This window comes from Pseudophryne corroboree, unplaced genomic scaffold, assembly GCF_028390025.1.
Source record: "Pseudophryne corroboree isolate aPseCor3 unplaced genomic scaffold, aPseCor3.hap2 scaffold_596, whole genome shotgun sequence".
NCBI classification, from domain to species: domain Eukaryota; kingdom Metazoa; phylum Chordata; class Amphibia; order Anura; family Myobatrachidae; genus Pseudophryne; species Pseudophryne corroboree.
This window is the reverse complement of record NW_026970194.1, coordinates 63,567-132,869: the sequence shown is the minus strand read 5'-3', so window position 1 is coordinate 132,869 and position 69,303 is coordinate 63,567. Positions and strand designations below refer to the sequence as shown.

Here is a 69,303-nt window from a genome sequence, read left to right as displayed (position 1 = left end):
GAGTTAGATTTGATTAAGTGATTTTATAAAAAAAACAGCTAGGAAGCACAATTTAGCAGTGGGTTGCAGAGAAAAAGAAAAATGCTGGCAGAAAAATCCAATTGAGTGATTAAACAGCTCTTCATTTTCTGGGTTTATTTTTATGATAACAAATTTGTTCTCTGAAAAGTGTCCACAAAGCCAAGTATCTGATTAACATCTTTGTAGGGATGTTTTTTCACCTATTACTAAATTAAACTTGCTTCATTGGAAAGGCAGCAAGATGCATCCTCATTTCAATATCTACGGAAATAATACAGGTTGACACCAGGAAACATTAACGCCACTGCATCTTTGCTGTTTTCTCATGTGGAAGTCTGTTTAATGTGAAAACAAGGTGATATCTAATTAGCATACAGGTAAGGAATTAAGAAAATCTTTATTTAAGGGTGAAGATGTTTCTCACAAAATCGTTGCCCCAATGCATCATTGAAATTCAAGCTGGAAAGATGATTTTAATATATCACTTGTACATTTTGTATTGCTCTTCTGGTGACAATGTAGTTTGTTTTTGTCAATTACCATTTTAATAATCGGGTAAAGAAAATTAATTGGATTTTTGAAAGAAAACAATACTGTCAATATACTATTAAAACAAAATAAAATGGTAAAAGTTATTGTACTTTAAGTAAAAATAAAAGAGCAAAAATATCAATCCCAGTTTTGGATTAATTTAATTAACAAAAAAAAATGCATATAGCAGAGGATAGTTTCAATCTGCCTACCTCTGGGTTATGGACCCAGCATGCTTCCATTACAGTACTCTGCTGCACATGTAAGTGCAAGAGATCCTGAAGCACTCACTCATCATGGGAAAGTACCAATGTGTTTCTTCATTGGTTGATGGAAGAAACATCTTACAAAAACTCTCCACATTATTGACTTTTTAAAATGTTTCTAGGAATCGTTCTAGATGAATGCTTATTAGCCTTTGTCAGTATGTACTTTTGCAAAGTGTCGCTGTGGCGCAATCAGTTAGTGTGTAAGGCTATTAACCAAAAGGTTGGTGGTTCAATCCCACCCAGGGACTTAATTGACCTTGTTATCAGATTTTGGTGATCTTTAAGTAGACAAGTCAAAATTTCAAACCCCCTGTTATGGTGTAGGGTACCTGGCCTTCTCTGATGTAATCAGAGTTAGATTTGATTCAGTGATTTTATAAAAACAGCTAGGAAGCACAATTTAGCAGTGGGTTGCAGAGAAAAAGAAATATGCTGGCAGAAAAATCCAATTGAGTGATTAAACAGCTCTTCATTTTCTGGCTTTATTTTTATGCTAACTAATTTGTTCTCTGAAAAGTGTCCACAAAGCCAAGTATCTGATTAACATATTTGTAGGGATGGTTTTTCACCTATTACTAAATTAAACTTGCTTCATTGGAAAGGCAGCAAGATGCATCCTCATTTCAATATCTACTGAAATAATACAGGTTGACACCAGGAAACATTAACGCCACTGCATCCTTGCTGCTTTCTCATGTGGAAGTCTGTTTAATGTGAAAACAAGGTGATATCTAATTAGCACACAGGTAAGGAATTAAGAAAATCTTTATTTAAGGGTGAAGATGTTTCTCACAAAATCGTTGCCCCAATGCATCATTGAAATTCAAGCTGGAAAGATGATTTTAATATATCACTTGTACATTTTGTATTGCTCTTCTGGTGACAATGTAGTTTGTTTTTGTCAATTACCATTTTAATAATAGGGTAAAGAAAATTAAGTGGATTTTTGAAAGAAAACAATACTGTCAATATACTATTAAAACAAATTAAAATGGTAAAAGTTATTGTACTTTAAGTAAAAATAAAAGCTAAAATATCAATCCCAGTTTTGGATTACTTTAATGAACAAAAAAAAAATGCATATAGCAAAGGATAGTTTCAATCTGCCTACCTCTGGGTTATGGGCCCAGCATGCTTCCATTGCAGTACTCTGCTGCACATGTAAGTGCAAGAGATCCTGAAGCACTCACTCATCATGCGAAAGTACCAATGTGTTTCTTCATTGGTTGCTGGAAGAAACATCTTACAAAAACTCTCCAGATTATTGACTTTTTAAAGTTTTTCTAGGAAACGTTCTAGATGAATGCTTATTAGTCTTTGTCAGTATGGACTTTTTGCAAAGTGTCTCTGTGGCGCAATCGGTTAGTGTGTTCAGCTATTAGTCAAAAGGTTGGTGGTTCAATCCCACCCAGGGACGTAATTGACCTTGTGATCAGATTTTGGTGATATTTAAGTAGACAAGTCAAAATTGCAAACCCCTTCTTATGGTGTAGGGTACCTGGCCTTCTCTGATGTAATCAGAGTTAGATTTGATTAAGTGATTTTATAAAAAATCAGCTAGGAAGCACAATTTAGCAGTGGGTTGCAGAGAAAAAGAAAAATGCTGGCAGAAAAATCCAATTGAGTGATTAAACAGCTCTTCATTTTCTGGCTTTATTTTTATGATAACAAATTTGTTCTCTGAAAAGTGTCCACAAAGCCAAGTATCTGATTAACATCTTTGTAGGGATGGTTTTTCACCTATTACTAAATTAAACTTGCTTCATTGGAAAGGCAGCAAGATGCATCCTCATTTCAATATCTATGGAAATAATACAGGTTGACACCAGGAAACATTAACGCCACTGCATCTTTGCTGTTTTCTCATGTGGAAGTCTGTTTAATGTGAAAACAAGGTGATATCTAATTAGCACACAGGTAAGGAATTAAGAAAATCTTTATTTAAGGGTGAAGATGTTTCTCACAAAATCGTTGCCCCAATGCATCATTGAAATTCAAGCTGGAAAGATGATTTTAATATATCACTTGTACATTTTGTATTGCTCTTCTGGTGACAATGTAGTTTGTTTTTGTCAATTACCATTTTAATAATCGGGTAAAGAAAATTAATTGGATTTTTGAAAGAAAACAATACTGTCAATATACTATTAAAACAAATTAAAATGGTAAAAGTTATTGTACTTTAAGTAAAAATAAAAGAGCAAAAATATCAATCCCAGTTTTGGATTACTTTAATTAACAAAAAAAATGCATATAGCAGAGGATAGTTTCAATCTGCCTACCTCTGGGTTATGGACCCAGCATGCTTCCATTACAGTACTCTGCTGCACATGTAAGTGCAAGAGATCCTGAAGCACTCACTCATCATGGGAAAGTACCAATGTGTTTCTTCATTGGTTGATGGAAGAAACATCTTACAAAAACTCTCCACATTATTGACTTTTTAAAATGTTTCTAGGAATCGTTCTAGATGAATGCTTATTAGCCTTTGTCAGTATATAGTTTTGCAAAGTGTCGCTGTGGCGCAATCAGTTAGTGTGTAAGGCTATTAACCAAAAGGTTGGTGGTTCAATCCCACCCAGGGACTTAATTGACCTTGTTATCAGATTTTGGTGATCTTTAAGTAGACAAGTCAAAATTTCAAACCCCCTGTTATGGTGTAGGGTACCTGGCCTTCTCTGATGTAATCAGAGTTAGATTTGATTCAGTGATTTTATAAAAACAGCTAGGAAGCACAATTTAGCAGTGGGTTGCAGAGAAAAAGAAATATGCTGGCAGAAAAATCCAATTGAGTGATTAAACAGCTCTTCATTTTCTGGCTTTATTTTTATGCTAACTAATTTGTTCTCTGAAAAGTGTCCACAAAGCCAAGTATCTGATTAACATATTTGTAGGGATGGTTTTTCACCTATTACTAAATTAAACTTGCTTCATTGGAAAGGCAGCAAGATGCATCCTCATTTCAATATCTACTGAAATAATACAGGTTGACACCAGGAAACATTAACGCCACTGCATCCTTGCTGCTTTCTCATGTGGAAGTCTGTTTAATGTGAAAACAAGGTGATATCTAATTAGCACACAGGTAAGGAATTAAGAAAATCTTTATTTAAGGGTGAAGATGTTTCTCACAAAATCGTTGCCCCAATGCATCATTGAAATTCAAGCTGGAAAGATGATTTTAATATATCACTTGTACATTTTGTATTGCTCTTCTGGTGACAATGTAGTTTGTTTTTGTCAATTACCATTTTAATAATAGGGTAAAGAAAATTAAGTGGATTTTTGAAAGAAAACAATACTGTCAATATACTATTAAAACAAATTAAAATGGTAAAAGTTATTGTACTTTAAGTAAAAATAAAAGCTAAAATATCAATCCCAGTTTTGGATTACTTTAATGAACAAAAAAAAATGCATATAGCAAAGGATAGTTTCAATCTGCCTACCTCTGGGTTATGGGCCCAGCATGCTTCCAGTGCAGTACTCTGCTGCACATGTAAGTGCAAGAGATCCTGAAGCACTCACTCATCATGCGAAAGTACCAATGTGTTTCTTCATTGGTTGCTGGAAGAAACATCTTACAAACACTCTCCAGATTATTGACTTTTTAAAGTTTTTCTAGGAAACGTTCTAGATGAATGCTTATTAGTCTTTGTCAGTATGTACTTTTTGCAAAGTGTCTCTGTGGCGCAATCGGTTAGTGTGTTCAGCTATTAATCAAAAGGTTGGTGGTTCAATCCCACCCAGGGACGTAATTGACCTTGTGATCAGATTTTGGTGATATTTAAGTAGACAAGTCAAAATTGCAAACCCCCTCTTATGGTGTAGGGTACCTGGCCTTCTCTGATGTAATCAGAGTTAGATTTGATTCAGTGATTTTATAAAAACAGCTAGGAAGCACAATTTAGCAGTGGGTTGCAGAGAAAAAGAAATATGCTGGCAGAAAAATCCAATTGAGTGATTAAACAGCTCTTCATTTTCTGGCTTTATTTTTATGCTAACTAATTTGTTCTCTGAAAAGTGTCCACAAAGCCAAGTATCTGATTAACATATTTGTAGTGATGGTTTTTCACCTATTACTAAATTAAACTTGCTTCATTGGAAAGGCAGCAAGATGCATCCTCATTTCAATATCTACTGAAATAATACAGGTTGACACCAGGAAACATTAACGCCACTGCATCCTTGCTGCTTTCTCATGTGGAAGTCTGTTTAATGTGAAAACAAGGTGATATCTAATTAGCACACAGGTAAGGAATTAAGAAAATCTTTATTTAAGGGTGAAGATGTTTCTCACAAAATCGTTGCCCCAATGCATCATTGAAATTCAAGCTGGAAAGATGATTTTAATATATCACTTGTACATTTTGTATTGCTCTTCTGGTGACAATGTAGTTTGTTTTTGTCAATTACCATTTTAATAATCGGGTAAAGAAAATTAATTGGATTTTTGAAAGAAAACAATACTGTCAATATACTATAAAAAAAAATTAAAATGGTAAAAGTTATTGTACTTTAAGTAAAAATAAAAGCTAAAATATCAATCCCAGTTTTGGATTACTTTAATGAACAAAAAAAAATGCATATAGCAAAGGATAGTTTCAATCTGCCTACCTCTGGGTTATGGGCCCAGCATGCTTCCAGTGCAGTACTCTGCTGCACATGTAAGTGCAAGAGATCCTGAAGCACTCACTCATCATGCGAAAGTACCAATGTGTTTCTTCATTGGTTGCTGGAAGAAACATCTTACAAAAACTCTCCAGATTATTGACTTTTTAAAGTTTTTCTAGGAAACGTTCTAGATGAATGCTTATTAGTCTTTGTCAGTATGTACTTTTTGCAAAGTGTCTCTGTGGCGCAATCGGTTAGTGTGTTCAGCTATTAATCAAAAGGTTGGTGGTTCAATCCCACCCAGGGACGTAATTGACCTTGTGATCAGATTTTGGTGATATTTAAGTAGACAAGTCAAAATTTCGAAAACCCCTGTTATGGTGTAGGGTACCTGGCCTTCTCTGATGTAATCAGAGTTAGATTTGATTCAGTGATTTTATAAAAACAGCTAGGAAGCACAATTTAGCAGTGGGTTGCAGAGAAAAAGAAATATGCTGGCAAAAAAATCCAATTGACTGATTAAACAGCTCTTCATTTTCTGGCTTTATTTTTATGCTAACAAATTTGTTCTCTGAAAAGTGTCCACAAAGCCAAGTATCTGATTAACATCTTTGTAGGGATGGTTTTTCACCTATTACTAAATTAAACTTGCTTCATTGGAAAGGCAGCAAGATGCATCCTCATTTCAATATCTACTGAAATAATACAGGTTGACACCAGGAAACATTAACGCCACTGCATCCTTGCTGCTTTCTCATGTGGAAGTCTGTTTAATGTGAAAACAAGGTGATATCTAATTAGCACACAGGTAAGGAATTAAGAAAATCTTTATTTAAGGGTGAAGATGTTTCTCACAAAATCGTTGCCCCAATGCATCATTGAAATTCAAGCTGGAAAGATGATTTTAATATATCACTTGTACATTTTGTATTGCTCTTCTGGTGACAATGTAGTTTGCTTTTGTCAATTACCATTTTAATAATCGGGTAAAGAAAATTAATTGGATTTTTGAAAGAAAACAATACTGTCAATATACTATTAAAACAAATTAAAATGGTAAAAGTTATTGTACTTTAAGTAAAAATAAAAGAGCAAAAATATCAATCCCAGTTTTGGATTACTTTAATTAACAAAAAAAAAATGCATATAGCAGAGGATAGTTTCAATCTGCCTACCTCTGGGTTATGGACCCAGCATGCTTCCATTACAGTACTCTGCTGCACATGTAAGTGCAAGAGATCCTGAAGCACTCACTCATCATGGGAAAGTACCAATGTGTTTCTTCATTGGTTGCTGGAAGAAACATCTTACAAAAACTCTCCAGATTATTGACTTTTTAAAGTTTTTCTAGGAAACGTTCTAGATGAATGCTTATTAGTCTTTGTCAGTATGGACTTTTTGCAAAGTGTCTCTGTGGCGCAATCGGTTAGTGTGTTCAGCTATTAGTCAACAGGTTGGTGGTTCAATCCCACCCAGGGACGTAATTGACCTTGTGATCAGATTTTGGTGATATTTAAGTAGACAAGTCAAAATTGCAAACCCCCTCTTATGGTGTAGGGTACCTGGCCTTCTCTGATGTAATCAGAGTTAGATTTGATTAAGTGATTTTATAAAAAATCAGCTAGGAAGCACAATTTAGCAGTGGGTTGCAGAGAAAAAGAAAAATGCTGGCAGAAAAATCCAATTGAGTGATTAAACAGCTCTTCATTTTCTGGCTTTATTTTTATGATAACAAATTTGTTCTCTGAAAAGTGTCCACAAAGCCAAGTATCTGATTAACATCTTTGTAGGGATGGTTTTTCACCTATTACTAAATTAAACTTGCTTCATTGGAAAGGCAGCAAGATGCATCCTCATTTCAATATCTACGGAAATAATACAGGTTGACACCAGGAAACATTAACGCCACTGCATCTTTGCTGTTTTCTCATGTGGAAGTCTGTTTAATGTGAAAACAAGGTGATATCTAATTAGCACACAGGTAAGGAATTAAGAAAATCTTTATTTAAGGGTGAAGATGTTTCTCACAAAATCGTTGCCCCAATGCATCATTGAAATTCAAGCTGGAAAGATGATTTTAATATATCACTTGTACATTTTGTATTGCTCTTCTGGTGACAATGTAGTTTGTTTTTGTCAATTACCATTTTAATAATCGGGTAAAGAAAATTAATTGGATTTTTGAAAGAAAACAATACTGTCAATATACTATTAAAACAAATTAAAATGGTAAAAGTTATTGTACTTTAAGTAAAAATAAAAGAGCAAAAATATCAATCCCAGTTTTGGATTACTTTAATTAACAAAAAAAATGCATATAGCAAAGGATAGTTTCAATCTGCCTACCTCTGGGTTATGGGCCCAGCATGCTTCCAGTGCAGTACTCTGCTGCACATGTAAGTGCAAGAGATCCTGAAGCACTCACTCATCATGCGAAAGTACCAATGTGTTTCTTCATTGGTTGCTGGAAGAAACATCTTACAAAAACTCTCCAGATTATTGACTTTTTAAAGTTTTTCTAGGAAACGTTCTAGATGAATGCTTATTAGTCTTTGTCAGTATGGACTTTTTGCAAAGTGTCTCTGTGGCGCAATCGGTTAGTGTGTTCAGCTATTAATCAAAAGGTTGGTGGTTCAATCCCACCCAGGGACGTAATTGACCTTGTGATCAGATTTTGGTGATATTTAAGTAGACAAGTCAAAATTTCGAAAACCCCTGTTATGGTGTAGGGTACCTGGCCTTCTCTGATGTAATCAGAGTTAGATTTGATTCAGTGATTTTATAAAAACAGCTAGGAAGCACAATTTAGCAGTGGGTTGCAGAGAAAAAGAAATATGCTGGCAAAAAAATCCAATTGACTGATTAAACAGCTCTTCATTTTCTGGCTTTATTTTTATGCTAACAAATTTGTTCTCTGAAAAGTGTCCACAAAGCCAAGTATCTGATTAACATCTTTGTAGGGATGGTTTTTCACCTATTACTAAATTAAACTTGCTTCATTGGAAAGGCAGCAAGATGCATCCTCATTTCAATATCTACTGAAATAATACAGGTTGACACCAGGAAACATTAACGCCACTGCATCCTTGCTGCTTTCTCATGTGGAAGTCTGTTTAATGTGAAAACAAGGTGATATCTAATTAGCACACAGGTAAGGAATTAAGAAAATCTTTATTTAAGGGTGAAGATGTTTCTCACAAAATCGTTGCCCCAATGCATCATTGAAATTCAAGCTGGAAAGATGATTTTAATATATCACTTGTACATTTTGTATTGCTCTTCTGGTGACAATGTAGTTTGTTTTTGTCAATTACCATTTTAATACTCGGGTAAAGAAAATTAATTGGATTTTTGAAAGAAAACAATACTGTCAATATACTATTAAAACAAATTAAAATGGTAAAAGTTATTGTACTTTAAGTAAAAATAAAAGCTAAAATATCAATCCCAGTTTTGGATTACTTTAATGAACAAAAAAAAAAATGCATATAGCAAAGGATAGTTTCAATCTGCCTACCTCTGGGTTATGGGCCCAGCATGCTTCCAGTGCAGTACTCTGCTGCACATGTAAGTGCAAGAGATCCTGAAGCACTCACTCATCATGCGAAAGTACCAATGTGTTTCTTCATTGGTTGCTGGAAGAAACATCTTACAAAAACTCTCCAGATTATTGACTTTTTAAAGTTTTTCTAGGAAACGTTCTAGATGAATGCTTATTAGTCTTTGTCAGTATGTACTTTTTGCAAAGTGTCTCTGTGGCGCAATCGGTTAGTGTGTTCAGCTATTAATCAAAAGGTTGGTGGTTCAATCCCACCCAGGGACGTAATTGACCTTGTGATCAGATTTTGGTGATATTTAAGTAGACAAGTCAAAATTTCGAAAACCCCTGTTATGGTGTAGGGTACCTGGCCTTCTCTGATGTAATCAGAGTTAGATTTGATTCAGTGATTTTATAAAAACAGCTAGGAAGCACAATTTAGCAGTGGGTTGCAGAGAAAAAGAAATATGCTGGCAGAAAAATCCAATTGAGTGATTAAACAGCTCTTCATTTTCTGGCTTTATTTTTATGCTAACAAATTTGTTCTCTGAAAAGTGTCCACAAAGCCAAGTATCTGATTAACATCTTTGTAGGGATGGTTTTTCACCTATTACTAAATTATACTTGCTTCATTGGAAAGGCAGCAAGATGCATCCTCATTTCAATATCTACTGAAATAATACAGGTTGACACCAGGAAACATTAACGCCACTGCATCCTTGCTGCTTTCTCATGTGGAAGTCTGTTTAATGTGAAAACAAGGTGATATCTAATTAGCACACAGGTAAGGAATTAAGAAAATCTTTATTTAAGGGTGAAGATGTTTCTCACAAAATCGTTGCCCCAATGCATCATTGAAATTCAAGCTGGAAAGATGATTTTAATATATCACTTGTACATTTTGTATTGCTCTTCTGGTGACAATGTAGTTTGCTTTTGTCAATTACCATTTTAATAATCGGGTAAAGAAAATTAATTGGATTTTTGAAAGAAAACAATACTGTCAATATACTATTAAAACAAATTAAAATGGTAAAAGTTATTGTACTTTAAGTAAAAATAAAAGAGCAAAAATATCAATCCCAGTTTTGGATTACTTTAATTAACAAAAAAAAAATGCATATAGCAGAGGATAGTTTCAATCTGCCTACCTCTGGGTTATGGACCCAGCATGCTTCCATTACAGTACTCTGCTGCACATGTAAGTGCAAGAGATCCTGAAGCACTCACTCATCATGGGAAAGTACCAATGTGTTTCTTCATTGGTTGATGGAAGAAACATCATACAAAAACTCTCCACATTATTGACTTTTTAAAATGTTTCTAGGAATCGTTCTAGATGAATGCTTATTAGCCTTTGTCAGTATGTACTTTTGCAAAGTGTCGCGGTGGCGCAATCAGTTAGTGTGTAAGGCTATTAACCAAAAGGTTGGTGGTTCAATCCCACCCAGGGACTTAATTGACCTTGTTATCAGATTTTGGTGATCTTTAAGTAGACAAGTCAAAATTTCAAACCCCCTGTTATGGTGTAGGGTACCTGGCCTTCTCTGATGTAATCAGAGTTAGATTTGATTCAGTGATTTTATAAAAACAGCTAGGAAGCACAATTTAGCAGTGGGTTGCAGAGAAAAAGAAAAATGCTGGCAGAAAAATCCAATTGAGTGATTAAACAGCTCTTCATTTTCTGGCTTTATTTTTATGCTAACTAATTTGTTCTCTGAAAAGTGTCCACAAAGCCAAGTATCTGATTAACATATTTGTAGGGATGGTTTTTCACCTATTACTAAATTAAACTTGCTTCATTGGAAAGGCAGCAAGATGCATCCTCATTTCAATATCTACTGAAATAATACAGGTTGACACCAGGAAACATTAACGCCACTGCATCCTTGCTGCTTTCTCATGTGGAAGTCTGTTTAATGTGAAAACAAGGTGATATCTAATTAGCACACAGGTAAGGAATTAAGAAAATCTTTATTTAAGGGTGAAGATGTTTCTCACAAAATCGTTGCCCCAATGCATCATTGAAATTCAAGCTGGAAAGATGATTTTAATATATCACTTGTACATTTTGTATTGCTCTTCTGGTGACAATGTAGTTTGTTTTTGTCAATTACCATTTTAATAATAGGGTAAAGAAAATTAAGTGGATTTTTGAAAGAAAACAATACTGTCAATATACTATTAAAACAAATTAAAATGGTAAAAGTTATTGTACTTTAAGTAAAAATAAAAGCTAAAATATCAATCCCAGTTTTGGATTACTTTAATGAACAAAAAAAAATGCATATAGCAAAGGATAGTTTCAATCTGCCTACCTCTGGGTTATGGACCCAGCATGCTTCCATTGCAGTACTCTGCTGCACATGTAAGTGCAAGAGATCCTGAAGCACTCACTCATCATGCGAAAGTACCAATGTGTTTCTTCATTGGTTGCTGGAAGAAACATCTTACAAACACTCTCCAGATTATTGACTTTTTAAAGTTTTTCTAGGAAACGTTCTAGATGAATGCTTATTAGTCTTTGTCAGTATATACTTTTTGCAAAGTGTCTCTGTGGCGCAATCGGTTAGTGTGTTCAGCTATTAATCAAAAGGTTGGTGGTTCAATCCCACCCAGGGACGTAATTGACCTTGTGATCAGATTTTGGTGATATTTAAGTAGACAAGTCAAAATTGCAAACCCCCTCTTATGGTGTAGGGTACCTGGCCTTCTCTGATGTAATCAGAGTTAGATTTGATTCAGTGATTTTATAAAAACAGCTAGGAAGCACAATTTAGCAGTGGGTTGCAGAGAAAAAGAAATATGCTGGCAGAAAAATCCAATTGAATGATTAAACAGCTCTTCATTTTCTGGCTTTATTTTTATGCTAACTAATTTGTTCTCTGAAAAGTGTCCACAAAGCCAAGTATCTGATTAACATATTTGTAGTGATGGTTTTTCACCTATTACTAAATTAAACTTGCTTCATTGGAAAGGCAGCAAGATGCATCCTCATTTCAATATCTACTGAAATAATACAGGTTGACACCAGGAAACATTAACGCCACTGCATCCTTGCTGCTTTCTCATGTGGAAGTCTGTTTAATGTGAAAACAAGGTGATATCTAATTAGCACACAGGTAAGGAATTAAGAAAATCTTTATTTAAGGGTGAAGATGTTTCTCACAAAATCGTTGCCCCAATGCATCATTGAAATTCAAGCTGGAAAGATGATTTTAATATATCACTTGTACATTTTGTATTGCTCTTCTGGTGACAATGTAGTTTGTTTTTGTCAATTACCATTTTAATAATCGGGTAAAGAAAATTAATTGGATTTTTGAAAGAAAACAATACTGTCAATATACTATTAGAACAAATTAAAATGGTAAAAGTTATTGTACTTTAAGTAAAAATAAAAGAGCAAAAATATCAATCCCAGTTTTGGATTACTTTAATTAACAAAAAAAAAATGCATATAGCAGAGGATAGTTTCAATCTGCCTACCTCTGGGTTATGGACCCAGCATGCTTCCATTACAGTACTCTGCTGCACATGTAAGTGCAAGAGATCCTGAAGCACTCACTCATCATGGGAAAGTACCAATGTGTTTCTTCATTGGTTGATGGAAGAAACATCATACAAAAACTCTCCACATTATTGACTTTTTAAAATGTTTCTAGGAATCGTTCTAGATGAATGCTTATTAGCCTTTGTCAGTATGTACTTTTGCAAAGTGTCGCGGTGGCGCAATCAGTTAGTGTGTAAGGCTATTAACCAAAAGGTTGGTGGTTCAATCCCACCCAGGGACTTAATTGACCTTGTTATCAGATTTTGGTGATCTTTAAGTAGACAAGTCAAAATTTCAAACCCCCTGTTATGGTGTAGGGTACCTGGCCTTCTCTGATGTAATCAGAGTTAGATTTGATTCAGTGATTTTATAAAAACAGCTAGGAAGCACAATTTAGCAGTGGGTTGCAGAGAAAAAGAAAAATGCTGGCAGAAAAATCCAATTGAGTGATTAAACAGCTCTTCATTTTCTGGCTTTATTTTTATGCTAACTAATTTGTTCTCTGAAAAGTGTCCACAAAGCCAAGTATCTGATTAACATATTTGTAGGGATGGTTTTTCACCTATTACTAAATTAAACTTGCTTCATTGGAAAGGCAGCAAGATGCATCCTCATTTCAATATCTACTGAAATAATACAGGTTGACACCAGGAAACATTAACGCCACTGCATCCTTGCTGCTTTCTCATGTGGAAGTCTGTTTAATGTGAAAACAAGGTGATATCTAATTAGCACACAGGTAAGGAATTAAGAAAATCTTTATTTAAGGGTGAAGATGTTTCTCACAAAATCGTTGCCCCAATGCATCATTGAAATTCAAGCTGGAAAGATGATTTTAATATATCACTTGTACATTTTGTATTGCTCTTCTGGTGACAATGTAGTTTGTTTTTGTCAATTACCATTTTAATAATAGGGTAAAGAAAATTAAGTGGATTTTTGAAAGAAAACAATACTGTCAATATACTATTAAAACAAATTAAAATGGTAAAAGTTATTGTACTTTAAGTAAAAATAAAAGCTAAAATATCAATCCCAGTTTTGGATTACTTTAATGAACAAAAAAAATGCATATAGCAAAGGATAGTTTCAATCTGCCTACCTCTGGGTTATGGACCCAGCATGCTTCCATTGCAGTACTCTGCTGCACATGTAAGTGCAAGAGATCCTGAAGCACTCACTCATCATGCGAAAGTACCAATGTGTTTCTTCATTGGTTGCTGGAAGAAACATCTTACAAACACTCTCCAGATTATTGACTTTTTAAAGTTTTTCTAGGAAACGTTCTAGATGAATGCTTATTAGTCTTTGTCAGTATATACTTTTTGCAAAGTGTCTCTGTGGCGCAATCGGTTAGTGTGTTCAGCTATTAATCAAAAGGTTGGTGGTTCAATCCCACCCAGGGACGTAATTGACCTTGTGATCAGATTTTGGTGATATTTAAGTAGACAAGTCAAAATTGCAAACCCCCTCTTATGGTGTAGGGTACCTGGCCTTCTCTGATGTAATCAGAGTTAGATTTGATTCAGTGATTTTATAAAAACAGCTAGGAAGCACAATTTAGCAGTGGGTTGCAGAGAAAAAGAAATATGCTGGCAGAAAAATCCAATTGAATGATTAAACAGCTCTTCATTTTCTGGCTTTATTTTTATGCTAACTAATTTGTTCTCTGAAAAGTGTCCACAAAGCCAAGTATCTGATTAACATATTTGTAGTGATGGTTTTTCACCTATTACTAAATTAAACTTGCTTCATTGGAAAGGCAGCAAGATGCATCCTCATTTCAATATCTACTGAAATAATACAGGTTGACACCAGGAAACATTAACGCCACTGCATCCTTGCTGCTTTCTCATGTGGAAGTCTGTTTAATGTGAAAACAAGGTGATATCTAATTAGCACACAGGTAAGGAATTAAGAAAATCTTTATTTAAGGGTGAAGATGTTTCTCACAAAATCGTTGCCCCAATGCATCATTGAAATTCAAGCTGGAAAGATGATTTTAATATATCACTTGTACATTTTGTATTGCTCTTCTGGTGACAATGTAGTTTGTTTTTGTCAATTACCATTTTAATAATCGGGTAAAGAAAATTAATTGGATTTTTGAAAGAAAACAATACTGTCAATATACTATTAGAAAAAATTAAAATGGTAAAAGTTATTGTACTTTAAGTAAAAATAAAAGCTAAAATATCAATCCCAGTTTTGGATTACTTTAATGAACAAAAAAAAATGCATATAGCAAAGGATAGTTTCAATCTGCCTACCTCTGGGTTATGGGCCCAGCATGCTTCCAGTGCAGTACTCTGCTGCACATGTAAGTGCAAGAGATCCTGAAGCACTCACTCATCATGCGAAAGTACCAATGTGTTTCTTCATTGGTTGCTGGAAGAAACATCTTACAAAAACTCTCCAGATTATTGACTTTTTAAAGTTTTTCTAGGAAACGTTCTAGATGAATGCTTATTAGTCTTTGTCAGTATGTACTTTTTGCAAAGTGTCTCTGTGGCGCAATCGGTTAGTGTGTTCAGCTATTAATCAAAAGGTTGGTGGTTCAATCCCACCCAGGGACGTAATTGACCTTGTGATCAGATTTTGGTGATATTTAAGTAGACAAGTCAAAATTTCGAAAACCCCTGTTATGGTGTAGGGTACCTGGCCTTCTCTGATGTAATCAGAGTTAGATTTGATTCAGTGATTTTATAAAAACAGCTAGGAAGCACAATTTAGCAGTGGGTTGCAGAGAAAAAGAAATATGCTGGCAAAAAAATCCAATTGACTGATTAAACAGCTCTTCATTTTCTGGCTTTATTTTTATGCTAACAAATTTGTTCTCTGAAAAGTGTCCACAAAGCCAAGTATCTGATTAACATCTTTGTAGGGATGGTTTTTCACCTATTACTAAATTAAACTTGCTTCATTGGAAAGGCAGCAAGATGCATCCTCATTTCAATATCTACTGAAATAATACAGGTTGACACCAGGAAACATTAACGCCACTGCATCCTTGCTGCTTTCTCATGTGGAAGTCTGTTTAATGTGAAAACAAGGTGATATCTAATTAGCACACAGGTAAGGAATTAAGAAAATCTTTATTTAAGGGTGAAGATGTTTCTCACAAAATCGTTGCCCCAATGCATCATTGAAATTCAAGCTGGAAAGATGATTTTAATATATCACTTGTACATTTTGTATTGCTCTTCTGGTGACAATGTAGTTTGCTTTTGTCAATTACCATTTTAATAATAGGGTAAAGAAAATTAATTGGATTTTTGAAAGAAAACAATACTGTCAATATACTATTAAAACAAATTAAAATGGTAAAAGTTATTGTACTTTAAGTAAAAATAAAAGAGCAAAAATATCAATCCCAGTTTTGGATTACTTTAATTAACAAAAAAAAAATGCATATAGCAGAGGATAGTTTCAATCTGCCTACCTCTGGGTTATGGACCCAGCATGCTTCCATTACAGTACTCTGCTGCACATGTAAGTGCAAGAGATCCTGAAGCACTCACTCATCATGGGAAAGTACCAATGTGTTTCTTCATTGGTTGCTGGAAGAAACATCTTACAAAAACTCTCCAGATTATTGACTTTTTAAAGTTTTTCTAGGAAACGTTCTAGATGAATGCTTATTAGTCTTTGTCAGTATGGACTTTTTGCAAAGTGTCTCTGTGGCGCAATCGGTTAGTGTGTTCAGCTATTAGTCAAAAGGTTGGTGGTTCAATCCCACCCAGGGACGTAATTGACCTTGTGATCAGATTTTGGTGATATTTAAGTAGACAAGTCAAAATTGCAAACCCCCTCTTATGGTGTAGGGTACCTGGCCTTCTCTGATGTAATCAGAGTTAGATTTGATTAAGTGATTTTATAAAAAATCAGCTAGGAAGCACAATTTAGCAGTGGGTTGCAGAGAAAAAGAAAAATGCTGGCAGAAAAATCCAATTGAGTGATTAAACAGCTCTTCATTTTCTGGCTTTATTTTTATGATAACAAATTTGTTCTCTGAAAAGTGTCCACAAAGCCAAGTATCTGATTAACATCTTTGTAGGGATGGTTTTTCACCTATTACTAAATTAAACTTGCTTCATTGGAAAGGCAGCAAGATGCATCCTCATTTCAATATCTACGGAAATAATACAGGTTGACACCAGGAAACATTAACGCCACTGCATCTTTGCTGTTTTCTCATGTGGAAGTCTGTTTAATGTGAAAACAAGGTGATATCTAATTAGCACACAGGTAAGGAATTAAGAAAATCTTTATTTAAGGGTGAAGATGTTTCTCACAAAATCGTTGCCCCAATGCATCATTGAAATTCAAGCTGGAAAGATGATTTTAATATATCACTTGTACATTTTGTATTGCTCTTCTGGTGACAATGTAGTTTGTTTTTGTCAATTACCATTTTAATAATCGGGTAAAGAAAATTAATTGGATTTTTGAAAGAAAACAATACTGTCAATATACTATTAAAACAAATTAAAATGGTAAAAGTTATTGTACTTTAAGTAAAAATAAAAGAGCAAAAATATCAATCCCAGTTTTGGATTACTTTAATTAACAAAAAAAATGCATATAGCAGAGGATAGTTTCAATCTGCCTACCTCTGGGTTATGGACCCAGCATGCTTCCATTACAGTACTCTGCTGCACATGTAAGTGCAAGAGATCCTGAAGCACTCACTCATCATGGGAAAGTACCAATGTGTTTCTTCATTGGTTGATGGAAGAAACATCTTACAAAAACTCTCCACATTATTGACTTTTTAAAATGTTTCTAGGAATCGTTCTAGATGAATGCTTATTAGCCTTTGTCAGTATACAGTTTTGCAAAGTGTCGCTGTGGCGCAATCAGTTAGTGTGTAAGGCTATTAACCAAAAGGTTGGTGGTTCAATCCCACCCAGGGACTTAATTGACCTTGTTATCAGATTTTGGTGATCTTTAAGTAGACAAGTCAAAATTTCAAACCCCCTGTTATGGTGTAGGGTACCTGGCCTTCTCTGATGTAATCAGAGTTAGATTTGATTCAGTGATTTTATAAAAACAGCTAGGAAGCACAATTTAGCAGTGGGTTGCAGAGAAAAAGAAATATGCTGGCAGAAAAATCCAATTGAGTGATTAAACAGCTCTTCATTTTCTGGCTTTATTTTTATGCTAACTAATTTGTTCTCTGAAAAGTGTCCACAAAGCCAAGTATCTGATTAACATATTTGTAGTGATGGTTTTTCACCTATTACTAAATTAAACTTGCTTCATTGGAAAGGCAGCAAGATGCATCCTCATTTCAATATCTACTGAAATAATACAGGTTGACACCAGGAAACATTAACGCCACTGCATCCTTGCTGCTTTCTCATGTGGAAGTCTGTTTAATGTGAAAACAAGGTGATATCTAATTAGCACACAGGTAAGGAATTAAGAAAATCTTTATTTAAGGGTGAAGATGTTTCTCACAAAATCGTTGCCCCAATGCATCATTGAAATTCAAGCTGGAAAGATGATTTTAATATATCACTTGTACATTTTGTATTGCTCTTCTGGTGACAATGTAGTTTGTTTTTGTCAATTACCATTTTAATAATCGGGTAAAGAAAATTAATTGGATTTTTGAAAGAAAACAATACTGTCAATATACTATTAAAACAAATTAAAATGGTAAAAGTTATTGTACTTTAAGTAAAAATAAAAGCTAAAATATCAATCCCAGTTTTGGATTACTTTAATGAACAAAAAAAAAATGCATATAGCAAAGGATATTTTTAATCTGCCTACCTCTGGGTTATGGGCCCAGCATGCTTCCAGTGCAGTACTCTGCTGCACATGTAAGTGCAAGAGATCCTGAAGCACTCACTCATCATGCGAAAGTACCAATGTGTTTCTTCATTGGTTGCTGGAAGAAACATCTTACAAAAACTCTCCAGATTATTGACTTTTTAAAGTTTTTCTAGGAAACGTTCTAGATGAATGCTTATTAGTCTTTGTCAGTATGTACTTTTTGCAAAGTGTCTCTGTGGCGCAATCGGTTAGTGTGTTCAGCTATTAATCAAAAGGTTGGTGGTTCAATCCCACCCAGGGACGTAATTGACCTTGTGATCAGATTTTGGTGATATTTAAGTAGACAAGTCAAAATTTCGAAAACCCCTGTTATGGTGTAGGGTACCTGGCCTTCTCTGATGTAATCAGAGTTAGATTTGATTCAGTGATTTTATAAAAACAGCTAGGAAGCACAATTTAGCAGTGGGTTGCAGAGAAAAAGAAATATGCTGGCAAAAAAATCCAATTGACTGATTAAACAGCTCTTCATTTTCTGGCTTTATTTTTATGCTAACAAATTTGTTCTCTGAAAAGTGTCCACAAAGCCAAGTATCTGATTAACATCTTTGTAGGGATGGTTTTTCACCTATTACTAAATTAAACTTGCTTCATTGGAAAGGCAGCAAGATGCATCCTCATTTCAATATCTACTGAAATAATACAGGTTGACACCAGGAAACATTAACGCCACTGCATCCTTGCTGCTTTCTCATGTGGAAGTCTGTTTAATGTGAAAACAAGGTGATATCTAATTAGCACACAGGTAAGGAATTAAGAAAATCTTTATTTAAGGGTGAAGATGTTTCTCACAAAATCGTTGCCCCAATGCATCATTGAAATTCAAGCTGGAAAGATGATTTTAATATATCACTTGTACATTTTGTATTGCTCTTCTGGTGACAATGTAGTTTGCTTTTGTCAATTACCATTTTAATAATCGGGTAAAGAAAATTAATTGGATTTTTGAAAGAAAACAATACTGTCAATATACTATTAAAACAAATTAAAATGGTAAAAGTTATTGTACTTTAAGTAAAAATAAAAGAGCAAAAATATCAATCCCAGTTTTGGATTACTTTAATTAACAAAAAAAAATGCATATAGCAGAGGATAGTTTCAATCTGCCTACCTCTGGGTTATGGACCCAGCATGCTTCCATTACAGTACTCTGCTGCACATGTAAGTGCAAGAGATCCTGAAGCACTCACTCATCATGGGAAAGTACCAATGTGTTTCTTCATTGGTTGATGGAAGAAACATCATACAAAAACTCTCCACATTATTGACTTTTTAAAATGTTTCTAGGAATCGTTCTAGATGAATGCTTATTAGCCTTTGTCAGTATGTACTTTTGCAAAGTGTCGCGGTGGCGCAATCAGTTAGTGTGTAAGGCTATTAACCAAAAGGTTGGTGGTTCAATCCCACCCAGGGACTTAATTGACCTTGTTATCAGATTTTGGTGATCTTTAAGTAGACAAGTCAAAATTTCAAACCCCCTGTTATGGTGTAGGGTACCTGGCCTTCTCTGATGTAATCAGAGTTAGATTTGATTCAGTGATTTTATAAAAACAGCTAGGAAGCACAATTTAGCAGTGGGTTGCAGAGAAAAAGAAAAATGCTGGCAGAAAAATCCAATTGAGTGATTAAACAGCTCTTCATTTTCTGGCTTTATTTTTATGCTAACTAATTTGTTCTCTGAAAAGTGTCCACAAAGCCAAGTATCTGATTAACATATTTGTAGGGATGGTTTTTCACCTATTACTAAATTAAACTTGCTTCATTGGAAAGGCAGCAAGATGCATCCTCATTTCAATATCTACTGAAATAATACAGGTTGACACCAGGAAACATTAACGCCACTGCATCCTTGCTGCTTTCTCATGTGGAAGTCTGTTTAATGTGAAAACAAGGTGATATCTAATTAGCACACAGGTAAGGAATTAAGAAAATCTTTATTTAAGGGTGAAGATGTTTCTCACAAAATCGTTGCCCCAATGCATCATTGAAATTCAAGCTGGAAAGATGATTTTAATATATCACTTGTACATTTTGTATTGCTCTTCTGGTGACAATGTAGTTTGTTTTTGTCAATTACCATTTTAATAATCGGGTAAAGAAAATTAATTGGATTTTTGAAAGAAAACAATACTGTCAATATACTATTAAAAAAAATTAAAATGGTAAAAGTTATTGTACTTTAAGTAAAAATAAAAGCTAAAATATCAATCCCAGTTTTGGATTACTTTAATGAACAAAAAAAAAAATGCATATAGCAAAGGATAGTTTCAATCTGCCTACCTCTGGGTTATGGGCCCAGCATGCTTCCAGTGCAGTACTCTGCTGCACATGTAAGTGCAAGAGATCCTGAAGCACTCACTCATCATGCGAAAGTACCAATGTGTTTCTTCATTGGTTGATGGAAGAAACATCTTACAAAAACTCTCCAGATTATTGACTTTTTAAAGTTTTTCTAGGAAACGTTCTAGATGAATGCTTATTAGTCTTTGTCAGTATGTACTTTTTGCAAAGTGTCTCTGTGGCGCAATCGGTTAGTGTGTTCAGCTATTAATCAAAAGGTTGGTGGTTCAATCCCACCCAGGGATGTAATTGACCTTGTGATCAGATTTTGGTGATATTTAAGTAGACAAGTCAAAATTTCGAAAACCCCTGTTATGGTGTAGGGTACCTGGCCTTCTCTGATGTAATCAGAGTTAGATTTGATTCAGTGATTTTATAAAAACAGCTAGGAAGCACAATTTAGCAGTGGGTTGCAGAGAAAAAGAAATATGCTGGCAAAAAAATCCAATTGACTGATTAAACAGCTCTTCATTTTCTGGCTTTATTTTTATGCTAACAAATTTGTTCTCTGAAAAGTGTCCACAAAGCCAAGTATCTGATTAACATCTTTGTAGGGATGGTTTTTCACCTATTACTAAATTAAACTTGCTTCATTGGAAAGGCAGCAAGATGCATCCTCATTTCAATATCTACTGAAATAATACAGGTTGACACCAGGAAACATTAACGCCACTGCATCCTTGCTGCTTTCTCATGTGGAAGTCTGTTTAATGTGAAAACAAGGTGATATCTAATTAGCACACAGGTAAGGAATTAAGAAAATCTTTATTTAAGGGTGAAGATGTTTCTCACAAAATCGTTGCCCCAATGCATCATTGAAATTCAAGCTGGAAAGATGATTTTAATATATCACTTGTACATTTTGTATTGCTCTTCTGGTGACAATGTAGTTTGCTTTTGTCAATTACCATTTTAATAATCGGGTAAAGAAAATTAATTGGATTTTTGAAAGAAAACAATACTGTCAATATACTATTAAAACAAATTAAAATGGTAAAAGTTATTGTACTTTAAGTAAAAATAAAAGAGCAAAAATATCAATCCCAGTTTTGGATTACTTTAATTAACAAAAAAAAAATGCATATAGCAGAGGATAGTTTCAATCTGCCTACCTCTGGGTTATGGACCCAGCATGCTTCCATTACAGTACTCTGCTGCACATGTAAGTGCAAGAGATCCTGAAGCACTCACTTATCATGGGAAAGTACCAATGTGTTTCTTCATTGGTTGATGGAAGAAACATCATACAAAAACTCTCCACATTATTGACTTTTTAAAATGTTTCTAGGAATCGTTCTAGATGAATGCTTATTAGCCTTTGTCAGTATGTACTTTTGCAAAGTGTCGCGGTGGCGCAATCAGTTAGTGTGTAAGGCTATTAACCAAAAGGTTGGTGGTTCAATCCCACCCAGGGACTTAATTGACCTTGTTATCAGATTTTGGTGATCTTTAAGTAGACAAGTCAAAATTTCGAAAACCCCTGTTATGGTGTAGGGTACCTGGCCTTCTCTGATGTAATCAGAGTTAGATTTGATTCAGTGATTTTATAAAAACAGCTAGGAAGCACAATTTAGCAGTGGGTTGCAGAGAAAAAGAAATATGCTGGCAAAAAAATCCAATTGACTGATTAAACAGCTCTTCATTTTCTGGCTTTATTTTTATGCTAACAAATTTGTTCTCTGAAAAGTGTCCACAAAGCCAAGTATCTGATTAACATCTTTGTAGGGATGGTTTTTCACCTATTACTAAATTAAACTTGCTTCATTGGAAAGGCAGCAAGATGCATCCTCATTTCAATATCTACTGAAATAATACAGGTTGACACCAGGAAACATTAACGCCACTGCATCCTTGCTGCTTTCTCATGTGGAAGTCTGTTTAATGTGAAAACAAGGTGATATCTAATTAGCACACAGGTAAGGAATTAAGAAAATCTTTATTTAAGGGTGAAGATGTTTCTCACAAAATCGTTGCCCCAATGCATCATTGAAATTCAAGCTGGAAAGATGATTTTAATATATCACTTGTACATTTTGTATTGCTCTTCTGGTGACAATGTAGTTTGCTTTTGTCAATTACCATTTTAATAATCGGGTAAAGAAAATTAATTGGATTTTTGAAAGAAAACAATACTGTCAATATACTATTAAAACAAATTAAAATGGTAAAAGTTATTGTACTTTAAGTAAAAATAAAAGAGCAAAAATATCAATCCCAGTTTTGGATTACTTTAATTAACAAAAAAAAAATGCATATAGCAGAGGATAGTTTCAATCTGCCTACCTCTGGGTTATGGACCCAGCATGCTTCCATTACAGTACTCTGCTGCACATGTAAGTGCAAGAGATCCTGAAGCACTCACTCATCATGGGAAAGTACCAATGTGTTTCTTCATTGGTTGATGGAAGAAACATCATACAAAAACTCTCCACATTATTGACTTTTTAAAATGTTTCTAGGAATCGTTCTAGATGAATGCTTATTAGCCTTTGTCAGTATGTACTTTTGCAAAGTGTCGCGGTGGTGCAATCAGTTAGTGTGTAAGGCTATTAACCAAAAGGTTGGTGGTTCAATCCCACCCAGGGACTTAATTGACCTTGTTATCAGATTTTGGTGATCTTTAAGTAGACAAGTCAAAATTTCAAACCCCCTGTTATGGTGTAGGGTACCTGGCCTTCTCTGATGTAATCAGAGTTAGATTTGATTCAGTGATTTTATAAAAACAGCTAGGAAGCACAATTTAGCAGTGGGTTGCAGAGAAAAAGAAAAATGCTGGCAGAAAAATCCAATTGAGTGATTAAACAGCTCTTCATTTTCTGGCTTTATTTTTATGCTAACTAATTTGTTCTCTGAAAAGTGTCCACAAAGCCAAGTATCTGATTAACATATTTGTAGGGATGGTTTTTCACCTATTACTAAATTAAACTTGCTTCATTGGAAAGGCAGCAAGATGCATCCTCATTTCAATATCTACTGAAATAATACAGGTTGACACCAGGAAACATTAACGCCACTGCATCCTTGCTGCTTTCTCATGTGGAAGTCTGTTTAATGTGAAAACAAGGTGATATCTAATTAGCACACATGTAAGGAATTAAGAAAATCTTTATTTAAGGGTGAAGATGTTTCTCACAAAATCGTTGCCCCAATGCATCATTGAAATTCAAGCTGGAAAGATGATTTTAATATATCACTTGTACATTTTGTATTGCCCTTCTGGTGACAATGTAGTTTGTTTTTGTCAATTACCATTTTAATAATAGGGTAAAGAAAATTAAGTGGATTTTTGAAAGAAAACAATACTGTCAATATACTATTAAAACAAATTAAAATGGTAAAAGTTATTGTACTTTAAGTAAAAATAAAAGCTAAAATATCAATCCCAGTTTTGGATTACTTTAATGAACAACAAAAAAATGCATATAGCAAAGGATAGTTTCAATCTGCCTACCTCTGGGTTATGGACCCAGCATGCTTCCATTGCAGTACTCTGCTGCACATGTAAGTGCAAGAGATCCTGAAGCACTCACTCATCATGCGAAAGTACCAATGTGTTTCTTCATTGGTTGCTGGAAGAAACATCTTACAAACACTCTCCAGATTATTGACTTTTTAAAGTTTTTCTAGGAAACGTTCTAGATGAATGCTTATTAGTCTTTGTCAGTATATACTTTTTGCAAAGTGTCTCTGTGGCGCAATCGGTTAGTGTGTTCAGCTATTAATCAAAAGGTTGGTGGTTCAATCCCACCCAGGGACGTAATTGACCTTGTGATCAGATTTTGGTGATATTTAAGTAGACAAGTCAAAATTGCAAACCCCCTCTTATGGTGTAGGGTACCTGGCCTTCTCTGATGTAATCAGAGTTAGATTTGATTCAGTGATTTTATAAAAAAACAGCTAGGAAGCACAATTTAGCAGTGGGTTGCAGAGAAAAAGAAAAATGCTGGCAGAAAAATCCAATTGAGTGATTAAACAGCTCTTCATTTTCTGGCTTTATTTTTATGCTAACTAATTTGTTCTCTGAAAAGTGTCCACAAAGCCAAGTATCTGATTAACATCTTTGTAGGGATGGTTTTTCACCTATTACTAAATTAAACTTGCTTCATTGGAAAGGCAGCAAGATGCATCCTCATTTCAATGTCTACGGAAATAATACAGGTTGACACCAGGAAACATTAACGCCACTGCATCTTTGCTGTTTTCTCATGTGGAAGTCTGTTTAATGTGAAAACAAGGTGATATCTAATTAGCACACAGGTAAGGAATTAAGAAAATCTTTATTTAAGGGTGAAGATGTTTCTCACAAAATCGTTGCGCCAATGCATCATTGAAATTCAAGCTGGAAAGATGATTTTAATATATCACTAGTACATTTTGTATTGCTCTTCTGGTGACAATGTAGTTTGTTTTTGTCAATTACCATTTTAATAATCGGGTAAAGAAAATTAAGTGGATTTTTGAAAGAAAACAATACTGTCAATTATAAGGGCACGGTCGTGCCCTTATATTAAGGCTGAATCGAACAAACGGAATTCTCCCATAGGGAACTTCTGAGATGGGGGCATGGTGTTTGAGGGGCTACACCTCAAAACTGATAGGACGTACTGAGCTGAAATTTGGCATGGACGCGTAGAATCGTCACCCGCTGCTGCAGGCCAAATTTCAGGGCAAAATAATAAAAAATGAGGAATTGGGAGTAAGCTAAAGTTCCAACTGTCAGTTTTTTTCTGCCACTCCCTCTGTGGCTTTTTGACAACGTTTTCCTATAGAGTGAATGAAGATTTTTTTGGGAAGGCATAACTCAGGATAGAGGACGAATTAAGACTTGGGGTTTGTTTTACTAGATAGAGTATGCCCCAGTGTAGTGCCTTTTGGGGTTGTGGTTTTTCAGAAAGTTATAGGGTTTTTTTAATTAAGAGAAATATGCCCCATTATAGAGATAGGGCATTTCAATTTGTTGCGCCTGCGCAGTGACCGCCAGCAGGGGGTGTACAGAGAGTAGCTCTGGCAGTTGGGCACGAGGAGACAGAGCGGGAAGGAGTCACGTGGAGCTGCAGGAGGACAGCCAGCGGTTCCCGGCGTGTGAGTTCATTGAGGTCCATGAAGCGGGAGGAGATCGCCGGAGCTGCGTAGCACTGGGTGAGTTCTGTCAGGCAGCCCACCGCTGTGTACCCAGCTTCCACTTCTCCCCCGCGTGTCCGGCCACCCTCCCTTCCCGCCCGCCCGGCCACCCTCCCCTCCCGCCCGCCCGCCCGCCCGCTCGCCCGCCCGCTTGCCCGCTGTGTGCCCGGCCGCCCGCCGGACCTTCCCTGGTGGCTGCCTGCGTCTCCTCCCCGCGTCTGTGGTGCGGCTGGCAGTAGGAGGCGTCTCGGGCAGCTGTGTCCGGCCACTCCTCCCTCCTCCTCCTCCCGCTGTGTCCGGCCCTCCCTACCTGCAGTATGCGGTATTTATCAAGGTCTCTATGGTCACCAGTCACCCCCCCTTCCCCCTCTCGCCCTCCCTGCTGTGTGTCCGTCTCCCCCCCCCCCTGCTGTGTGTCCGTCGCCCCCCCCCTTGCCCTCCCTGCTGTGTGTCCCCCCCCTCCTCCCTGCAGTGTGTTCCCCCCGTGCCCTCCCTGCTGTGTGTCCGGCCACCCTCCCCTCCTCCCGCTGTGTCCGGCCACCCCCCCCTCCCGCTGTGTCCGGCCACCCCCCCCCCCTCTCGCTGTGTCCGTCCACCACCCCCCCCCTCCCGCTGTGTCCGGCCACCCCCCCCTCCCGCTGTGACCGGCCACCCCCCCCCCACTCCCGCTGTGTCTGGCCACCCCCCCCCTCCCGCTGTGTCCGGCCACCCTCCCCTCCTCCCGCTGTGTCCGGCCACCCTCCCCTCCTCCCGCTGTGTCCGGCCACCCCCCCCCTCCCGCTGTGTCCGGCCACCCCCCCTCCCGCTGTGTCCGTCCACCCCCCCCCCTCCCGCTGTGTCCGGCCACCCTCCCCCTCCCGCTGTGTCCGGCCACCCCCCCCCTCCTCCCGCTGTGTCCGGCCACCCCCCCTCCTCCCGCTGTGTCAGGCCACCCCCCCTCCTCCCGCTGTGTCTGTCCACCCCCCCTCCTCCTCTCTGCTGTGTGTCCGTTCTCCCCCCGCCCTCCCTGCTGTGTGTCCGTCCCCCCCCGCCCTCCCTGCAGCGCCTGACACACGCACACGCAGCGCCTGACACACACGCACACACGCAGCACCTGACACACACACACACAGACGCAGCACCTGACACTCACACGGACCTGACACACACGCACACACTCACACGCAGCGCCTGACACACACAGACACGCAGCGCCTGACACACACAGACACGCAGCGCCTGACACACACACACTCACGCACCTGACACACACACTCACGCACCTGACACACACACACACACTCACGCACCTGACACACACACACTCACGCACCTGACACACGCACACTCATGCACCTGACACACGCACACGGCACGCAGCACCTGACACACACACACAGCACCTGACACACACACACGCAGCACCTGACACACAGACATGCAGCGCCTGACACACACACACAGACACGCAGCACCTGACACACACACGCAGACACGCAGCACCTGACACACACACACACGCAGCACCTGACACACACACGCAGACATGCAGCACCTGACACACACACGCAGACACGCAGCACCTGACACACACACGCAGACACGCAGCACCTGACACAGACACGCAGCACCTGACACACACACACATACGCAGCACCTGACACACACACACACACAGCACCTGACACACACACACGCAGCACCTGACACAGACATGCAGCGCCTGACACACACACGCAGACATGCAGCACCTGACACACACATGCAGCACCTGACAGACACACACACACACACACACACATGCAGCACCTGACACACCCACACACACAGACATGCAGCACCTGACACACCCACACACACACGCAGCACCTGACACACATACATACATGTGGCATTTAACGCACACACGCACAGCACCTGACACACAATCATATACACTCAGAGCACCTAACACACACATACACTCGCAGCACCTCACACACACTCGTATACACACGCAGCACCTGCCACTCACACATATATACACATGTAGCACCTGCCACTCCCACATACATGAACAGCACCTAACACACACATATATACATGCAGCACCTGACACACACATACACGTGCAGCACCTGACAGTCACACACATACAGATGCGACACAAACACATACACGCTCAACACCTGACACCCACGTGGCAGCTGACGCATACAAATGCAGCACCTGAGATACACACATATACACGTGCAGCACCTGAGACACACACATACACGTACAGCACCTGACACACACACACATGTATGTACACGCGCGGCTCCAGGCACACACATACGTACGTACACACGCGGAATTTAACACACACACACACATACACGTGCGGCACCTGACACACATGTACGAACACGCGTGGCTCCTGACACACACACACGCGTGGCTCCTGACACACACACACACACACATGTACGAACACGCGCGGCTCCTGACACACACACGTATATACGTATACGCACGGCACCTGACACCTACACGTATGTACGTATACGCACGGCTCCTGACACCCACACGCATGTACACGCGCGGCTCCTGGCACACACACACACACACACGTACGTACACGCGCGGCACCTGACACACGCCTGTACGTACACACATGCACAGCACCTGACATACACACATGTAGGTACGCGCCACCTGACACACACACACACACACACACACACGTACACGTACGACACTTGACACACACGTACGTACACGCACGGCACTGACACGTATGTACGCGCACGGCACCTGACACTCACGTACATACTAGTGATGAGTGGGCTCGGTTCGTCGGAATCCGAACCCCCCGAACTTCACCCATTTTACACGGGTCCGAGGCAGGTTCGAACCTTCCCGCCTTGCTCGGCTAGCCTGAGCGCGCACGAATGTCATCATCCCGCTGTCGGATTCTCGCGAGATTCGGATGTCTGCATTCGTGGAAAGGGATCCCATGTGTAAACATGGGACCCCTTTCAGTCCGTCTGGTCCGGGTGTTCGGTTTGTTGTTTTGCCAAGTACGTGGATTTAATCTGGAACCTGGATCAGGTGAGTATAATTATCTTTTATTTTCAGGTACCCGTGGATTCTACTTGGAGAAGAGGACCGACTGCTTCATGTCAACATAGGTAAGTATGTGTGTGTCGGCAGGTGGGAAATAAAGTTATACTTTCACGGTGTCTGTGTCCTGTTTTTATTTGGGTATTTTTTCCCCAGTAGAACTACAGGTACCAGCGGGCCCGTTTTTCTCCTGCATGCTGGTACTTGTGGTTCTCCAAGTACCAGCTTGCGGGGGAGGCTTGCTGGGACTTGTAGTACTACTAGAAAAAACAATATTCTTTAAATTTTCTCAAGGCTATCAGCCTCCCATCCGCAGCCCTTGGATGGGGGGGACAGCCTCGGGCTTCACCCCTGGCCCTTAGGTGGCTGGGGGGGGGACCCCTTGATTGAAGGGGTCCCCACTCCCCCAGGGTACCCCGGCCAGGGGTGACTAGTTGGATATTTAATGCCACGGCCGCAGGGCACTGTATAAAAGTGACCCCCGGCTGTGGCATTATCTGTCCAGCTAGTGGAGCCCGATGCTGGTGTAAAAAATACGGGGGACCCCTACTCTTTTTGTCCCCCGTATTTTTTGCACCAGCACCAGGCGCAGAGCCCGGTGCTGGTTTTAAAAATACGGGGGATCCCCTGTCCGTTTTTCCCCCGGATTTTTAGAACCAGGACCGGCTCGAAGAGCCCGAGGCTGGTTATGCTTTGGAGGGGGGACCCACGCAATTTTTTTTTCGGGTTTTTCACATTCCATTTAAAAAATAAATAATATTTTAAAAAATATATAAATAATACTTGTGCCTCCAAAAAAGACAAACCAAGTACCTAATCCCTTCTAATATAAATAGATATGCTATTACCAAAAAAAAAACTGCAAAAAAAAAAACATGTTTTTAAATTTTTTTTATTAGATTCCGCCAGCAAAGTGTGGCGGATTGAAAATGATGAATTTACTGTTTAAAAGCACTGTTGTCGAATTTACAAACTTCAATTGAATATACTTTTGTCGAATTGCCGCATTTGTACCATTGCAGAAAAGTCGAATTTGTCAAATGTCGAATTTTAAAGTCGAATTTTGAAAGCCTGTAAGAATAGGCTCCGTCCCCTTCTACCCCTGTACCTTGCTCTCTCCTGTCTGTGCTCTCTCCCGTCTGTAGGACTAGGCCCCGCCCCCTTCTTACCCTCCTGTGACTGCTCTCTCCTGACAAGTGGACCAGGCCTGCCCCCTACACGCTGCTGGTGTCTTCATTGTTACTTGGTCTGGAGCTCCGTTGGGGAGAGAACTCACGTGAGCTCATTAAGAATGAGGAACTGGGATGTTTTAATTTTATTGTGAGTAGTGTAGTGTGGTGATGCAGTATGTTGTATGGGGGGTATAGTGTAATTATGAAGTGCAGCATATGGGAGGGCTGTAGCATAGTGATGTAGTGTGGCATATGGGGGGTGGTAGCGCATAGGCGTGCGTACAGGGGGTGCCTGGTGCGCACAGGCACTCCCTAATGTCCAGCACCGCTGCACGCCACGCTTGCTGTAGCACAGTGATCGCTGACTGTGTGATCGGTGGAGCCTAGCCTGCAGCTCATTTCCGTACCTCCCACCACCGCTGCACCCGACCCCCCCTCTGCCTGCTGCTAATACTATGCTGAGTGCATTCGTCGGCGGCCTCACTGGGGGGACTGGCGTCACCTTGCAATGTGACGTGGTGATGTCCGCCCATGCTCTCCTCCCGCCCACCTGTGCTTTCCTCCTGCTGCGGTCTCTCAGTCCTAGTGTGCCGCGGCCGCCACACCACTGGCAGTGTTCCTCTAGGAGGGACTGGGAGCTGCTGGCAGACACATTCTGCTGAGACTTACTTGTCAGTGCGGGTTCCGGACGGCAGGCGGCGGGTGGGAGGGCAGACGGGGAGCAGGTGTCACAAGGAGTGTGTGGGTAACTAATTCACAATACTTCCGCTCAACGTGGCACTGCTGGTCCTTCATCTCCCATGTCTCTTCACCAGGTGGCGGGCGGCCCGGAAATTAAGTGATGTGTTGTGCAGCAGTCAGTGTGAAGTGACTGTGAGTAACACTGGTGGTGCTGATGATGCTGCTGCAGAATCTGGAAGCAATTAATTCATAAATATAATGTACTCTATCAGTGTTTCTCTGACGTCCTAGTGGATGCTGGGAACTCCGTAAGGACCATGGGGATTAGCGGCTCCGCAGGATACTGGGCACAAAAGTAAAGCTTTAGGACTACCTGGTGTGCACTGGCTCCTCCCCCTATGACAATCCTCCAAGCCTCAGTTAGATTTTTGTGCCCGGCCGAGAAGGGTGCACACTAGGGGCTCTCCTGAGCTTCTTAGTGAAAGTTTAGTTTTAGGTTTTTTATTTTCAGTGAGACCTGCTGGCAACAGGCTCACTGCATCGAGGGACTAAGGGGAGAAGAAGCGAACTCACCTGCGTGCAGAGTGGATTGGGCTTCTTAGGCTACTGGACACCATTAGCTCCAGAGGGACCGAACACAGGCCCAGCCTCGGAGCTCGGTCCCAGAGCCGCGCCGCCGGCCCCCTTACAGAGCCAGAAGCAAGAAGAGGTCCGGAAAATCGGCGGCAGAAGACATCCTGTCTTCACCAAGGTAGCGCACAGCACTGCAGCTGTGCGCCATTGCTCCTCAGCACACTTCACACTTCGGTCACTGAGGGTGCAGGGCGCTAGGGGGGGGCACCCTGAGCAGCAATAGAAACACCTTGGCTGGCGAAAATACATCACATATAGCCCCCAGGGCTATATGGATGAATTTTAACCCCTGGCAGATTCCACAGAAAAACGGGAGAAAAGGCCGCCGAGAAGGGGGCGGAGCCTATCTCCTCAGCACACTGGCGCCATTTTCTCTCACAGCTCCGTTGGAGGGAAACTTCCTGGCTCTCCCCTGCAGTTACTACACTACAGAAAGGGGTTAAAAAAGAGAGGGGGGCACTAATTAGGCGTAGTATAACAATACAGCAGCTATAAGGGGAAAAACACTTATATAAGGTTATCCCTGTATATATATATATATATATAGCGCTCTGGTGTGTGCTGGCATACTCTCCCTCTGTCTCCCCATAGGGCTAGTGGGGTCCTGTCCTCTATCAGAGCATTCCCTGTGTGTGTGTGTGTGTGTGTCGGTACGATTGTGTCGACATGTATGAGGAGGAAAATGGTGTGGAGGCGGAGCAATTGCCTGTAATGGAGTTGTCACCCCCTAGGGAGTCGACACCTGAGTGGCTGAGCTTATGGAAGGAATTACGTGACAGTGTCAGCTCTTTACAAAAGATTGATGACATGAGACAGCCGGCTACTCAGCCTGTGCCTGTCCAGGTGTCTCAAAAGCCATCAGGGGCTCTAAAACGCCCGTTACCGCAGATGGCAGATACAGACGCCGACACGGATACTGATTCCAGTGTCGACGATTAAGAGACGAATGTGACTTCCAGTAGGGCCACACGTTACATGATTGAGGCTATGGAAAATGTTTTTACACATTTCTGATAATACCAGTACCACTAAAAAGGGTATTATGTTGGGTGAGAAAAAACTGCCTGTAGTTTTTCCTGCATCTGAGGAATTAAATGAAGTGTGTGATGATGCGTGGGTTTCCCCCGATAAAAACTGTTAATTCCTAAAAAGTTATTAGCATCATACCCCTTCCCGCCAGAGGATAGGGCACATTGGGAAACACCCCCTAGGGTGAATAAAGCGCTCACACGCTTGTCTAAACAGGTGGCACTACCGTCCCCGGATACGGCCGCCCTTAAGGAACCTGCTGACAGAAAGCAGTAAAATATCCTAAAATGTATATACACTCACACGGGTGTGATACTGCGACCAGCAATCGCCTCAGCCTGGATGTGCAGTGCTGGGGTGGCTTGGTCGGATTCCCTGACTGACAATATTGATACCCTAGATAGGGACAGTATATTACTGACTATAGAGCATTTAAAAGATGCTTTCTATATATGCGTGATGCACAGAGGGATATTTGCCGACTGGCATCAAGAGTAAGTGCGCTGTCCATTTCTGCCAGAAGAGGGTTATGGACAAGACAGTGGTCAGGTGATGCTGATTCCAAAAGGCATATGGAAGTATCGCCTTATAAAAGGGAGGAGTTATTTGGGGTAGGTCTAACAGACCTGGTGGCCACGGCAACGGCTGGGAAATCCACATTTTTACCCCAGGTAGCCTCTCAACATAAGAAGACGCCGTATTATCAGGCGCAGTCCTTTGGGCCCCATAAGGGCAAGCGGGCAAAAGGCTCCTCATTTCTGCCCCGTGGCAGAGGGAGAGGAAAAAGGCTGCAGCAAACAGCCAGTTCCCAGGAACAGAAACGGTGGGGGCCCGTCTCATAAATTTCAGCGTGCAGTGGGCTCACTCACAGGTGGACCCCTGGATCCTTCAGGTGGTATCTCAGGGGTACAAATTGGAATTCGAGACGTCTCCCCTTCGCCGTTTTCCTAAAGTCTGCTTTACCGACGTCTCCCTCCGACAGGGAGGCGGTATGGGAAGCCATTCACAAGCTGTATTCCCAGCAGGTGATAATCAAGGTACCCCTCCTACAACAGGGAAAGGGGTATTATTCCACGCTGTTTGTGGTACCGAAGCCGGACGGCTCGGTGAGACCTAATTTAAATCTGAAATCCTTGAACACTTACATACAAAGGTTCAAATTCAAGATGGAGTCACTCAGAGCGGTGATGGCAAACCGGGAAGAAGGGGATTATATGGTGTCTCTGGACATCAAGGATGCTTATCTCCATGTCCCAAATTACCCTTCTCACCAAGGGTACCTCAGGTTTGTGGTACAGAACTGTCACTATCAGTTTCAGACGCTGCCGTTTGGTTTGTCCACGGCACCCCGGGTCTTTACCAAAGTAATGGCCGAAATGATGATACTCCTTCGAAGGAAGGGAGTTTTAATTATCCCTTACTTGGACGATCTCCGGATAAGGGCAAGATCCAGGGAACAGTTGGTAGTCGGGGTAGCACTATCTCAAGTAGTGTTGCGGCAGCACGGTTGGATTCTTAATATTCCAAAATCGCAGCTGATTCCGACGACACGTCTTCTATTCCTAAGGATGATCCTGGACACAGTCCAGAAAATAAGAATTTACTTACCGATAATTCTATTTCTCATAGTCCGTAGTGGATGCTGGGGACTCCGAAAGGACCATGGGGAATAGCGGCTCCGCAGGAGACTGGGCACAAAGTAAAAGCTTTAGGACTAGCTGGTGTGCACTGGCTCCTCCCCCTATGACCCTCCTCCAAGCCTCAGTTAGGATACTGTGCCCGGACGAGCGTACACAATAAGGAAGGATTTTGAATCCCGGGTAAGACTCATACCAGCCACACCAATCACACCGTACAACTTGTGATCTGAACCCAGTTAACAGCATGATAACAGAAGGAGCCTCTGAAAAGATGGCTCACAACAACAATAACCCGATTTTTGTAACAATAACTATGTACAAGTAATGCAGACAATCCGCACTTGGGATGGGCGCCCAGCATCCACTATGGACTATGAGAAATAGAATTATCGGTAAGTAAATTCTTATTTTCTCTAACGTCCTAGTGGATGCTGGGGACTCCGAAAGGACCATGGGGATTATACCAAAGCTCCCAACCGGGTGGGAGAGTGCGGATGACTCTGCAGCACCGAATGAGAGAACTCCAGGTCCTCCTCAGCCAGGGTATCAAATTTGTAGAATTTAGCAAACATGTTTTCCCCTGACCAAGTAGCTGCTCGGCAAAGTTGTAAAGCCGAGACCCCTCGGGCAGCCGCCCAAGATGAGCCCACTTTCCGTGTGGAATGGGCTTTTACAGATTTTGGCTGTGGCAGGCCTGCCACAGAATGTGCAAGCTGAATTGTACTACAAATCCAACGAGCAATCGTCTGCTTAGAAGCAGGAGCACCCAGCTTGCTGGGTGCATACAGGATAAACAGCGAATCAGATTTTCTGACTCCAGCCGTCCTGGAAACATATATTTTCAGGGCCCTGACTACGTCCAGCAACTTGGAATCCTCCAAGTCCCTAGTAGCCGCAGGCACCACATATGAAAAATTAGGTAAGGGCTTTTATAGGATAAAGCCGCCAATTCTGAGACACGATGTACAGAGAGCCAACGTAAAAAATAACAATGTTTATTAATAAAACATATAAAAAGATTAATTGTCAAATAACCGGTGAAAAATATATATAAATATATATAAGAACATTCTACCTTTGAGAAAGTCACGTGAACGTGACGAAACGCGTCAGGACCCGCCCCTATCCACACTCAGCTCAGGTGAAATCTTCCAGGTGTTCCTTGGTCCCCGCTGCACCCTCCTTCTACAGCATCCGACATCAGCGGCTTCAGCGCACACGCCGCCACGACCGGGTTGTGAGAGAGACGGTCCATTCCTTTCCGCTGCACAGCGTATATGGGCATTGCAGGACATTGAAGCCGAGGACGCTCGGCTCTTACCAGCCCATTTTGGAAAGGTATTGAATATCAATTTCAACTGAGGGACTTTTTTATTCATTAGGATCCTACCAACACACCTGGTATTTATCAACTATCTAACAAGTGAATCACTGAACTTTTCACCCCAATAAGCTGAGTCATTACAATATACCACTAGTTCACGTCTAGTGACTGTTCTTATATATATTTGTATATATTTTTCACCGGTTATTTGACAATTAATCTTTTTATATGTTTTATTAATAAACATTGTTATTTTTTACGTTGGCTCTCTGTACATCATGTTTCGTTCCTGATATTCAGCGCAGCCGTTTGTTCTTTTTCTATGCTATCACCACAATACTACACATAGTATTCCGGCAAGCGCAGACTATCAGGAACATAAAATTGTGATTATTTAATTCTATGAAACACGTATTGGTTTTCACTTTTTATTTTGATGATTAGGCGCTCGTTTGTTGCAGTTTTTTGTTTTGGTCAATTCTGAGACACGCCTGGCTGAAGCCAGGGCTAACAGCATTACCACTTTCCATGTGAGATATTTTAAGTCCACAGTGGTGAGTGGTTCAAACCAATGTGATTTTAGGAATCCCAAAACTACATTGAGATCCCAAGGTGCCACTGGAGGCACAAAAGGAGGCTGTATATGCAGTACTCCCTTGACAAACGTCTGAACTTCAGGAACAGAAGCCAGTTCTTTTTGGAAGAATATTGACAGGGCCGAAATTTGAACCTTAATGGACCCTAATTTGAGGCCCATAGACAGTCCTGTTTGCAGGAAATGCAGGAAACAACCCAGTTGAAATTCCTCTGTAGGGGCCTTCCTGGCCTCGCACCACGCAACATATTTACGCCAAATACGGTGATAATGTTGTATGGTTACATCCTTCCTGGCTTTGATCAGGGTAGGGATGACTTCATCCGGAATGCCTTTTTCCTTCAGGATCCGGCGTTCAACCGCCATGCCGTCAAACGCAGCCGCGGTAAGTCTTGGAACAGACATGGTCCCTGCTGGAGCAGGTCCTTTCTTAGAGGTAGAGGCCACGGGTCTTCCGTGAGCATCTCTTGAATTTCCGGGTACCAAGTCCTTCTTGGCCAATCCGGAGCCACGAGTATAGTCTTTACTCCTCTCCTTCTTATGATTCTCAGTACTTTTGGTATGAGAGGAAGAGGAGGGAACACATACACTGACTGGTACACCCACGGTGTTACCAGAGAGTCCACAGCTATTGCCTGAGGGTCCCTTGACCTGGCGCAATATCTGTCCAGCTTTTTGTTGAGGCGGGACGCCATCATGTCTACCCTTTGGTTTTTCCCAATGGTTCACAATCATGTGGAAGACTTCTGGGTGAAGTCCCCACTCCCCCGGGTGAAGATCGTGTCTGCTGAGGAAGTCTGCTTCCCAGTTGTCCACTCCCGGAATGAACACTGCTGACAGTGCTATCACATGATTCTCCGCCCAGCGAAGAATCCTTGCCACTTCCATCATTGCCCTCCTGCTTCTTGTGCCGCCCTGTCTGTTTACGTGGGCGACTGCCGTGATGTTGTCCGACTGGATCAACACCGGCTGACCCTGAAGCAGAGGTCTTGCCTGACTTAGGGCATTGTAAATGGCCCTTAGTTCCAGGATATTTATGTGAAGTGACGTTTCCATGCTTGACCACAAGCCCAGGAAATTTCTTCCCTGTGTGACTGCTCCCCAGCCTCTCAGGCTGGCATCCGTGGTCACCAGGACCCAATCCTGAATGCCGAATCTGCGGCCCTCTAGGAGATGAGCACTCTGTAACCACCACAGGAGAGACATCCTTGTCCTTGGAGACAGGGTTATCCGCTGATGCATTTGAAGATGCGATCCGGACCATTTGTCCAGCAGATCCCACTGAAAAGTTCTTGCATGGAATCTGCCGAATGGAATCGCTTCGTAAGAAGCCACCATCTTTCCCAGGACCATTGTGCATTGTACTGACACTTGGCCTGGTCTTAGGAGGTTCCTGACTATGTCGGATAACTCCTTGGCTTTCTCCTCCGGGAGAAACACCTTTTTCTGTACTGTGTCCAGAATCATCCCTAGGAACAGCAGACGTGTCGTCGGAATCAGCTGCGATTTTGGAATATTTAGAATCCATCCGTGCTGTCGTAGTACTACTTGAGATAGTGCTACTCCGACCTCTAACTGTTCTCTGGACCTTGCCTGCTTACTTTGTGCCTTCCAATGCACAATGCAAACTACAGGTAGTGCTGCAGGGCCCACACCCTTTTACTTGCCGTACAGAGCAGCTCTGGAGCTGTTACAGTGCCCAGCTGCTGCAAGAAATCAGCTTGAATGCTTCAGGGGCTGGGGCATAGCCAACATGAGCCCCACACCGAAGGAGGGTGGAGGTGTTTAATGCGAACTAGGGGTCATCCAAGCGCCGCAAAAGGCCGCCATGCCCTGCACGCCCCTTTTCTCTTTTCATATGCAGACGAGGGTTGAAGCCAACTTTGACCCACTGCTTGGATGACATCACCGTATGCAAATCCATCTGCTGCAGGCCTTCCCCCAGGAATGCTTGCACTAGTTGTTGCATTTGGTTTGTTGTTTGACCCACTGCTTGGATGACATCACCGTATGCAAATCCATCTGCTGCAGGCCTTCCCCCAGGAATGCTTGCACTAGTTGTTGCATTTGGTTTGTTGTTTGGGGGTGCTTCATTATTAGGCAGCCTTCTGCCCTCCCATGTTCATCTGAAAATTTGTGTTCTCCCTGCAGTTGTTGTCCCCAGATGAGAGTTCCCTTGTGCTGCCTCAGTTGAATCTCCTTTACTTGACAGAGATGTGCCTGAGCAGCGGCCCTCCCCAGCCCTATCCCAAATCATACTTATTTTGCATAGGAGATACCATGGTCATGAAGATTGTTCTCCCAGGGTGAGGTTCATTCATTGCATTCTGGGTATGCTGACCCCTGTGATTTCCCCAAATGTGGGAAACTCGACTGCATTATTTGTGGTAGTGGGGGACTGTGTTTGTGCTTTCCTCTGGTCAGCTCTGGTAAAAGTCAGATTTATTTGTCTCAGATCTTCCTCTAGCCTTGTTCTTCTTTCGAGAGTTCCCTTGTGCTGCCTCAGTTGGATCTCCTTCACTTGACAGGGGGGTACCCGAGCAGCGACCCTCCCCAGCTCTAGCCCAACTTCTACTTACCTGGCAGGTGAGATACTATGATCATGTAGGTGCTTCTCCCAGGGCAAGGCTCACCCATTGCACTCTGGGTGTGCTGCTCCTGCGATTTCCCCAAATGTGGGAAACTTGACTGCATAATTTGTGTTTCCCCTGGTCGGCTCTCATATAATTCAGATCTCTTTGTCTCAGGTCTCTCTCCAGCCTAGTTTGCTGTCTGTTTCAACTTCTCTTTTCTTGAGCCGCTCCCTTCTATGCCCTTGCGCACTATCCTGACTTCTCCCGTCTGCTTACTTTGTGCCTTCCAATGCACAATGCAAACTACAGGTAGTGCTGCAGGGCCCACACCCTTTTACTTGCCGTTCAGAGCAGCTCTGGAGCTGTTACAGTGCCCAGCTGCTGCAAGAAATCAGCTTGAATGCTTCAGGGGCTGGGGCATAGCCAACATGAGCCCCACACCGAAGGAGGGTGGAGGTGTTTAATGCGAACTAGGGGTCATCCAAGCGCCGCAAAAGGCCGCCATGCCCTGCACGCCCCTTTTCTCTTTTCATATGCAGACGAGGGTTGAAGCCAACTTTGACCCACTGCTTGGATGACATCACCATATGCAAATCCATCTGCTGCAGGCCTTCCCCCAGGAATGCTTGTACTAGTTGTTGCATTTGGTTTGTTGTTTGGGGGTGCTTCAGTATTAGGCAGCCTTCTGCCCTCCCATGTTTATCTGGAAATATGTGTTCTCCCTGCAGTTGTTGTCCCCAGATGAGAGTTCCCTTGTGCTGCCTCAGTTGAATCTCCTTTACTTGACAGAGATGTGCCTGAGCAGCGGCCCTCCCCAGCCCTATCCAAAATCATACTTATTTTGCATAGGCGATACCATGGTCATGAAGATTGTTCTCCCAGGGTGAGGTTCATTCATTGCATTCTGGGTATGCTGACCCCTGTGATTTCCCCAAATGTGGGAAACTCGACTGCATTATTTGTGGTAGTGGGGGACTGTGTTTGTGCTTTCCTCTGGACAGCTCTGATAAAAGTCAGATTTATTTGTCTCAGATCTTCCTCTAGCCTTGTTCTTCTTTCGAGAGTTCCCTTGTGCTGCCTCAGTTGGATCTCTTTCACTTGACAGGGGGGTGCCAGAGCAGCGACCCTCCTCAGCTCTAGCCCAACTCCTACTTACCTGCCAGGTGAGATACTTTGATCATGAAGGTGCTTCTCCCAGGGCAAGGCTCACCCATTGCACTCTGGGTGTGGTGCCCCTGCGATTTCCCCAAATGTGGGAAGCTTGACTGCATAATTTGTGTTTCCCCTGGTCAGCTCTCGTATAATTCAGATCTCTTTGTCTCAGGTCTCTCTCCAGCCTAGTTTGCTGTCTGTTTCCACTTCTTTTTTCATGAGCCCCTCCCTTTTATACCCTTGTGCACTATCCTGACTTCTCCTCCTGTCTGCTTACTTTGTGCCTTCCAATGCACAATGCAAACTACAGGTAGTGCTGCAGGGCCCACACCCTTTTACTTGCCGTACAGAGCAGCTCTGGAGCTGTTACAGTGCCCAGCTGCTGCAAGAAATCAGCTTGAATGCTTCAGGGGCTGGGGCATAGCCAACATGAGCCCCACACCGAAGGAGGGTGGAGGTGTTTAATGTGAACTAGGGGTCATCCAAGCGCCGCAAAAGGCCGCCATGCCCTGCACGCCCCTTTTCTCTTTTCATATGCAGACGAGGGTTGAAGCCAACTTTGACCCACTGCTTGGATGACATCACCGTATGCAAATCCATCTGCTGCAGGCCTTCCCCCAGGAATGCTTGCACTAGTTGTTGCATTTGGTTTGTTGTTTGGGGGTGCTTCAGTATTAAGCAGCCTTCTGCCCTCCCATGTTCATCTGAAAATATGTGTTCTCCCTGCAGTTGTTGTCCCCAGATGAGAGTTCCCTTGTGCTGCCTCAGTTGAATCTCCTTTACTTGACAGAGATGTGCCTGAGCAGCGGCCCTCCCCAGCCCTATCCCAAATCATACTTATTTTGCATAGGAGATACCATGGTCATGAAGATTGTTCTCCCAGGGTGAGGTTCATTCATTGTATTCTGGGTATGCTGACCCCTGTGATTTCCCCAAATGTGGGAAACTCGACTGCATTATTTGTGGTAGTGGGGGACTGTGTTTGTGCTTTCCTCTGGTCAGCTCTGGTAAAAGTCAGATTTATTTGTCTCAGATCTTCCTCTAGCCTTGTTCTTCTTTCGAGAGTTCCCTTGTGCTGCCTCAGTTGGATCTCTTTCACTTGACAGGGGGGTGCCCGAGCAGCGACCCTCCCCAGCTCTAGCCCAACTTCTACTTACCTGCCAGGTGAGATACTATGATCATGAAGGTGCTTCTCCCAGGGCAAGGCTCACCCATTGCACTCTGATTTCCCCAAATGTGGGAAGCTTGACTGCATAATTTGTGTTTCCCCTGGTCGGCTCTCGTATAATTCAGATCTCTTTGTCTCAGGTCTCTCTCCAGCCTAATTTGCTGTCTGTTTCCACTTCTTTTTTCATGAGCCCCTCCCTTTTATACCCTTGTGCACTATCCTGACTTCTCCTCCTGTCTGCTTTCTTTGTGCCTTCCAATGCACAATGCAAACTACAGGTAGTGCTGCAGGGCCCACACCCTTTTACTTGCCGTACAGAGCAGCTCTGGAGCTGTTACAGTGCCCAGCTGCTGCAAGAAATCAGCTTGAATGCTTCAGGGGCTGGGGCATAGCCAACATGAGCCCCACACCGAAGGAGGGTGGAGGTGTTTAATGCGAACTAGGGGTCATCCAAGCGTCGCAAAAGGCCGCCATGCCCTGCACGCCCCTTTTCTCTTTTCATATGTAGACGAGGGTTGAAGCCAACTTTGACCCACTGCTTGGATGACATCACCGTATGCAAATCCATCTGCTGCAGGCCTTCCCCCAGGAATGCTTGCACTAGTTGTTGCATTTGGTTTGTTGTTTGGGGGTGCTTCAGTATTAGGCAGCCTTCTGCCCTCCCATGTTCATCTGAAAATATGTGTTCTCCCTGCAGTTGTTGTCCCCAGATGAGAGTTCCCTTGTGCTGCCTCAGTTGAATCTCCTTTACTTGACAGAGATGTGCATGAGCAGCGGCCCTCCCCAGCCCTATCCCAAATCATACTTATTTTGCATAGGAGATACCATGGTCATGAAGATTACTCTCCCAGGGTGAGGTTCATTCATTGCATTCTGGGTATGCTGACCCCTGTGATTTCCCCAAATGTGGGAAACGCGACTGCTTTATTTGTTGGTAGTGGGGGGACTGTGTTTGTGCTTTCTTCTGGTCAGCTCTGGTAAAAGTCAGATTTCTTTGTCTCAGATCTTCCTCTAGCCTTGTTCTTCTTTCGAGAGTTCCTTTGTGCTGCCTCAGTTGGATCTCCTTCACTTGACAGGGGGGTGCCCGAGCAGCGACCCTCCCCAGCTCTTGCCCAACTCCTACTTACCTGCCAGGTGAGATACTATGATCATGAAGGTGCTTCTCCCAGGGCAAGGCTCACCCATTGCACTCTGGGTGTGCTGCCCCTGCGATTTCCCCAAATGTGGGAAACTTGACTGCATAATTTGTGTTTCCCCTGGTCGGCTCTCGTATAATTCAGATCTCTTTGTCTCAGGTCTCTCTCCAGCCTAGTTTGCTGTCTGTTTCCACTTCTCTTTTCTTGAGCCGCTCCCTTCTATGCCCTTGCGCACTATCCTGACTTCTCCCGTCTGCTTACTTTGTGCCTTCCTACGCACAATGCGAACTACAGGTAGTGCTGCAGGGCCCACACCCTTTTAGTTGCCTTACAGAGCAGCTCTGGAGCTGTTACAGTGCCCAGCTGCTGCAAGAAATCAGCTTGAATGCTTCAGGGGCTGGGGCATAGCCAACATGAGCCCCACACCGAAGGAGGGTGGAGGTGTTTAATGCGAACTAGGGGTCATCCAAGCGCCGCAAAAGGCCGCCATGCCCTGCATAACCCTTTTCTCTTTTCATATGCAGATGAGGGTTCCAGCCAACTTTGGCCCACTGCTTGGATGACATCACCGTATGCAAATCCGTCTTCTGCAGACCTTCACCCAGGAATGCTTTTACTAGTTGTTGCATTTGGTTTGTTGTTTGGGGGTGCTTCAGTATTAGGCAGCCTTCTGTCCTCCCATGTTCATCTGAAAATATGTGTTCTCCCTGCAGTTGTTGTCCCCAGATGAGAGTTCCCTTGTGCTGCCTCAGTTGAATCTCCTTTACTTGACAGAGATGTGCCTGAGCAGCGGCCCTCCCCAGCCCTATCCCAAATCATACTTATTTTGCATAGGAGATACCATGGTCATGAAGATTGTTCTCCCAGGGTGAGGTTCATTCATTGCATTCTGGGTATGCTGACCCCTGTGATTTCCCCAAATTTGGGAAACTCGACTGCATTATTTGTGGTAGTGGGGGACTGTGTTTGTGCTTTCCTCTGGTCAGCTCTGGTAAAAGTCAGATTTCTTTGTCTCAGATCTTCCTCTAGCCTTGTTCTTCTTTCGAGAGTTTCCTTGTGCTGCCTCAGTTGGATCTCCTTCACTTGACAGGGGGGTGCCCGAGCAGCGACCCTCCCCAGCTCTTGCCCAACTCCTACTTACCTGCCAGGTGAGATACTATGATCATGAAGGTGCTTCTCCCAGGGCAAGGCTCACCCATTGCACTCTGGGTGTGCTGCCCCTGCGATTTCCCCAAATGTGGGAAACTTGACTGCATAATTTGTGTTTCCCCTGGTCAGGTCTCGTATAATTCAGATCTCTTTGTCTCAGGTCTCTCTCCAGCCTAGTTTGCTGTCTGTTTCAACTTCTCTTTTCTTGAGCCGCTCCCTTTTATACCCTTGTGCACTATCCTGACTTCTCCTCCTGTCTGCTTACTTTGTGCCTTCCAATGCGCAATGCAAACTACAGGTAGTGCTGCAGGGCCCACACCCTTTTACTTGCCTAACAGAACAGCTCTGGAGCTGTTACAGTGCCAAGCTGCTGCAAGAAATCAGCTTGAATGCTTCAGGGGATGGGGCATGGCCAACATGAGCCCCACACCGAAGGAGGGTGGGGGTGTTTAATGCGAACTAAGGGTCATCCAAGCGCCGCAAAAGGCCGCCATGCCCTGCATACCCCTTTTCTCTTTTCATATGCAGATGAGGGTTCCAGGCAACTTTGGCCCACTGCTTAGATGACATCACCGTATGCAATTCCGTCTTCTGCAGAACTTCCCCCAGGAATGCTTGTACTAGTTGTTGCATTTGGTTTGTTGTTTGGGGGTGCTTCAGTATTAGGCAGCCTTCTGCCCTCCCATGTTCATCTGAAAATATGTGTACTCCCTGCAGTTGTTGTCCCCAGATGAGAGTTTCCTTGTGCTGCCTCAGTTGAATCTCCTTTACTTGACAGAGATGTGCATGAGCAGCGGCCCTCCCCAGCCCTATCCCAAATCATACTTATTTTGCATAGGAGATACCATGGTCATGAAGATTGTTCTCCCAGGGTGAGGTTCATTCATTGCATTTTGGGTATGCTGACCCCTGTGATTTCCCCAAATGTGGGAAACTCGACTGCATTATTTGTGGTAGTGGGGGACTGTGTTTGTGCTTTCCTCTGGTCAGCTCTGGAAAAAGTCAGATTTCTTTGTCTCAGATCTTCCTCTAGCCTTGTTCTTCTTTCGAGAGTTCCCTTGTGCTGCCTCAGTTGGATCTCTTTCACTTTTCAGGGGGGTGCCCGAACAGCGACTTTCCCCAGCTCTAGCCCAACTCCTACTTACCTGCCAGGTGAGATACTATGATCATGAAGGTGCTTCTCCCAGGGCAAGGCTCACCCATTGCACTCTGGGTGTGCTGCCCCTGCGATTTCCCCAAATGTGGGAAACTTGACTGCATAATTTGTGTTTCCCCTGGTCGGCTCTCGTATAATTCAGATCTCTTTGTCTCAGGTCTCTCTCCAGCCTAGTTTGCTGTCTGTTTCCACTTCTCTTTTCTTCAGCCGCTCCCTTCTATACCCTTGTGCACTATCCTGACTTCTCCTCCCATCTGCTTACTTTGTGCCTTCCAATGCACAATGCAAACTACAGGTAGTGCTGCAGGGCCCACACCCTTTTACTTGCCTTACAGAGCAGCTCTGGAGCTGTTACAGTGCCCAGCTGCTGCAAGAAATCAGCTTGAATGCTTCAGGGGATGGGGCATGGCCAACATGAGCCCCACACCAAAGGAGGGTGGAGGTGTTTAATGCGAACTAGGGGTCATCCAAGCACCGCAAAAGGCCGCCATGCCCTGCACGCCCCTTTTCTCTTTTCATATGCAGATGAGGGTTGAAGCCAACTTTGACCCACTGCTTGGATGACATCACCGTATGCAAATCCGTCTTCTGCAGAACTTCCCCCAGGAATGCTTGGACTAGTTGTTGCATTTGGTTTGTTGTTTGGGGGTGCTTCAGTATTAGGCAGCCTTCTGCCCTCCCATGTTCATCTGAAAATATGTGTTCTCCCTGCAGTTGTTGTCCCCAGATGAAAGTTCCCTTGTGCTGCCTCAGTTGAATCTCCTTTACTTGACAGAGATGTGCATGAGCAGCGGCCCTCCCCAGCCCTATTCCAAATCATACTTATTTTGCATAGGAGATACCATGGTCATGAAGATTTTTCTCCCAGGGTGAGGTTCATTCATTGCATTTTGGGTATGCTGACCCCTGTGATTTCCCCAAATGTGGGAAACTTGACTGCATTATTTGTGGTAGTGGGAGACTGTGTTTGTGCTTTCCTCTGGTCAGCTCTGGTAAAAGTCAGATTTCTTTGTCTCAGATTTTCCTTTAGCCTTGTTCTTCTTTCGAGAGTTCCCTTGTGCTGCCTCAGTTGGATCTCCTTCACTTTACAGGGGGGTACCCGAGCAGCGACCCTCCCCAGCTCTAGCCCAACTCCTACTTACCTGCCAGGTGAGATACTATGATCATGAAGGTGCTTCTCCCAGGGCAAGGCTCACCCATTGTACTCTGGGTGTGCTGCTCCTGCGATTTCCCCAAATGTGGGAAACTTGACTGCATAATTTGTGTTTCCCCTGGTCGGCTCTCGTATAATTCAGATCTCTTTGTCACAGGTCTCTCTCCAGCCTAGTTTGCTGTCTGTTTCCACTTCTCTTTTCTTCAGCCGCTCCCTTCTATACCCTTGTGCACTATCCTGACTTCTCCTCCCGTCTGCTTACTTTGTGCCTTCCAATGCACAATGCAAACTACAGGTAGTGCTGCAGGGCCCACACCCTTTTACTTGCCTTACAGAGCAGCTCTGGAGCTGTTACAGTGCCCAGCTGCTGCAAGAAATCAGCTTGAATGCTTCAGGGGATGGGGCATGGCCAACATGAGCCCCACACCAAAGGAGGGTGGAGGTGTTTAATGCGAACTAGGGGTCATCCAAGCACTGCAAAAGGCCGCCATGCCCTGCACGCCCCTTTTCTCTTTTCATATGCAGATGAGGGTTGAAGCCAACTTTGACCCACTGCTTGGATGACATCACCGTATGCAAATCCGTCTTCTGCAGAACTTCCCCCAGGAATGCTTGCACTAGTTGTTGCATTTGGTTTGTTGTTTGGGGGTGCTTCAGTATTAGGCAGCCTTCTGCCCTCCCATGTTCATCTGAAAATATGTGTTCTCCCTGCAGTTGTTGTCCCAAGATGAGAGTTCCCTTGTGCTGCCTCAGTTGAATCTCCTTTACTTGACAGAGATGTGCATGAGCAGCGGCCCTCCCCAGCCCTATTCCAAATCATACTTATTTTGCATAGGAGATACCATGGTCATGAAGATTTTTCTCCCAGGGTGAGGTTCATTCATTGCATTTTGGGTATGCTGACCCCTGTGATTTCCCCAAATGTGGGAAACTTGACTGCATTATTTGTGGTAGTGGGAGACTGTGTTTGTGCTTTCCTCTGGTCAGCTCTGGTAAAAGTCAGATTTCTTTGTCTCAGATTTTCCTTTAGCCTTGTTCTTCTTTCGAGAGTTCCCTTGTGCTGCCTCAGTTGGATCTCCTTCACTTTACAGGGGGGTACCCGAGCTGCGACCCTCCCCAGCTCTAGCCCAACTCCTACTTACCTGCCAGGTGAGATACTATGATCATGAAGGTGCTTCTCCCAGGGCAAGGCTCACCCATTGTACTCTGGGTGTGCTGCTCCTGCAATTTCCCCTAATGTGGGAAACTTGACTGCATAATTTGTGTTTCCCCTGGTCGGCTCTCGTATAATTCAGATCTCTTTGTCTCAGGTCTCTCTCCAGCCTAGTTTGCTGTCTGTTTCCACTTCTCTTTTCTTCAGCCGCTCCCTTCTATACCCTTGTGCACTATCCTGACTTCTCCTCCCGTCTGCTTACTTTGTGCCTTCCAATGCACAATGCAAACTACAGGTAGTGCTGCAGGGCCCACACCCTTTTACTTGCCTTACAGAGCAGCTCTGGAGCTGTTACAGTGCCCAGCTGCTGCAAGAAATCAGCTTGAATGCTTCAGGGGCTGGGGCATAGCCAACATGAGCCCCACACCGAAGGAGGGTGGAGGTGTTTAATGCAAACTAGGGGTCAGACAAGCGCCGCAAAAGGCCACCATGCCCTGCACGCCCCTTTTCTGTTTTCATATGCAGACGAGGGTTGAAGCCAACTTTGACCCACTGCTTGGATGACATCACCATATGCAAATCCATCTGCGGCAGGCCTTCCCCCAGGAATGCTTGCACTAGTTGTTGCATTTGGTTTGTTGTTTGGGGGTGCTTCAGTATTAGGCAGCCTTCTGCCCTCCCATGTTCATCTGAAAATATGTGTTCTCCCTGCAGTTGTTGTCCCAAGATGAGAGTTCCCTTTTGCTGCCTCAGTTGAATCTCCTTTACTTGACAGAGATGTGCATGAGCAGCGGCCCTCCCCAGCCCTATTCCAAATCATACTTATTTTGCATAGGAGATACCATGGTCATGAAGATTTTTCTCCCAGGGTGAGGTTCATTCATTGCATTTTGGGTATGCTGACCCCTGTGATTTCCCCAAATGTGGGAAACTTGACTGCATTATTTGTGGTAGTGGGAGACTGTGTTTGTGCTTTCCTCTGGTCAGCTCTGGTAAAAGTCAGATTTCTTTGTCTCAGATTTTCCTTTAGCCTTGTTCTTCTTTCGAGAGTTCCCTTGTGCTGCCTCAGTTGGATCTCCTTCACTTTACAGGGGGGTACCCGAGCAGCGACCCTCCCCAGCTCTAGCCCAACTCCTACTTACCTGCCAGGTGAGATACTATGATCATGAAGGTGCTTCTCCCAGGGCAAGGCTCACCCATTGTACTCTGGGTGTGCTGCTCCTGCGATTTCCCCAAATGTGGGAAACTTGACTGCATAATTTGTGTTTCCCCTGGTCGGCTCTCGTATAATTCAGATCTCTTTGTCTCAGGTCTCTCTCCAGCCTAGTTTGCTGTCTGTTTCCACTTCTCTTTTCTTCAGCCGCTCCCTTCTATACCCTTGTGCACTATCCTGACTTCTCCTCCCGTCTGCTTACTTTGTGCCTTCCAATGCACAATGCAAACTACAGGTAGTGCTGCAGGGCCCACACCCTTTTACTTGCCTTACAGAGCAGCTCTGGAGCTGTTACAGTGCCCAGCTGCTGCAAGAAATCAGCTTGAATGCTTCAGGGGATGGGGCATGGCCAACATGAGCCCCACACCAAAGGAGGGTGGAGGTGTTTAATGCGAACTACGGGTCATCCAAGCACCGCAAAAGGCCGCCATGCCCTGCACGCCCCTTTTCTCTTTTCATATGCAGATGAGGGTTGAAGCCAACTTTGACCCACTGCTTGGATGACATCACCGTATGCAAATCCGTCTTCTGCAGAACTTCCCCCAGGAATGCTTGCACTAGTTGTTGCATTTGGTTTGTTGTTTGGGGGTGCTTCAGTATTAGGCAGCCTTCTGCCCTCCCATGTTCATCTGAAAATATGTGTTCTCCCTGCAGTTGTTGACCCAAGATGAGAGTTCCCTTGTGCTGCCTCAGTTGAATCTCCTTTACTTGACAGAGATGTGCATGAGCAGCGGCCCTCCCCAGCCCTATTCCAAATCATGCTTATTTTGCATAGGAGATACCATGGTCATGAAGATTTTTCTCCCAGGGTGAGGTTCATTCATTGCATTTTGGGTATGCTGACCCCTGTGATTTCCCCAAATGTGGGAAACTTGACTGCATTATTTGTGGTAGTGGGAGACTGTGTTTGTGCTTTCCTCTGGTCAGCTCTGGTAAAAGTCAGATTTCTTTGTCTCACATTTTCCTTTAGCCTTGTTCTTCTTTCGAGAGTTCCCTTGTGCTGCCTCAGTTGGATCTCCTTCACTTTACAGGGGGGTACCCGAGCAGCGACCCTCCCCAGCTCTAGCCCAACTCCTACTTACCTGCCAGGTGAGATACTATGATCATGAAGGTGCTTCTCCCTGGGCAAGGCTCACCCATTGTACTCTGGGTGTGCTGCTCCTGCAATTTCCCCAAATGTGGGAAACTTGACTGCATAATTTGTGTTTCCCCTGGTCGGCTCTCGTATAATTCAGATCTCTCTGTCTCAGGTCTCTCTCCAGCCTAGTTTGCTGTCTGTTTCCACTTCTCTTTTCTTCAGCCGCTCCCTTCTATACCCTTGTGCACTATCCTGACTTCTCCTCCCGTCTGCTTACTTTGTGCCTTCCAATGCACAATGCAAACTACAGGTAGTGCTGCAGGGCCCACACCCTTTTACTTGCCTTACAGAGCAGCTCTGGAGCTGTTACAGTGCCCAGCTGCTGCAGAAATCAGCTTGAATGCTTCAGGGGCTGGGGCATAGCCAACATGAGCCCCACACCGAAGGAGGGTGGAGGTGTTTAATGCAAACTAGGGGTCAGACAAGCGCCGCAAAAGGCCACCATGCCCTGCACGCCCCTTTTCTGTTTTCATATGCAGACGAGGGTTGAAGCCAACTTTGACCCACTGCTTGGATGACATCACCATATGCAAATCCATCTGCGGCAGGCCTTCCCCCAGGAATGCTTGCACTAGTTGTTGCATTTGGTTTGTTGTTTGGGGGTGCTTCAGTATTAGGCAGCCTTCTGCCCTCCCATGTTCATCTGAAAATATGTGTTCTCCCTGCAGTTGTTGTCCCCAGATGAGAGTTCCCTTGTGCTGCCTCAGTTGAATCTCCTTAACTTGACAGAGATGTGCCTGAGCAGCGGGCCACCCCAGCTCTATCCCAAATCATACTTATTTTGCATAGGAGATACCATGGTCATGAAGATTATTCTCCCAGGGTGAGGTTCATTCATTGCATTCTGGGTATGCTGACCCCTGTGATTTCCCCAAATGTGGGAAACTCGACTGCTTTATTTGTGGTAGTGGGGGACTGTGTTTGTGTTTTCCTCTGGTCAGCTCTGGTAAAAGTCAGATTTCTTTGTTTCAGATCTTCCTCTAGCCTTGTTCTTCTTTTGAGAGTTCCCTTGTGCTGCCTCAGTTGGATCTCCTTCACTTGACAGGGGGGTGCCCGAGCAGAGACCCTCCCCAGCTCTAGCCCAACTCCTACTTACCTGCCAGGTGAGATACTATGATCATGATGGTGCTTCTCCCAGGGCAAGGCTCACCCATTGCACTCTGGGTGTGCTGCCCCTGCGATTTCCCCAAATGTGGGAAACTTGACTGCATAATTTGTGTTTCCCCTGGTCGGCTCTCGTATAATTCAGATCTCTTTGTCTCAGGTCTCTCTCCAGCCTAGTTTGCTGTCTGTTTCCACTTCTCTTTTCTTCAGCCGCTCCCTTCTATACCCTTGTGCACTATCCTGACTTCTCCTCCCGTCTGCTTACTTTGTGCCTTCCAATGCACAATGCAAACTACAGGTAGTGCTGCAGGGCCCACACCCTTTTACTTGCCTTACAGAGCAGCTCTGGAGCTGTTACAGTGCCCAGCTGCTGCAAGAAATCTGCTTGAATGCTTCAGGGGATGGGGCATGGCCAACATGAGCCCCACACCAAAGGAGGGTGGAGGTGTTTAATGCGAACTAGGGGTCATCCAAGCACCGCAAAAGGCCGCCATGCCCTGCACGCCCCTTTTCTCTTTTCATATGCAGATGAGGGTTGAAGCCAACTTTGACCCACTGCTTGGATGACATCACCGTATGCAAATCCGTCTTCTGCAGAACTTCCCCCAGGAATGCTTGCACTAGTTGTTGCATTTGGTTTGTTGTTTGGGGGTGCTTCAGTATTAGGCAGCCTTCTGCCCTCCCATGTTCATCTGAAAATATGTGTTCTCCCTGCAGTTGTTGTCCCCAGATGAGAGTTCCCTTGTGCTGCCTCAGTTGAATCTCCTTTACTTGACAGAGATGTGCATGAGCAGCGGCCCTCCCCAGCCCTATTCCAAATCATACTTATTTTGCATAGGAGATACCATGGTCATGAAGATTGTTCTCCCAGGGTGAGGTTCATTCATTGCATTTTGGGTATGCTGACCCCTGTGATTTCCCCAAATGTGGGAAACTTGACTGCATTATTTGTGGTAGTGGGGGACTGTGTTTGTGCTTTCCTCTGGTCAGCTCTGGTAAAAGTCAGATTTCTTTGTCTCAGATTTTCCTCTAGCCTTGTTCTTCTTTCGAGAGTTCCCTTGTGCTGCCTCAGTTGGATCTCCTTCACTTTACAGGGGGGTACCCGAGCAGCGACCCTCCCCAGCTCTAGCCCAACTCCTACTTACCTGCCAGGTGAGATACTATGATCATGAAGGTGCTTCTCCCAGGGCAAGGCTCACCCATTGCTCTGGGTGTGCTGCTCCTGCGATTTCCCCAAATGTGGGAAACTTGACTGCATAATTTGTGTTTCCCCTGGTCGGCTCTCGTATAATTCAGATCTCTTTGTCTCAGGTCTCTCTCCAGCCTAGTTTGCTGTCTGTTTCCACTTCTCTTTTCTTGAGCCGCTCCCTTCTATGCCCTTGCGCACTATCCTGACTTCTCCTCCTGTCTGCTTACTTTGTGCCTTCCAACGCACAATGCGAACTACAGGTAGTGCTGCAGGGCCCACACCCTTTTACTTGCCTTACAGAGCAGCTCTGGAGCTGTTACAGTGCCCAGCTGCTGCAAGAAATCAGCTTGAATGCTTCAGGGGCTGGGGCATAGCCAACATGAGCCCCACACCAAAGGAGGGTGGAGGTGTTTAATGCAAACTAGGGGTCAGCCAAGCGCCGCAAAAGGCCACCATGCCCTGCACGCCCCTTTTCTCTTTTCATATGCAGACGAGGGTTGAAGCCAACTTTGACCCACTGCTTGGATGACATCACCATATGCAAATCCATCTGCGGCAGGCCTTCCCCCAGGAATGCTTGCACTAGTTGTTGCATTTGGTTTGTTGTTTGGGGGTGCTTCAGTATTAGGCAGCCTTCTGCCCTCCCATGTTCATCTGAAAATATATGTTCTCCCTGCAGTTGTTGTCCCCAGATGAGAGTTCCCTTGTGTTGCCTCAGTTAAATCTCCTTTACTTGACAGAGATGTGCATGAGCAGCGGCCCTCCCCAGCCCTATTCCAAATCATACTTATTTTGCATAGGAGATACCATGGTCATGAAGATTTTTCTCCCAGGGTGAGGTTTATTCATTGCATTTTGGGTATGCTGACCCCTGTGATTTCCCCAAATGTGGGAAACTTGACTGCATTATTTGTGGTAGTGGGAGGCTGTGTTTGTGATTTCTTCTGGTCAGCTCTGGTAAAAGTCAGATTTCTTTGTCTCAGATTTTCCTTTAGCCTTGTTCTTCTTTCGAGAGTTCCCTTGTGCTGCCTCAGTTGGATCTCCTTCACTTTACAGGGGGGTACCCGAGCAGCGACCCTCCCCAGCTCTAGCCCAACTCCTACTTACCTGCCAGGTGAGATACTATGATCATGAAGGTGCTTCTCCCAGGGCAAGGCTCACCCATTGTACTCTGGGTGTGCTGCTCCTGCGATTTCCCCAAATGTGGGAAACTTGACTGCATAATTTGTGTTTCCCCTGGTCGGCTCTCGTATAATTCAGATCTCTTTGTCTCAGGTCTCTCTCCAGCCTAGTTTGCTGTCTGTTTCCACTTCTCTTTTCTTCAGCCGCTCCCTTCTATACCCTTGTGCACTATCCTGACTTCTCCTCCCGTCTGCTTACTTTGTGCCTTCCAATGCACAATGCAAACTACAGGTAGTGCTGCAGGGCCCACACCCTTTTACTTGCCTTACAGAGCAGCTCTGGAGCTGTTACAGTGGCCAGCTGCTGCAAGAAATCAGCTTGAATGCTTCAGGGGCTGGGGCATAGCCAACATGAGCCCCACACCGAAGGAGGGTGGAGGTGTTTAATGCAAACTAGGGGTCAGTCAAGCGCCGCAAAAGGCCACCATGCCCTGCACGCCCCTTTTCTGTTTTCATATGCAGACGAGGGTTGAAGCCACCTTTGACCAACTGCTTGGATGACATCACCACAAATCCATCTGCGGCAGGCCTTCCCCCAGGAATGCTTGCACTAGTTGTTGCATTTGGTTTGTTGTTTGGGGGTGCTTCAGTATTAGGCAGCCTTCTGCTCCACCCTCCTTTGGTGTGGGGCTCATGTTGGCCATGTCCCATCCCCTGAAGCATTCAAGCAGATTTCTTGCAGCAGCTGGGCACTGTAACAGCTCCAGAGACGCTCTGTAAGGCAAGTAAAAGGGTGTGGGCCCTGCAGCACTACCTGTAGTTTGCATTGTGCATTGGAAGGCACAAAGTAAGCAGACGGGAGGAGAAGTCAGGATAGTGCACAAGGGTATAGAAGGGAGCGGCTGAAGAAAAGAGAAGTGGAAACAGACAGCAAACTAGGCTGGAGAGAGATCTGAGACAAAGAGATCTGAATTATACGAGAGCCGACCAGGGGAAACACAAATTATGCAGTCAAGTTTCCCACATTTGGGGAAATCGCAGGGGCAGCACACCCAGAGTGCAATGGGTGAGCCTTGCCCTGGGAGAAGCACCTTCATGATCATAGTATCTCACCTGGCAGGTAAGTAGGAGTTGGGCTAGAGCTGGGGAGGGTCGCTGCTCGGGCACCCCCCTGTTAAGTGAAGGAGATCCAACTGAGGCAGCACAAGGGAACTCTCGAAAGAAGAACAAGGCTAAAGGAAAATCTGAAACAAAGAAATCTGACTTTTACCAGAGCTGACCAGAAGAAATCACAAACACAGCCTCCCACTACCACAAATAATGCAGTCGAGTTTCCCACATTTGGGGAAATCACAGGGGTCAGCATACCCAAAATGCAATGAATGAACCTCACCCTGGGAGAAAAATCTTCATGACCATGGTATCTCCTATGCAAAATAAGTATGATTTGGAATAGGGCTGGGGAGGGCCGCTGCTCATGCACATCTCTGTCAAGTAAAGGAGATTCAACTGAGGCAGCACAAGGGAACTCTCATCTTGGGACAACAACTGCAGGGAGAACATATATTTTCAGATGAACATGGGAGGGCAGAAGGCTGCCTAATACTGAAGCACCCCCAAACAACAAACCAAATGCAACAACTAGTGCAAGCATTCCTGGGGGAAGGCCTGCCGCAGATGGATTTGCATATGGTGATGTCATCCAAGCAGTTGGTCAAAGTTGGCTTCAACCCTCGTCTGCATATGAAAAGAGAAAAGGGGCGTGCAGGGCATGGTGGCCTTTTGCGGCGCTTGGCTGACCCCTAGTTTGCATTAAACACCTCCACCCTCCTTTGGTGTGGGGCTCATGTTGGCTATGCCCCAGCCCCTGAAGCATTCAAGCTGAATTCTTGCAGCAGCTGGGCACTGTAACAGCTCCAGAGCTGCTCTGTAAGGCAAGTAAAAGGGTGTGGGCCCTGCAGCACTACCTGTAGTTCGCAGATGGATTTGCCGCCATAGAATGCGCCTGCTGAATCGTGTTACAGATCCAGAGAGCAATAGTCTGCTTTGAAGCAGGGGTGCCAATCTTGTTGGCTGCATACAGGACAAACAGTGCTTCTGTTTTTCTGACTCTAGCCATTCTGGCCACATAAATTTTCAAAGCCCTGACCACATCAAGGGACTCGGAATCCTCCAAGTCACGCGTAGCCACAGGCATCACAATAGGTTGGTTCATATGAAAGGATGATTCCACTTTTAGCAGGAATTGAGGACGGGTCTGCAATTCCGCTGCCACCGCGCTACAACCCCGGCCGACGCAATTGCCGGTCTGAGTAAGGTACCAGAATGTGTGTAAATGGACTTTAGGGTAACCTCCTGCTTGCGGTCAGCAGGGTCCCTGATGGTAGCCGTATCCTGGGATGGCAGCGCTACCTTTTTGGATAAGCGTGTCAATGCTTTATCCACCCTAGGGGAGGATTCCCACCGTATCCTGTCCATTGGCGGGAAAGGATACGCCATAAGAATCCTTTTGGGAATCTGCAGCTTTTTGTCTGGAGATTCCCAAGCTTTTTCACATAATTCGTTCAACTCATGTGAGGGGGGAAAGGTTATCTCAGGTTTCTTTCCCTTATACATGTGTACCCTCGTGTCAGGGACAGGGGACTCTGTGATGTGCAAAACATCTTTTAGTGCAATAATCATATATCGAATACATTTAGCCAATTTTGGCTGTAACTTTGCATCATCGTAGTCGACACTGGAGTCAGAATCCGTGTCGGTATCTGTGTCAACTATTTGGGATAGTGGGCGCTTTTGAGACCCCGAAGGTCCCTGCGACATAGGGACAGGCATGGGTTGACTCCCTGACTGTTCCCTAGCTTCAGCTTTGTCTAATCTCTTGTGTAATAAGTTTACATTAGCACTTAAAACATTCCACATATCCATCCAGTCAGGTGTCGGCGTTGTCGATGGAGACACCACATTAATTTGCTCCTGCTCCTCTCTAGGAGAGCCTTCTACCTCAGACATGTCGACACACGTGTACCGACACACCATACACTCAGGGAATCCTCTTATCTGAGGACAGTTCCCCAACAAGGCCCTTTGGAGAGACAGAGAGAGAGAGTATGCCAGCACACACCCCAGCGCTATATGACCCAGGAAAAAAACACAATAATTTTATGTTTACCCAGTAGCGCTGTATTTCCATATATATATGCGCCTAATTATGTGCCCCCCTCTTCTTTAAGACCCTCTTTCTACCGTGGTATAAGCAGGGGAGAGTCCGTGGAGCTTCCCCTCAGCGGTGCTGTGGAGAAAATGGCGCTGGTGAGTGCTGAGGGAGAAGCCCCACCCCCTCAGCGACGGGCTTCTGTCCCGCTCAAATATAGTAAAAAAAAGGCGGGGGCTCTTATATATATATACAGTGCCTAGCTGCATATATATTTATTTTGCCAAAGAGAGGTCTATATTGCTGCCCAGGGCGTCCCCCCTGCGCCCTTCACCCTTACACTGACTGCCGTGTGAGAGGTGTATGGGAGCAATGGAGCACAGCTTTACTGCTGTGCGTTACCTCAGTGAAGATCATGAAGTCTTCCGCCGCCTCTGAAGTCTTCTTTTCTTCTCATACTCACCCGGCTTCTATCTTCCGGCTCTGCGAGGGGGACGGCGGCGCGGCGCTGGGACGGACGGCGAGGGTGAGACCTGCGTACCGATCCCTCTGGAGCTAATGCTGTACAGTAGCCTAAGAAGCAGAGCCTATCAACTCACAGAAGTAGGTGTGCATCTCTCCCCTCCGCCCCTCGATGCAGGGAGTCTGTTGCCAGCAGGCTCCCTGAAAATAAAAAAATCTAACAAATATACTTTCTGTCAGGAAACTCAGGAGAGCTCCCTGAAAAGCACCCAGTCTCCTCTGGGCACAGTAGTAAACTGAGGTCTGGAGGAGGGGCATAGAGGGAGGAGCCAGTGCACACCCAGATCTAAAGTCTTTCTTAAAGTGCCCATGTCTCCTGCGGAGCCCGTCTATCCCCCATGGTCCTTACGGAGTCCCCAGCATCCTCTAGGACGTAAGAGAAAAATTATGCTGGCAGAAAAATCCAATTGAGTGATTAAACAGCTCCAGAGCTGCTCTGTAAGGCAAGTAAAAGGGTGTGGGCCCTGCAGCACTACCTGTAGTTTGCATTGTGCATTGGAAGCCTAGTTTGCTGTCTGTTTCCACTTCTTTTTTCTTGAGCCCCTCCCGTCTATACCCTTGTGCACTATCCTGACTTCTCTTCCCGTCTGCTTACTTTGTGCCTTCCAAAGCACAATGCAAACTACAGGTAGTGCTGCAGGGCCCACACCCTTTTACTTGCCTTACAGAGCAGCTCTTGAGCTGTTACAGTGCCCAGCTGCTGCAAGAAATCAGCGTGAATGCTTCAGGGGCTGGGGCATGGCCAACATGAGCCCCACACCGAAGGAGGGTGGGGGTGTTTAATGCGAACTAGGGGTCTCGCACAATGCGAACTACAGGTAGTGCTGCAGGGCCCACACCCTTTTACTTGCCTTACAGAGCAGCTCTGGAGCTGTTACAGTGCCCAGCTGCTGCAAGAAATGTGAACTAGGGGTCATCCAAGTGCCGCAAAAGGCCGCCATGCCCTGCACGCCCCTTTTCTCTTTTCATATGCAGACGAGGGTTGAAGCCAACTTTGACCCACTGCTTGGATGACATCGCCATATGCAAATCCATCTGCTGCAGGCCTTCCCCCAGGAATGCTTGCACTAGTTGTTGCATTTGGTTTGTTGTTTGGGGGTGCTTCAGTATTAGGCAGCCTTCTGCCCTCCCATGTTCATCTGAAAATATGTGTTCTCCCTGCAGTTGTTGTCCCCAGATGAGAGTTCCCTTGTGCTGCCTCAGTTGAATCTCCTTTACTTGACAGAGATGTGCCTGAGCAGCGGCCCTCCCCAGCCCTATCCCAAATCATACTTATTTTGCATAGGAGATACCATGGTCATGAAGACTGTTCTCCCAGGGAGCGGTTCATTCATTGCATTCTGGGTATGCTGACCCCTGTGATTTCCCCAAATGTGGGAAACTCGACTGCATTATTTAATGCGAACTAGGGGTCATCCAAGCACCGCAAAAGGCCGCCATGCCCTGCATACCCCTTTTCTCTTTTCATAAGCAGACGAGGTTTGAAGCCAACTTTGACCCACTGCTTGGATGACATCACTTGCTGCCTTTCCAATGAAGCAAGTTTAATTTAATAATAGGTGAAAAACCATCCCTACAAAGGTGTTAATCAGATACTTGGCTTTGTGGACACTTTTCAGAGCACAAATTTGTTAGCATAAAATAAAGCCAGAAAATGAAGAGCTGTTTAATCACTCAATTGGATTTTTCTGCCAGCATATTTCTTTTTCTCTGCAACCCACTGCTAAATTGTGCTTCCTAGCTGTTTTTATAAAATCACTGAATCAAATCTAACTCTGATTACATCAGAGAAGGCCAGGTACCCTACACCATAACAGGGGGTTTGAAATTTTGACTTGTCTACTTAAAGATCACCAAAATCTGATAACAAGGTCAATTAAGTCTCTGGGTGGGATTGAACCACCAACCTTTTGGTTAATAGCCTTACACACTAACTGATTGCGCCACAGCAACACTTTGCAAAAGTCCATACTGACAAAGGCTAATAAGCATTCATCTAGAACGATTCCTAGAAACATTTTAAAAAGTCAATAATGTGGAGAGTTTTTGTAAGATGTTTCTTCCATCAACCAATGAAGAAACACATTGGTACTTTCCCATGATGAGTGAGTGCTTCAGGATCTTTTGCACTTACATGTGCAGCAGAGTACTGTAATGGAAGTGCTGGGTCCATAACCCAGAGGTAGGCAGATTGAAACTATCCTCTGCTATATGCATTTTTTTTTGTTAATTAAAGTAATCCAAAACTGGGATTGATATTTTTGCTCTTTTATTTTTACTTAAAGTACAATAACTTTTACCATTTTAATTTGTTTTAATAGTATATTGACAGTATTGTTTTCTTTCAAAAATCCAATTAATTTTCTTTACCCGATTATTAAAATGGTAATTGACAAAAACAAACTACATTGTCACCAGAAGAGCAATACAAAATGTACAAGTGATATATTAAAATCATCTTTCCAGCTTGAATTTCAATGATGCATTGGGGCAACGATTTTGTGAGAAACATCTTCACCCTTAAATAAAGATTTTCTTAATTCCTTACCTGTGTGCTAATTAGATATCACCTTGTTTTCATATTAAACAGACTTCCACATGAGAAAACAGCAAAGATGCAGTGGCGTTAATGTTTCCTGGTGTCAACCTGTATTATTTCCGTAGATATTGAAATGAGGATGCATCTTGCTGCCTTTCCAATGAAGCAAGTTTAATTTAGTAATAGGTGAAAAACCATCCCTACAAAGATGTTAATCAGATACTTGGCTTTGTGGACACTTTTCTGAGAACAAATTTGTTATCATAAAAATAAAGCCAGAAAATGAAGAGCTGTTTAATCACTCAATTGGATTTTTCTGCCAGCATTTTTCTTTTTCTCTGCAACCCACTGCTAAATTGTGCTTCCTAGCTGTTTTTTTTATAAAATCACTAAATCAAATCTAACTCTGATTACATCAGAGAAGGCCAGGTACCCTACACCATAAGAGGGGGTTTGCAATTTTGACTTGTCTACTTAAATATCACCAAAATCTGATCACAAGGTCAATTACGTCCCTGGGTGGGATTGAACCACCAACCTTTTGATAAATAGCTGAACACACTAACCGATTGCGCCACAGAGACACTTTGCAGAAAATACATACTGACAAAGACTAATAAGCATTCATCTAGAACGTTTCCTAGAAAAACTTTAAAAAGTCAATAATCTGGAGAGTTTTTGTAAGATGTTTCTTCCAGCAACCAATGAAGAAACACATTGGTACTTTCGCATGATGAGTGAGTGCTTCAGGATCTCTTGCACTTACATGTGCAGCAGAGTACTGCAATGGAAGCATGCTGGGCCCATAACCCAGAGGTAGGCAGATTGAAACTATCCTTTGCTATATGCATTATTTTTTTGTACATTAAAGTAATTCATAACTGGGATTGATATTTTAGCTTTTATTTTTACTTAAAGTACAATAACTTTTACCATTTTAATTTGTTTTAATAGTATATTGACAGTATTGTTTTCTTTCAAAAATCCAAGCCACTGCATCTTTGCTGTTTTCTCATATGGAAGTCTGTTTAATGTGAAAACAAGGTGATATCTAATTAGCACACAGGTAAGGAATTAAGAAAATCTTTATTTAAGGGTGAAGATGTTTCTCACAAAATCGTTGCCCCAATGCATCATTGAAATTCAAGCTGGAAAGATGATTTTAATATATCACTTGTACATTTTGTATTGCTCTTCTGGTGACAATGTAGTTTGTTTTTGTCAATTACCATTTTAATAATCGGGTAAAGAAAATTAATTGGATTTTTGAAAGAAAACAATACTGTCAATATACTATTAAAACAAATTAAAATGGTAAAAGTTATTGTACTTTAAGTAAAAATAAAAGCTAAAATATCAATCCCAGTTTTGGATTACTTTAATGAACAAAAAAAAATGCATATAGCAAAGGATAGTTTCAATCTGCCTACCTCTGGGTTATGGGCCCAGCATGCTTCCAGTGCAGTACTCTGCTACACATGTAAGTGCAAGAGATCCTGAAGCACTCACTCATCATGCGAAAGTACCAATGTGTTTCTTCATTGGTTGCTGGAAGAAACATCTTACAAAAACTTTCCAGATTATTGACTTTTTAAAGTTTTTCTAGGAAACGTTCTAGATGAATGCTTATTAGTCTTTGTCAGTATGTACTTTTTGCAAAGTGTCTCTGTGGCGCAATCGGTTAGTGTGTTCAGCTATTAATCAAAAGGTTGGTGGTTCAATCCCACCCAGGGACGTAATTGACCTTGTGATAAGATTTTGGTGATATTTAAGTAGACAAGTCAAAATTGCAAACCCCCTCTTATGGTGTAGGGTACCTGGCCTTCTCTGATGTAATCAGAGTTAGATTTGATTAAGTGATTTTATAAAAAAACAGCTAGGAAGCACAATTTAGCAGTGGGTTGCAGAGAAAAAGAAAAATGCTGGCAGAAAAATCCAATTGAGTGATTAAACAGCTCTTCATTTTCTGGCTTTATTTTTATGATAACAAATTTGTTCTCTGAAAAGTGTCCACAAAGCCAAGTATCTGATTAACATCTTTGTAGGGATGGTTTTTCACCTATTACTAAATTAAACATGCTTCATTGGAAAGGCAGCAAGATGCATCCTCATTTCAATATCTACGGAAATAATACAGGTTGACACCAGGAAACATTAACGCCACTGCATCTTTGCTGTTTTCTCATGTGGAAGTCTGTTTAATGTGAAAACAAGGTGATATCTAATTAGCACACAGGTAAGGAATTAAGAAAATCTTTATTTAAGGGTGAAGATGTTTCTCACAAAATCGTTGCCCCAATGCATCATTGAAATTCAAGCTGGAAAGATGATTTTAATATATCACTTGTACATTTTGTATTGCTCTTCTGGTGACAATGTAGTTTGTTTTTGTCAATTACCATTTTAATAATCGGGTAAAGAAAATTAATTGGATTTTTGAAAGAAAACAATACTGTCAATATACTATTAAAACAAATTAAAATGGTAAAAGTTATTGTACTTTAAGTAAAAATAAAAGAGCAAAAATGTCAATCCCAGTTTTGGATTACTTTAATTAACAAAAAAAAATGCATATAGCAGAGGATAGTTTCAATCTGCCTACCTCTGGGTTATGGACCCAGCATGCTTCATTACAGTACTCTGCTGCACATGTAAGTGCAAGAGATCCTGAAGCACTCACTCATCATGGGAAAGTACCAATGTGTTTCTTCATTGGTTGATGGAAGAAACATCTTACAAAAACTCTCCAGATTATTGACTATTTAAAGTTTTTATAGGAAACGTTCTAGATGAATGCTTATTAGCCTTTGTCAGTATGTACTTTTGAAAAGTATCGCTGTGGCGCAATCAGTTAGTGTGTACGGCAATTAACCAAAAGTTGGTGGTTCAATCCCACCCAGGGACGTAATTGACCTTGTTATCAGATTTTGTTGATCTTTAAGTAGACAAGTCAAAATTTCGAATACCCCTGTTATGGTGTAGGGTACCTGGCCTTCTCTGATGTAATCAGAATTAGATTTGATTCAGTGATTTTATAAAAACAGCTAGGAAGCACAATTTAGCAGTGGGTTGCAGAGAAAAAGAAATACGCTGGCAAAAAAATCCAATTGAGTGATTAAACAGCTCTTCATTTTCTGGCTTTATTTTTATGCTAACAAATTTGTTCTCTGAAAAGTGTCCACAAAGCCAAGTATCTGATTAACATCTTTGTAGGGATGGTTTTTCACCTATTACTAAATTAAACTTGCTTCATTGGAAAGGCAGCAAGATGCATCCTCATTTCAATATCTACTGAAATAATACAGGTTGACACCAGGAAACATCAACGCCACTGCATCCTTGCTGCTTTCTCATGTGGAAGTCTGTTTAATGTGAAAACAAGGAGATATCTAATTAGCACACAGGTAAGGAATTAAGAAAATCTTTATTTAAGGGTGAAGATGTTTCTCACAAAATCGTTGCCCCAATGCATCATTGAAATTCAAGCTGGAAAGATGATTTAATATATCACTTGTACATTTTGTATTGCTCTTCTGGTGACAATGTAGTTTGCTTTTGTCAATTACCATTTTAATAATCGGGTAAAGAAAATTAATTGGATTTTTGAAAGAAAACAATACTGTCAATATACTATTAAAACAAATTAAAATGGTAAAAGTTATTGTACTTTAAGTAAAAATAAAAGAGCAAAAATATCAATCCCAGTTTTGGATTACTTTAATTAACAAAAAAAAATGCATATAGCAGAGGATAGTTTCAATCTGCCTACCTCTGGGTTATGGACCCAGCATGCTTCCATTACAGTACTCTGCTGCACATGTAAGTGCAAGAGATCCTGAAGCACTCACTCATCATGGGAAAGTACCAATGTGTTTCTTCATTGGTTGATGGAAGAAACATCTTACAAAAACTCTCCACATTATTGACTTTTTAAAATGTTTCTAGGAATCGTTCTAGATGAATGCTTATTAGCCTTTGTCAGTATCTACTTTTGCAAAGTGTTGCTGTGGCGCAATCAGTTAGTGTGTAAGGCTATTAACCAAAAGGTTGGTGGTTCAATTCCACCCAGGGACTTAATTGACCTTGTTATCAGATTTTGGTGATCTTTAAGTAGACAAGTCAAAATTTCAAACCCCCTGTTATGGTGTAGGGTACCTGGCCTTCTCTGATGTAATCAGAGTTAGATTTGATTCAGTGATTTTATAAAAACAGCTAGGAAGCACAATTTAGCAGTGGGTTGCAGAGAAAAAGAAATATGCTGGCAGAAAAATCCAATTGAGTGATTAAACAGCTCTTCATTTTCTGGCTTTATTTTTATGCTAACTAATTTGTTCTCTGAAAAGTGTCCACAAAGCCAAGTATCTGATTAACATATTTGTAGGGATGGTTTTTCACCTATTACTAAATTAAACTTGCTTCATTGGAAAGGCAGCAAGATGCATCCTCATTTCAATATCTACGGAAATAATACAGGTTGACACCAGGAAACATTAACGCCACTGCATCCTTGCTGCTTTCTCATGTGGAAGTCTGTTTAATGTGAAAACAAGGTGATATCTAATTAGCACACAGGTAAGGAATTAAGAAAATCTTTATTTAAGGGTGAAGATGTTTCTCACAAAATCGTTGCCCCAATGCATCATTGAAATTCAAGCTGGAAAGATGATTTTAATATATCACTTGTACATTTTGTATTGCTCTTCTGGTGACAATGTAGTTTGTTTTTGTCAATTACCATTTTAATAATCGGGTAAAGAAAATTAAGTGGATTTTTTTAAGAAAACAATACAGTCAATTATAAGGGCACGGTCGTGCCCTTATATTAAGGCTGAATCGAACAAACGGAATTCTCCCATAGGGAACTTCTGAGATGGGGGCATGGTGTTTGAGGGGCTACACCTCAAAACTGATTGGACGTACTGAGCTGAAATTTGGTATGGACGCGTAGAATCGTCACCCGCTGCTGCAGGACAAATTTCAGGGCAAAATAATAAAAAATGAGGAATTGGGAGTAAGCTAAATTTCCAACTGTCAGTTTTTTTCTGCCACTCCCTCTGTGGCTTTTTGACAACGTTTTCCCATAGAGTGAATGAAGATTTTTTTGGGAAGGCATAAGTCAGGATAGAGGACGAATTAAGACTTGGGGTTTGTTTTACTAGATAGAGTATGCCCCAGTGTAGTGCCTTTTGGGGTTGTGGTTTTTCAGAAAGTTATAGGGTTTTTTTAATTAAGAGAAATATGCCCCATTATAGAGATAGGGCATTTCAATTTGTTGCGCCTGCGCAGTGACCGCCAGCAGGGGGTGTACAGAGAGTAGCTCTGGCAGTTGGGCACGAGGAGACAGAGCGGGAAGGAGTCACGTGGAGCTGCAGGAGGACAGCCAGCGGTTCCCGGCGTGTGAGTTCATTGAGGTCCATGAAGCGGGAGGAGATCGCCGGAGCTGCGTAGCACTGGGTGAGTTCTGTCAGGCAGCCCACCGCTGTGTACCCAGCTTCCACTTCTCCCCCGCGTGTCCGGCCACCCTCCCCTCCCGCCCGCCCGGCCACCCTCCCCTCCCGCCCGCCCGCCCGCCCCGCTCGCCCGCCCGCTCGCCCGCTGTGTGCCCGGCCGCCCGCCGGACCTTCCCTGGTGGCTGCCTGCGTCTCCTCCCCGCGTCTGTAGTGCGGCTGGCAGTAGGAGGCGCCTCGGGCAGCTGTGTCCGGCCACTCCTCCCTCCTCCTCCTCCCGCTGTGTCCGGCCCTCCCTCCGTGCAGTATGCGGTATTTATCAAGGTCTCTATGGTCACCAGTCACCCCCCCTCCCCCTCTCGCCCTCCCTGCTGTGTGTCTGTCTCCCTCCCCCCCCCTGCTGTGTGTCCGTCGCCCCCCCCTTGCCCTCCCTGCTGTGTGTCCCCCCCCCTCCTCCCTGCAGTGTGTTCCCCCCCGCGCCCTCCCTGCTGTGTGTCCGGCCACCTTCCCTCCTCCCGCTGTGTCCGGCCACCCTCCCCTCCTCCCGCTGTGTCCGGCCACCCCCCCCTCCCGCTGTGTCCGGCCACCCCCCCCTCTCGCTGTGTCCGTCCACCCCCCCCTCCCGCTGTGTCCGGCCACCCCCCCTCCCGCTGTGTCCGGCCACCCCCCCCCTCCCGCTGTGTCTGGCCACCCCCCCCTCCCGCTGTGTCCGGCCACCCTCCCCTCCTCCCGCTGTGTCCGGCCACCCCCCCCTCCCGCTGTGTCCGGCCACCCCCCCTCCCGCTGTGTCCGTCCACCCCCCCCTCCCGCTGTGTCCGGCCACCCCCCCCTCCCGCTGTGTCCGGCCACCCCCCCCCTCCCGCTGTGTCCGGCCACCCCCTCTCCTCCCGCTGTGTCCGGCCACCCCCCCTCCTCCCGCTGTGTCCGGCCACCCCCCCTCCTCCCGCTGTGTCCGGCCACCCCCCCTCCTCCCGCTGTGTCCGGCCACCCCCCCTCCTCCTCTCTGCTGTGTGTCCGTTCTCCCCCCGCCCTCCCTGCTGTGTGTCCGTCCCCCCCCCGCCCTCCCTGCTGTCCCCCCCCCCCGCCCTCTCTGCAGCGCCTGACACACGCACACGCAGCGCCTGACACACACGCACACACGCAGCACCTGACACACACACACAGACGCAGCACCTGACACTCACACAGACCTGACACACACGCACACACTCACACGCAGCGCCTTACACACACAGACACGCAGCGCCTGACACACACAGACACGCAGCGCCTGACACACACACACTCACGCACCTGACACACACACTCACGCACCTGACACACACACACACACTCACGCACCTGACACACACACACTCACGCACCTGACACACGCACACTCACGCACCTGACACACGCACACGGCACGCAGCACCTGACACACACACACAGCACCTGACACACACACACGCAGCACCTGACACACAGACATGCAGCGCCTGACACACACACGCAGACATGCAGCACCTGACACACACACGCAGACACGCAGCACCTGACACACACACACACACACACACACGCAGCACCTGACACACACACGCAGACACGCAGCACCTGACACACACACGCAGACACGCAGCACCTGACACACACACACACACACACACACACAGCACCTGACACACACACACACACACACACGCAGCACCTGACACAGACATGCAGCGCCTGACACACACGCAGACATGCAGCACCTGACACACACATGCAGCACCTGACAGACACACACACACATGCAGCACCTGACACACCCACACACACACGCAGCACCTGACACACATACATACATACATGTGGCATTTAACGCACACACGCACAGCACCTGACACACAATCATATACACTCAGAGCACCTAACACACACATACACTCGCAGAACCTCACACACACTCGTATACACACGCAGCACCTGCCACTCACACATATATACACATGTAGCACCTGCCACTCCCACATACATGAACAGCACCTAACACACACATATATACATGCAGCACCTGACACACACATACACGTGCAGCACCTGACAGTCACACACATACAGATGCGACACAAACACATACACGCTCAACACCTGACACCCACGTGGCAGCTGACGCATACAAATGCAGCACCTGAGATACACACATATACACGTGCAGCACCTGAGACACACACATACACGTACAGCACCTGACACACACACACATGTATGTACACGCGCGGCTCCAGGCACACACATACGTACGTACACACACGGAATTTAACACACACACACACATACACGTGCGGCACCTGACACACATGTACGAACACGCGCGGCTCCTGACACACACACGTATATACGTATACGCACGGCACCTGACACCTACACGTATGTACGTATACGCACGGCTCCTGACACCCACACGCATGTACACGCGCGGCTCCTGGCACACACACACACGTACGTACACGCGCGGCACCTGACACACGCCTGTACGTACACACATGCACAGCACCTGACATACACACATGTAGGTACGCGCCACCTGACACACACACACACACACACGTACACGCACGACACTTGACACACACGTACGTACACGCACGGCACTGACACGTATGTACGCGCACGGCACCTGACACTCACGTACATACTAGTGATGAGTGGGTTCGGTTCGTCGGAATCCGAACCCCCCGAACTTCACCCATTTTACACGGGTCCGAGGCAGGTTCGAACCTTCCCGCCTTGCTCGGCTAGCCCGAGCGCGCACGAACATCATCATCCCGCTGTCGGATTCTCGCGAGATTCGGATGTCTGCATTCGTGGAAAGGGATCCCATGTGTAAACATGGGACCCCTTTCAGTCCGTCTGGTCCGGGTGTTCGGTTTGTTGTTTTGCCAAGTACGTGGATTTAATCTGGAACCTGGATCAGGTGAGTATAATTATCTTTTATTTTCAGGTACCCGTGGATTCTACTTGGAGAAGAGGACCGACTGCTTCATGTCAACATAGGTAAGTATGGGTGTGTCGGCAGGTGGGAAATAAAGTTAAATTTTTACGGTGTCTGTGTCCTGTTTTTATTTGGGTATTTTTTCCCCAGTAGAACTACAGGTACCAGCGGGCCCGTTTTTCTCCTGCATGCTGGTACTTGTGGTTCTCCAAGTACCAGCTTGCGGGGGAGGCTTGCTGGGACTTGTAGTACTACTAGAAAAAACAATATTATTTAAATTTTCTCAAGGCTATCAGCCTCCCATCCGCAGCCCTTGGATGGGGGGGACAGCCTCGGGCTTCACCCCTGGCCCTTGGGTGGCTGGGGGGGACCCCTTGATTGAAGGGGTCCCCACTCCCCAAGGGTACCCCGGCCAGGGGTGACTAGTTGGATATTTAATGCCACGGCCGCAGGGCACTGTATAAAAGTGACCCCCGGCTGTGGCATTATCTGTCCAGCTAGTGGAGCCCGATGCTGGTGTAAAAAATACGGGGGACCCCTACTCTTTTTGTTCCCCGTATTTTTTGCACCAGCACCAGGCGCAGAGCCCGGTGCTGGTTTTAAAAATACGGGGGATCCCCTGTCCGTTTTTCCCCCAGATTTTTAGAACCAGGACCGGCTCGAAGAGCCCGAGGCTGGTTATGCTTTGGAGGGGGGACCCACGCAATTTTTTTTCGGGTTTTTCACATTCCATTTAAAAAATAAATAATATTTTAAAAAATATATAAATAATACTTGTGCCTCCAAAAAAGACAAACCAAGTACCTAATCCCTTCTAATATAAATAGATATGCTATTACCAAAAAAAAAAAACTGCAAAAAAAAAACATGTTTTTAAATTTTTTTTATTAGATTCCGCCAGCAAAGTGTGGCGGATTGAAAATGACGAATTTACTGTTTAAAAGCACTGTTGTCGAATTTACAAACTTCAATTGAATATACTTTTGTCGAATTGCCGCATTTGTACCATTGCAGAAAAGTCGAATTTGTCAAATGTCGAATTTTAAAGTCGAATTTTGAAAGCGTGTAAGAATAGGCTCCGTCCCCTTCTACCCCTGTACCTTGCTCTCTCCTGTCTGTGCTCTCTCCCGTCTGTAGGACTAGGCCCCGCCCCCTTCTTACCCTCCTGTGACTGCTCTCTCCTGACAAGTGGACCAGGCCTGCCCCCTACACGCTGCTGGTGTCTTCATTGTTACTTGGTCTGGAGCTCCGTTGGGGAGAGAACTCACGTGAGCTCATTAAGAATGAGGAACTGGGATGTTTTAATTTTATTGTGAGTAGTGTAGTGTGGTGATGTAGTATGTTGTATGGGGGGTATAGTGTAATTATGAAGTGCAGCATATGGGAGGGCTGTAGCATAGTGATGTAGTGTGGCATATGGGTGGTGGTAGCGCATAGGCGTGCGTACAGGGGGTGCCTGGTGCGCACAGGCACTCCCTAATGTCCAGCACCGCTGCACGCCACGCTTGCTGTAGCACAGTGATCGCTGAGTGTGTGATCGGTGGAGCCTAGCCTGCAGCTCATTTCCGTACCTCCCACCACCGCTGCACCCGACCCCCCTCTGCCTGCTGCTAATACTATGCTGAGTGCATTCGTCGGCGGCCTCACTGGGGGGACTGGCGTCACCTTGCAATGTGACATGGTGATGTCCGCCCATGCTCTCCTCCCGCCCACCTGTGCTTTCCTCCTGCTGCGGTCTCTCAGTCCTAGTGTGCCGCGGCCGCCACACCACTGGCAGTGTTCCTCTAGGAGGGACTGGGAGCTGCTGGCAGACACATTCTGCTGAGACTTACTTGTCAGTGCGGGTTCCGGACGGCAGGCGGCGGGTGGGAGGGCAGACGGGGAGCAGGTGTCACAAGGAGTGTGTGGGTAACTAATTCACAATACTTCCGCTCAACGTGGCACTGCTGGTCCTTCATCTCCCATGTCTCTTCACCAGGTGGCGGGCGGCCCGGAAATTAAGTGATGTGTTGTGCAGCAGTCAGTGTGAAGTGACTGTGAGTAACACTGGTGGTGCTGATGATGCTGCTGCAGAATCTGGAAGCAATTAATTCATAAATATAATGTACTCTATCAGTGTTTCTCTGACGTCCTAGTGGATGCTGGGAACTCCATAAGGACCATGGGGATTAGCGGCTCCGCTGGAGACTGGGCACAAAAGTAAAGCTTTAGGACTACCTGGTGTGCACTGGCTCCTCCCCCTATGACAATCCTCCAAGCCTCAGTTAGATTTTTGTGCCCGGCCGAGAAGGGTGCACACTAGGGGCTCTCCTGAG

The 69,303-nt window shown here is 43.9% G+C and overlaps 26 non-coding genes and 2 pseudogenes across 26 annotated transcripts; 26 read left to right on the top strand and 2 right to left on the bottom strand.

Annotated features, from left to right (window-relative positions):
- Window positions 1-38,220: 38,220 nt before the first annotated feature.
- LOC135035299 (U1 spliceosomal RNA) lies at window positions 38,221-38,384 on the top strand. Its single transcript, XR_010230361.1, has one exon. It is a non-coding gene; the product is annotated as a U1 spliceosomal RNA (small nuclear RNA).
- A 152-nt stretch (window positions 38,385-38,536) lies between these two features.
- Window positions 38,537-38,678, top strand: LOC135035326 (U1 spliceosomal RNA; annotated as a pseudogene).
- A 692-nt stretch (window positions 38,679-39,370) lies between these two features.
- Window positions 39,371-39,534, top strand: LOC135035294 (U1 spliceosomal RNA). Its single transcript, XR_010230356.1, has one exon. It is a non-coding gene; the product is annotated as a U1 spliceosomal RNA (small nuclear RNA).
- Window positions 39,535-39,686: 152 nt separating this feature from the next.
- Window positions 39,687-39,849, top strand: LOC135035254 (U1 spliceosomal RNA). Its single transcript, XR_010230321.1, has one exon. It is a non-coding gene; the product is annotated as a U1 spliceosomal RNA (small nuclear RNA).
- A 674-nt stretch (window positions 39,850-40,523) lies between these two features.
- LOC135035287 (U1 spliceosomal RNA) lies at window positions 40,524-40,687 on the top strand. The gene has a single exon (XR_010230349.1). It is a non-coding gene; the product is annotated as a U1 spliceosomal RNA (small nuclear RNA).
- A 972-nt stretch (window positions 40,688-41,659) lies between these two features.
- Window positions 41,660-41,825, top strand: LOC135035210 (U1 spliceosomal RNA). The gene has a single exon (XR_010230282.1). It is a non-coding gene; the product is annotated as a U1 spliceosomal RNA (small nuclear RNA).
- A 152-nt stretch (window positions 41,826-41,977) lies between these two features.
- LOC135035213 (U1 spliceosomal RNA) lies at window positions 41,978-42,140 on the top strand. Its single transcript, XR_010230285.1, has one exon. It is a non-coding gene; the product is annotated as a U1 spliceosomal RNA (small nuclear RNA).
- A 671-nt stretch (window positions 42,141-42,811) lies between these two features.
- Window positions 42,812-42,975, top strand: LOC135035286 (U1 spliceosomal RNA). Its single transcript, XR_010230348.1, has one exon. It is a non-coding gene; the product is annotated as a U1 spliceosomal RNA (small nuclear RNA).
- Window positions 42,976-43,127: 152 nt separating this feature from the next.
- On the top strand, window positions 43,128-43,290 carry LOC135035221 (U1 spliceosomal RNA). The gene has a single exon (XR_010230292.1). It is a non-coding gene; the product is annotated as a U1 spliceosomal RNA (small nuclear RNA).
- Window positions 43,291-43,964: 674 nt separating this feature from the next.
- Window positions 43,965-44,128, top strand: LOC135035288 (U1 spliceosomal RNA). The gene has a single exon (XR_010230350.1). It is a non-coding gene; the product is annotated as a U1 spliceosomal RNA (small nuclear RNA).
- Window positions 44,129-44,280: 152 nt separating this feature from the next.
- On the top strand, window positions 44,281-44,443 carry LOC135035212 (U1 spliceosomal RNA). Its single transcript, XR_010230284.1, has one exon. It is a non-coding gene; the product is annotated as a U1 spliceosomal RNA (small nuclear RNA).
- Window positions 44,444-45,117: 674 nt separating this feature from the next.
- On the top strand, window positions 45,118-45,281 carry LOC135035315 (U1 spliceosomal RNA). Its single transcript, XR_010230376.1, has one exon. It is a non-coding gene; the product is annotated as a U1 spliceosomal RNA (small nuclear RNA).
- Window positions 45,282-45,433: 152 nt separating this feature from the next.
- Window positions 45,434-45,596, top strand: LOC135035235 (U1 spliceosomal RNA). Its single transcript, XR_010230305.1, has one exon. It is a non-coding gene; the product is annotated as a U1 spliceosomal RNA (small nuclear RNA).
- Window positions 45,597-46,270: 674 nt separating this feature from the next.
- Window positions 46,271-46,434, top strand: LOC135035314 (U1 spliceosomal RNA). Its single transcript, XR_010230375.1, has one exon. It is a non-coding gene; the product is annotated as a U1 spliceosomal RNA (small nuclear RNA).
- A 152-nt stretch (window positions 46,435-46,586) lies between these two features.
- LOC135035231 (U1 spliceosomal RNA) lies at window positions 46,587-46,749 on the top strand. The gene has a single exon (XR_010230302.1). It is a non-coding gene; the product is annotated as a U1 spliceosomal RNA (small nuclear RNA).
- Window positions 46,750-47,423: 674 nt separating this feature from the next.
- On the top strand, window positions 47,424-47,587 carry LOC135035313 (U1 spliceosomal RNA). The gene has a single exon (XR_010230374.1). It is a non-coding gene; the product is annotated as a U1 spliceosomal RNA (small nuclear RNA).
- A 152-nt stretch (window positions 47,588-47,739) lies between these two features.
- On the top strand, window positions 47,740-47,902 carry LOC135035234 (U1 spliceosomal RNA). The gene has a single exon (XR_010230304.1). It is a non-coding gene; the product is annotated as a U1 spliceosomal RNA (small nuclear RNA).
- Window positions 47,903-48,576: 674 nt separating this feature from the next.
- LOC135035320 (U1 spliceosomal RNA) lies at window positions 48,577-48,740 on the top strand. The gene has a single exon (XR_010230381.1). It is a non-coding gene; the product is annotated as a U1 spliceosomal RNA (small nuclear RNA).
- Window positions 48,741-48,892: 152 nt separating this feature from the next.
- LOC135035225 (U1 spliceosomal RNA) lies at window positions 48,893-49,055 on the top strand. The gene has a single exon (XR_010230296.1). It is a non-coding gene; the product is annotated as a U1 spliceosomal RNA (small nuclear RNA).
- A 673-nt stretch (window positions 49,056-49,728) lies between these two features.
- Window positions 49,729-49,892, top strand: LOC135035305 (U1 spliceosomal RNA). The gene has a single exon (XR_010230366.1). It is a non-coding gene; the product is annotated as a U1 spliceosomal RNA (small nuclear RNA).
- Window positions 49,893-50,044: 152 nt separating this feature from the next.
- On the top strand, window positions 50,045-50,207 carry LOC135035230 (U1 spliceosomal RNA). Its single transcript, XR_010230301.1, has one exon. It is a non-coding gene; the product is annotated as a U1 spliceosomal RNA (small nuclear RNA).
- A 674-nt stretch (window positions 50,208-50,881) lies between these two features.
- On the top strand, window positions 50,882-51,045 carry LOC135035289 (U1 spliceosomal RNA). Its single transcript, XR_010230351.1, has one exon. It is a non-coding gene; the product is annotated as a U1 spliceosomal RNA (small nuclear RNA).
- Window positions 51,046-51,197: 152 nt separating this feature from the next.
- On the top strand, window positions 51,198-51,358 carry LOC135035253 (U1 spliceosomal RNA). The gene has a single exon (XR_010230320.1). It is a non-coding gene; the product is annotated as a U1 spliceosomal RNA (small nuclear RNA).
- Window positions 51,359-52,032: 674 nt separating this feature from the next.
- Window positions 52,033-52,196, top strand: LOC135035316 (U1 spliceosomal RNA). Its single transcript, XR_010230377.1, has one exon. It is a non-coding gene; the product is annotated as a U1 spliceosomal RNA (small nuclear RNA).
- A 152-nt stretch (window positions 52,197-52,348) lies between these two features.
- Window positions 52,349-52,511, top strand: LOC135035232 (U1 spliceosomal RNA). The gene has a single exon (XR_010230303.1). It is a non-coding gene; the product is annotated as a U1 spliceosomal RNA (small nuclear RNA).
- Window positions 52,512-53,335: 824 nt separating this feature from the next.
- Window positions 53,336-53,498, bottom strand: LOC135035211 (U1 spliceosomal RNA). Its single transcript, XR_010230283.1, has one exon. It is a non-coding gene; the product is annotated as a U1 spliceosomal RNA (small nuclear RNA).
- Window positions 53,499-53,650: 152 nt separating this feature from the next.
- LOC135035317 (U1 spliceosomal RNA) lies at window positions 53,651-53,814 on the bottom strand. Its single transcript, XR_010230378.1, has one exon. It is a non-coding gene; the product is annotated as a U1 spliceosomal RNA (small nuclear RNA).
- A 3,497-nt stretch (window positions 53,815-57,311) lies between these two features.
- On the top strand, window positions 57,312-57,490 carry LOC135035259 (U1 spliceosomal RNA; annotated as a pseudogene).
- Window positions 57,491-69,303: the final 11,813 nt, after the last annotated feature.